Source organism: Helianthus annuus, chromosome 10 (assembly GCF_002127325.2).
Source record: "Helianthus annuus cultivar XRQ/B chromosome 10, HanXRQr2.0-SUNRISE, whole genome shotgun sequence".
Classification (NCBI taxonomy): Eukaryota; Viridiplantae; Streptophyta; class Magnoliopsida; order Asterales; family Asteraceae; genus Helianthus; species Helianthus annuus.
The window spans coordinates 90,101,972-90,162,919 of record NC_035442.2 but is presented as its reverse complement, the minus strand read 5'-3'; the positions used below and the strand labels follow the sequence as shown (position 1 = coordinate 90,162,919).

General features: G+C 37.8%; 3 protein-coding genes, 2 long non-coding RNA genes and 1 other non-coding gene across 11 annotated transcripts; 4 read left to right on the top strand and 2 right to left on the bottom strand.

The window, feature by feature from the left end:
• The first annotated feature begins 777 nt into the window (after positions 1 to 777).
• On the top strand, positions 778 to 3,208 carry LOC110885388 (transport and Golgi organization protein 2 homolog). The gene is made up of 5 exons (XM_022133079.2): positions 778 to 1,054; positions 1,128 to 1,311; positions 2,361 to 2,567; positions 2,675 to 2,866; positions 2,949 to 3,208. Exons 1-5 carry the CDS (start codon positions 972 to 974, stop codon positions 3,153 to 3,155), a joined length of 873 nt encoding a protein of 290 aa, XP_021988771.1. The 5' UTR covers positions 778 to 971; the 3' UTR covers positions 3,156 to 3,208.
• Positions 3,209 to 4,066: 858 nt separating this feature from the next.
• On the bottom strand, positions 4,067 to 31,520 carry LOC110885389 (glutamate receptor 3.2). Its single transcript, XM_022133080.2, has 7 exons — positions 31,184 to 31,520; positions 9,757 to 9,945; positions 6,075 to 7,402; positions 5,717 to 5,994; positions 5,514 to 5,545; positions 5,027 to 5,421; positions 4,067 to 4,708 (listed from the first exon to the last, which is right to left on the bottom strand). The coding sequence occupies exons 1-7, from the start codon at positions 31,518 to 31,520 to the stop codon at positions 4,265 to 4,267; spliced, it is 3,003 nt and encodes a 1,000-aa protein (XP_021988772.2). The 3' UTR covers positions 4,067 to 4,264.
• On the top strand, positions 7,933 to 8,768 carry LOC110885390. 5 transcript variants are annotated; one of them, XR_004869109.1, is made up of 3 exons: positions 7,933 to 8,133; positions 8,386 to 8,472; positions 8,569 to 8,768. It is a non-coding gene; the product is annotated as an uncharacterized LOC110885390 (long non-coding RNA). The 5 variants fall into 5 exon arrangements; XR_002562144.2 differs by having other exon boundaries at positions 8,357 to 8,472; XR_004869108.1 differs by having other exon boundaries at positions 7,933 to 8,275.
• A 1,144-nt stretch (positions 31,521 to 32,664) lies between the features above and the next one.
• On the bottom strand, positions 32,665 to 33,075 carry LOC110882150 (MAPK-interacting and spindle-stabilizing protein-like). The gene has a single exon (XM_022130236.1). The coding sequence runs from the start codon at positions 33,073 to 33,075 to the stop codon at positions 32,665 to 32,667; it is 411 nt and encodes a 136-aa protein (XP_021985928.1).
• Positions 33,076 to 54,093: 21,018 nt separating this feature from the next.
• LOC118482880 lies at positions 54,094 to 55,152 on the top strand. 2 transcript variants are annotated; one of them, XR_004869105.1, is made up of 3 exons: positions 54,094 to 54,159; positions 54,224 to 55,021; positions 55,103 to 55,152. It is a non-coding gene; the product is annotated as an uncharacterized LOC118482880 (long non-coding RNA). The 2 variants fall into 2 exon arrangements; XR_004869107.1 differs by having other exon boundaries at positions 54,102 to 54,159; positions 54,243 to 55,021.
• Positions 55,153 to 55,335: 183 nt separating this feature from the next.
• LOC110885391 lies at positions 55,336 to 56,092 on the top strand. The gene is made up of 4 exons (XR_004869104.1): positions 55,336 to 55,416; positions 55,479 to 55,563; positions 55,635 to 55,681; positions 55,764 to 56,092. It is a non-coding gene; the product is annotated as an uncharacterized LOC110885391 (transcript).
• The last annotated feature ends 4,856 nt before the right edge of the window (positions 56,093 to 60,948 follow it).

The window sequence follows — 60,948 nt, the reverse complement described above, 5'->3', positions numbered from 1 at the left end:
CGGGTCGGGTCATGTCGCGGAACATAATAAAAACCTAAATTTCATATCAAATTTTCATTAACATTAGCTCTAAAATTCTAGTTAAGAAGAACTAAGTTAATGTAGTCCTAGAGTAACTTTATACAAGTGATATTTAGGGTATATTGTCTCTCATTATCATCATAACCATAATACAACGACTACCATACGCACAACTAAGACAATTATGTTCAATTTCCCTAAAAGTCCTTAACCTTATACATTATCAACCCCTCATAACCAAAACAACATTGTTTGTTACTACAGATACACTCTAAACTTTTTATTAACTAAGTAGCATTCTACATTTCTACAATTTTGAATAGATCAACTCTCACAATCATAACTCGTTTCAAAATTAATTTTTAGATATTTTTTTTTTCGAAAATGGTAGACATATTATACAAAAAATACATAATAACATTTAAGAAAAAGAAAAAAAATAAGAGGAAATAAAAAATAAAGGCAATATGGCATCTTGCAAATTTATTGAAATGTAAAGTTGCTTGTGAATCAATCTAGAAGAAAAGTGTTAGAAATTAATTTTAAAAAATGAAAGAGGTGGGAATCGAACAAATAACATTCACCGCATAACAAAAGGCTTTTACCACTTGCACCATCCAGCAATTTTGTTTGTGGATTCATTCAACATTTTTTATTTATGGGTTCGCTCAAAAATTATATATACCGTTTCTATTAAAATTTTAAAATTCAGTGGGTTCAAGTGAACCCGGACAACTCCTTGTAAATCCGCCCCTGGTTTTATAACATTTTATCCATGGAATATAACCGCCATAAAAGTCCTGTATAAAGTAATCAAAGACGTGATAAAACTTAAAAAGACATTTCCTCACAACATTCATCGTCTTTCTCTTGAAAATCAAGCTACCGGTTGACCCAGCCGCCGTGAACTCTTAATCTCCCTCAGATGTGTTTTCACATCCAGCAACAAAATGTGTATATCAGTCTTACTATGGCAAGCTCATCCACTCTACCCGCTTCTTCTATTAGCCAATCGAGATGAATATCTTGACCGGTGAGACATATTTACCATACAATTTCATTCACTCGCATACTTATGTGTATAGTGTTCTTGATATGTAATTTAGAGAGACGGAGCCGTTAAAGTGGTGGCAAGGAGGGAAGATGTTGGGTGGCAGAGATGTGACCGCTGGAGGAACGTGGTTAGCGTCTAGCCGAGAAGGAAGAGTGGCTTTGGTCACCAATGTTCGGGAGGTTAAGTCGATATCAGCTGCCAAGAGTAGGGGCCATCTCCCGGTTCGGTTTTTGCAGGTTTCTTTTGTTTGTGCACTGCACGCCAACTGTTTGTTTTAATTCCCGTCAATATGATCATGTGTCTGCTTTTATATCCTGTTTGGCTGAAGCCTGCATTAGTTCTAATAGGAATCATAAGTAGTGCCTTTAGAAAAATTGGGGTGAACTATGTATTTTGATTATAAATTTTCTTTTTGTATCTAGTTTATAGTTTTATGATATATACTAAATGAATGTGTATGAACCAACACCTTGTTGATCATGAAAACGGAAGGTGTTGATGAGAACTGGTCTTGGTTTTAAAAAGCGCGCCTGAGCCCGAGACGCGCCTAGGTACACTTAGGCACAGGAAAACGGTTGAGGCATAGGCATGAGTTACACCTCTTGTATATGGGACGTTTTTGTGCATCAGGAATCGAGGACGGTGTACATATAGGTTATTAATGTACTAAATCATATATAGAGCTTATTTGTTTAAATACCTTGCACCTCGCATACTTGATGCGGTGCACATGGTGCTTTTTAAAACCAAGGAACTGGTTAATGATGTACTACATAGCTATTAAAGGCGCTAGGCGCACTCAAGGCGCATAGACCTCGCCTGGGGCCTAGGCGCAAAACGCAAAAAAAACAAGGGCTTGAGAAAAATAAAGCGCATGATGAAAAAGATAAAATAAAAAATATATTATGTATTAGAAAAAGAATACTATTCTTTAAATAAAATAAACAAAATCTATCATTTATTTAGTACCAAAAGCTCTAAAATATTAGTGTATTAGTGTAGAAAAGTAGTTTTCCTTAGATAAAAGTACGGATCTGGCTAGAATCTTGTCAGAATTTAGAAATTTTGGCCGGAAACTCTCCGGAATCTAGGAATCTGGCCGGAATGTGCACCTGAACCACAACCTGGAGAATTAAAGCGCAATTTCCTCGACTTAAGGTGCAACTGCCTCGCCTGAAAAATGGGCCTAGGCGCAAGAGGCGATAGCTTTTAACAACTATGATGTACTAGAACAATCATGCACATTTGTGAAGTATTTACTATAATTCATTATGACAATGGCTAGAGCAACAAAAGCCCGATGGAGTTTGCAGAAGAAGTTGGGAATGAAGCAGATGAATACAACGGGTTTAATTTACTAGTTGCTGATATTTTGTCCAAGAATATGGTTTATGTAACCAATAGACTGAAAGGAGACAGCAACTACATGGCTACAGTTTCACCTGGTGTCCATGTGCTATCAAATGCAAGTCTTGACACTCCTTGGCCTAAGGTAACAAATCAAGTCCTTTTTTAGTTTATCTCATGCAAAAAAGAACATTGTTCTAATGTTTCTTTAGTGGCCTTTGTCAATAAATTTGCCTTTGTATTATCACTCAGGCTCAAAGATTGGAGCGTGCTTTTAAAGATCTTTTGGATGAATACGGTGTAGGTGAAATTCCCATTATTGACATGGTTGATAAGCTGATGGGAAACACTGTAAAAGATGACATCAGCATGCTTCCTGGTATCCGCTCTCCAGAGGTTGAATACGAGTTGAGTTCTGTATTTGTTAACACAGTACACGCAGAGGTAAACAAAGTAGTCAGCCACCTTTAGTTATCCGTTAACGATCTCCATGATATTTGATCCTAAATATTGATATTATATGCAGAGACCTTATGGTACAAGAAGCATGTCTGCATTGGCTGTGAAAGTAAGTGGTGAAGTGTTCTTCTATGAAAAACATCTGGAAAATGATTTGTGGAAAGAGCAGACTCAAACTTATACGATTGAGAAAAATGACAAGTGTGAATTAGTACAATGTATACATTTTACTGTCAGTTGCTTCATCTTGAATTATATGAATAATGATGTATAGCTTCCTTGAATAATCTCTGCTATTCATAATGTAGAGTTAAGTTCCCGTGAAAATAGTGAAAATAAAATAAACGTACGAATTGAAAGAAAGTCAAAAAAAGTGGCGGTCGCATTTTGGTAATTATCAGCAACTTCAAAATTACTCTAGTAGAGTAATTTTAAGCTTCTGTAGAGTAATTTTGTAAAGTTCATGTAGAGTAATTTTGGTCGTGTAGGGTAATTATCAAAATTACACTAACCCCACCCACCCCCAAAAACCTAAACCCCCCCCCCCCCACCCCCCCAACTAAAAGCTAAAAACTAAACCATAAAACTAAACCCCATAACTAAATGCTAACAAAATTACTCTACAAGACATTTTCAAAAATTACTCTACAGAAGTCAAAATTACTTCTACTAGAGTAATTTGATAATTACCCTACATTTTCCAAAATTACTCTACAGATGCTCAAAATTACTCTACGAGACACTTTTTGCTTTTTCCCCAGTAATTTTAAAGTTGCTGATAATTACCAAAATGACACCGCCACTTTTTGTTTTTTCCCTCAATGCGTACGTTTCGTACGTGAATATTATTTTTATTTGATCCTTTACCTCATAATGTAATATCACACATTTTTTATTTTTATGTTCCCATATTGGACGACTTTAGACCAACCTGAGTTTTTTTTTTTTTTTTTTTTTTTTTTTTTTTTTTTTTTTTTTTTTCTAATCAAGGTAACCTGAGTCAACTCATTCTAAGGCTAAAGGGTGTGGAGGTCATGGTTGGGACATGATTCGCCACGTAGGAACAAAGATGTAAATTTGAGTTGAGGGCAAAATCGTAATTTGGCTGAGAGGAAGGAAAAAAAAACCAAAACAATGACAAAACTGTAAATTTAAATTGGGCAAAATCGTAATTTGGTTGGACCAATGAAAAAATGCCAGACAACTGTGTGTGTGACGCTATTCCCCTACATGAGATTTGTAGTGCATGCTGCCTGGCACTGCATTGTATAGAATAGAATATATTTAACGAAATTCTACCACTTGTTATCTGTTCATGTTATGAGTATACAAAATTACTGAATTTCTTTGCACTAGGCATTTGGGTTGGATCATTTATTCACATTACTCTTCATCAAACTCGGCTTGGATTCGGTTTGACCGATTCCTGGAGTCAACTTCTCTACCTTCGACGTAAGACATCTCTCTCTTTCTCTTCAGCTTGCTCTTTGATACCTCTTCTTCTTTCTCATCTACATAAGATAAAAACTTTCGCACAGAACAGGATCCACTTTTAGAGGACTGGCCTTGTGGTTGAGAATGGTGTTTTCCGAACACCCGAATCATCTTGCAAAAGTATATAAGGAGAGCCAGAGCACACGCACCCCCAAAGATGAGAAAGAGTTCCCAAAAGCTATCTAGTTGAAGTTGGTTTGAGTCCGAGATTTGTGGGGTGCAGGTTTTTCTCTTGAGCCAATAGTCGTGAATCTTGTGAAGCTCTCCGTTCTCGGATAATTTAAGTATGGCAGTTGACATGTCAACGGCTAATGGGGAGTCCTTTGGAAATGCCTGAGAAAACAATCACAGAGCTTTGACTTTTAAAGTCAAAATCAACATAGATATAGTTGTACTCAACGCAAACTATGATGACGCATATGAGTTATGATGTAGTGTAGCTTTCTGTTCACATTAATAATTAGAGAGCTTGACCTTAAAAGTCAAAGAAACAGCTACAATGATCAGTAAAAAGAGCCGAGAGGCGGGTTTTTTTTTCAATTATTATTATTATTATTTTTTTTTTTTTGACAATAATGAAAGTGTAGGCTGGTTAACCTGATCCAACCCATTTTTCAACATAGTAACTAATATGTGAACCGAAATACTTACAAATCCCCAACCGCTTTTAGTGAACTCTTCACCAACAACTTGAAACTTGCAGTTACTTGAAAGGAAGAGATCAATGTAAGGTCTTTCATCAACAATGGCAGCAACTATTCCTGCCCCAAGTTTCTCGGCATATTCTTGTGGGGAACCAAGAGCCATAAGTCTTGATTTTGGTATGTTGAGTTCTTCAATCATATAATTCTCAGCAAATGATCCTACTTGAAACCCGATACGTTCATTGGTCGAGATCAATGAATCGATTCCTCCAATGGGAGATGAAAGTTGTTGAACGGTTAAAATGGATGTAAGGCTGGCGGTGTAACTTGAGTTGATAATCAGAACTACAAAAAGCCAGATGATGAGAACCAGTCGACCAAGGGTGCTCACCGTGTTTTCTCCTGAAAATTTCAGTATGACCCGATCATAAGTTAACGGGTTGAAGTTGGAACTACAGAATAGATAGCCAATCAGAGGTTTGATTGATACTCACTCTGTGCGAAAACCATAGTTGACAAAGTAAACCTGCAAAACAACAAGAAATATACTTGGTTCAAATTGGACAACAAAAAGCTTGTGCATCAACCCATCACCGCCTGTTTAGTTCAAACCCAAACTGATTTACCTGACTCACCCATTCGGCCATCATGATAGAACATAAACAAATTAAGTAATATGACAATATAAACAGCTCACCACAAGACGGTGACTAACTGTTGCTTGGGTGGGCCCCTAAATTCATCGTTCAACCTGTGTTCATGTATCCACACACACACTCCAATTATGATGAAGAAAACCGCGGTGATGGCCCACATTAGTTGAGTAAAAGGCCGAAAGAAAGCCCAAGACCTCGAGTCTAGTTTCTTTATGGGGACCACAACAACTAACCCTGATTCTATGTATGGTTGTGTGAAGTCAACCGCCTTTGTACGGTTAGTGATGATTGTAATATCACCAACAGCAGCATCAAGGACCTGCATAAATTGCAAATATCATATTTGGAAAGAACAAAACAGGCTACAGAAGACATGACCGAGTATTATACTTTACTTACGTTGTATGCAACTTTATTCACAAACTCGGTGTAGCTCGGGTTCTTATGACCATCCCCAAACTTGACAAACTCATAAGGAACTGGATATGGAATCAACTTTAGTGCGGCAAGAAATACATCTATGCTAAATCCATGAATTTCATTTGAACCGTTGACCTGTGTAACAATTTCTTTAAAACTAGCTCTCAATGGAACTCCAATCCTTAACGGTCTCCCGTTGTTTAAAAATTCCCATCCACGAGGCTTTTCTGTTGTATTCCCGGGCCACACAACCCTTCTTAAATGTTGCTTAGAAGAAGAACGGTTCGATGGTTTTGCATAAAGAGTCTCTGGAGACTGAATGGAAAGCCCGGAGTGGTTCGACCAGTATCCAAGAAGCCAACTCTGGTCCCCAACCATATTAACTATATCAAAAGAAGGGTGGATCACAGACCGCTCAGGATTGAACCCAACCGGGCCAGTGAGACCACTCATATTTGTTTGCAATAAGTTGGTAAGCAACTGTTTTCCTCCATCAAATATACCAAGCGCTTCAAAATTCAAACCATCAGTTCCCTTTACACGAGAATAATTGGAGAAAGAAATTTTACCACCTTCATTAAAAAACTTGTCAAGGGCGTGTGCAACCATCCAAACTGTATCATAAGCATATAAACCATACGCACTTAACCCGATTGACCCGTTACTCAAGTTCTTCCACTTTCTTTCAAAATCTTGTCTTTTATCCGAATCTGGTATGTGAGGCCGAAGCGTGAGAACCCCTTGGATATCTGATGGACTTATAGAAGAAAAACCAGTAGCATCCAAAACATTTGTTAACCAAGTGGTTGCAATCCAAACATATCCTTTTTTCATCATGCCAAGCCTCTTAGCAGTTTCTAAAACCGAAAGACCTGTTTTAGCGTAAGTATGTACAATAACGACACGAGATTCCATTGACCGAACATTAGCTAACACACTACGAATATCTTGTGGAGATGAGAATTCTAGCAATGGTATTTTATAAGAAAGCTTACAACGTTTCTCCCATAGTTTATTACTTAATATGTACATGCTGTTCCTAAACTGGTCACTATCTGTATATATGGCGATTACTTCTCGATAACTGAAATAACTTATCATTTCAGCAATGGCGGTCATCAGATAAAGATCATTAGGGGCCGTTTGGATGAAATACGGGTACTGAAGAGGTGAAAGCGTGGGGTCTAATGCTAAGAATGATAAAAATGGGACATGGAGTTCATTTGCCACATTTGAAACTACATGAGCCACTCGAGAACTAAATGGACCAATGACAGCCACCATATCGGCCTCCATGTACTTCAACACTGAAAATAAAAAATTATCAAACAAATAAACAATTAGATGTATATCCATAAAGAGCATATTTAACCCGTCACCTTTGCTGTTAAGAGTATAAGAACTCATTATTTGACTGTTAGAAACTAGGGGTGTCAACTTTTAACCCGTTTGATGTTTTGGGTTGTTATGTCTAAACCTTATAATAAATAGGTTGTTAATTGAATGAGTCGCGGCAGGGTTCACATATTATACACGTTTAACTTTTAAAGTACAAGGGTAAATAAAAAAAAAAATATAGAGTAAACTGCAATTTTACCCCCTGGGGTTTAGGCCAATTGGCACTCTTACCCCTCCTAACGAAATAATTGCATTTTTAACCCCCCCAACGTTCGCTGTTATGTCGCAAGTTTACCGCTCCTGCTGTCTAATTCTCTTTAAAGTCAACATAAGTTATTAACGGTCAAAGGGTATAATAGTCTTTTCCACACTAGCTTTATATCTTACTCAACATAACACCCTAATAGATCATACTCGCTGCAATCTTACCCCCCTCCCCCCTCCCCCACCCATCCCACCTTCATCTTCTTCCCCATTCTTAACACATCTACAACTTTCAGATGATTTATGAGGTCCACCCCTAATCTTCTTCCTCCTTTCACCACTCACCACCATCATCTCCCCCTTCAACCCACCACCACCTCCATTATCACCTTCAACCAGTGGCGGATTCAAGAACTTTTCCAGTGGGTTCGTTTTGGTAGGTTCTCACTAACTTTTTTCAAATCATACAAGGTTCTTACTATTTTTTCTATTTTTCTCCAAACCGAGTGGGTTCATGTGAACCCACAAAAGAGGGCTGGATCCAGCACTGCCTTCAACCCACCGCCTCCATCTCTATCGTAAGCCCACCACCACTGTCACATTTAAGAAAAAACAAAACAAAAAATAATTACCTACCCTGCCTTTTAATTGCGCCCCAGATCATGTTGACCATTGTTGATGATCCCAGTTGACACTCTCATTGAGGAAAGGCTTACCGAGGAACCGATTAACGAGTATGTCTAGAGTTGTGATATTGTGGCCTTCAACAAGATCTGTAAGTTTTTTTAACAATGTTTATGGGTTTTTATATTTTTTTTGGATTGATCTAGTGCTTTGTCTGTTTTGCTAATAACCGGATTTGCGTTTGCAGAGTGCATCAATGGTGGACTGGATGCTACTGTGAAGCATGGCGGCTTATTTTTGTTTTATTGTGTTTCATCCTCTCAAGGAAAATTATCTATCAGACTTCTTGTTTCAGTTTTGAGTTTTGAATATTACTTTTTTTATTGTTTATTTAGTATTTTGTTGAGATACATTTTGGTGGTGTCAAGATGATGTTATTTGCAAGAACCTTACTTGAATCATTCATTATAGGTTGGGATCCTATGGTGGTGGTTGATTAGTTTGAGCAAGCAGTCCATTGTTTTGTTAACCGTGTAATGGTCACCCAAAGTTTTATTTATTGTTCTTTCACATATGGTTATGTTTTGCTAGGAATGAAGCTTGTGTGTTAATGGGATACTTGATTGCCACTTTGGACCCTACTCGACTGGTCTTTCTTTCTTATATTAACTAACTCCTCTATAGATGAAGAATTCAGAGAACATTTTGCATGTAGTGAAACAGAGTGGGAACATGTTGTAGGACACCATTTCTGAAAAAGCTTCGTTCTGTGATTAAAATGGTGGGTACAATTATATATGCATAAGGTACAAGTAGCGCTACATGTCTGATTATTTGGGGGAAATGATGGGAAGTCACGAGATGGGTTTTGATCATAGGCAAAATCTTGATTCTTTCTTTCACATGAGGGGTTTGTTGTGGAACTTGAAATTTCTTTTCTTTTGAAAGTTTGATACTGGTTTCCATGGTGATTTGAAAGTTGCATAGGGTAATATTGCTTCTAAACTCAAAGTATAGGGGGTAATAAGAAAGGACATTTTAGTAATTTACCTGTGGGGATAATTATGCAACACAACAGGAATGTTGGGGGGTAAAATAAAAGGGTAAAATAGTCATTTCACCGCCAAGTCAACAGATCAGTTAACAAATTAGACAGCAGGGGGTAAACTTGCGACATAACAGCAAACGTTGGGGGGTAAAATTGCAATTATTTCGTTAGGGGGGTAAGAGTGCCAATTAGCCTAAACCACAGGGGGTAAAATTGCAGTTTACTCAAAATATATAATTTTGTAAGTTCAACATGTCAACACGTTTGCGACCCGTTAAACCCATTTATTACAACCCGTTTACACTTCGCCAACCCATTTACTATCCATCAACCTGTATGACTCGTTTATATATAGCATTGAAGTTTAAAAAGAGTAGCATTACATACCATCAACAATACTGAGGAAGCCACTGAAGTTTGCATCATGAACCGAAAGATTCAATGTTTTTCCAGGCAAAATGTTGGGATCAGAATTGATGTCATCCACAGCTGCCCTCATGGCAATGACTGAGACCTCCCCACTGATGGTTTTCACACTCAAAGTGGCTCCAATATTCACTGTCTTGGAAAACACATCTAACAACAATGTTACACTTAGAATTAACATCACTAAACCCCTCATGGTATTAGATTGCTATCCGTCAGAACTAAAGAAAACAGGTACTAAATAGTGAGAAACAAAAGGCTTGTGTTTTCTTTTTTATTAATAATAATAGCTTAAAGGAACAAGAATAGTGAAAAGCACAAACCCATTAGAGATAATTAGCATCTTTTTTTTAATTAAAAATTATGGAATAAGACCAAGTAAACTAAAGATTATGCAGGGGTTATGGATGTCAATTACTTGAGCGCAAGGCAGGCCCTTATTCTTTATCTTTAATTCTTTATAATATAAAGAAAAGAAAGAAATCAAAGGCTTTGGCCCCCAATATCTTTTGCTAGGTGTATGGACCAAAAGTAATAAGTAATTAGATGAATGAAGTTCAAGGGAAGGGGAGTGGTTGAATTCACTGAACTGTACTCTCCGTTGGCGCCCAAATCCTCATCTTTGTTTCTCTTTGACGGCTCCGTTGTGTAGAGAATTTTTAGAATCCTTGGAACGTGTGTTTGGCTTTTGGTTGTAAGCGGGAAAAGAATACTGTGTAGTTTCAGGTCCAAAAATAGCCGTTAAAATTAGCATATTAACAAGTATCATGCTAATTACACACAGTCAAAATAATTTTCACACCCCTAAGCGCCGCGCTATGGCCAAAGCGGGGCGCTTAGGGCAACAAAAGTTGATACGAGGTTTCGAATGACTGACTGACAGACTGACAGACAGACATAAAGGTGATACGAGGTTTCAGTCGCCCCGTGAACCCTAAGCGCCGCGCTTTGGCCATAGCGCGGCGCTTCGACCCCAAATGCTGCCTTTAAATCCCTGGCCAGACTCGACATTCATAATTCGGATTGTTTTTTGTCGATCTTCTTTGCTCTATTAGTTACATTTTTTGAAAAAACGATGTCGTGGTTCAGTAACTATCTTTTCGGTCAATATTCTGACGAGTCAGTTGTTCCTGATTCTTACGAGGGGACCGCTATTTCTGACTCGTTTGAGAAACCGGTGTCGTCCAACTTGAGGGAGACAGAGGTTGTATCTGGCATTCGTTATCATGATAACACGGTGCAGCTGGATTTGAATACCCCTGTGGAGGACCCTTACGCACAACAAGGTTATTCGAATTTCGGTTACGGTGGCGACTATAGCTTTGTACAGCAGGAGTGTTATCCAAACGACAGTTACGGTTGTCAACAAGGTTATTCGAATTTCGGTTACGGTGGCGAGCAAAGCTTTGTACAGCAGGAGTGTTATCCAAACCAGAGTTACGGTTGTGAACAGAGCTTTGAACATCAAGTCTATTCGAACCTCGGTGACGATGGTGAGCCGGAGGATGTGTCTGTTGACGAGGAAGGTTGTTACCCGGTTACATTTTCGTTTGATACAACGCAGACCTTTTCGTCACGTAAAGAGTTGGTGCGTTGGGTACAAGACACGGCAAAAGACAATGGTTACATCATTGTGACTAAGAGGTCGAATAAAAGAGGAGAGAATTACAAGATTTGGTTTCAATGTACTTTTGGTGGGGAGCATAAGAGTGTAGCTACACAGAGGAAAACGGGTAGCAAGAAAATAGGCTGCTCGTTCGAGATGATAGGGTTTTCGGAATCATCCAGAAGTGTTTGGAGGATCGAGGTGACGAAGGCGAAGCATAACCACACTCCTATTGAAAACTTCGAGGGTCACGCGTATGCGAGAAGGCTTTCTTCGGAGGACAAAAAACTGGTTAAGGAGTTGGCAGAGCAAGATATTCCCAACCAAAGTATCTGGAGAACGCTGACAAAAAACAATCCGGCTAGAAAGCTTATTCCGAAAGATATACACAACGCTGTTCAGAAGATCAACGCCGAAAAAAATGTCGGTAAGTCTCCGATGCAAAAACTTGAAAACATTCTTATCGAAAAAAATTACACTTATTACATGCGCACGAATGAGATATCGAACGAAGTTGAAGACGTCTTCTTTGTTCACGAAAAATCATTCACTATGTGGTGTGCCTTCCCGCATGTGCTAATGATTGACGCCACATACAAAACGAACATGTACAACCTGCCATTTGTTCAGGTCGTAGGCATGACGTCGACAAACAAATCGTTTACGGCTGCTTGTGCGGTAATTTCCGCTGAGAAGTCAGAGAACTACCTATGGGTGTTGCAGAGGATCAAGTCTATGCTGGCAGGATGTATGGAACCGCGCGTGATTTTAACAGACAGGGATTTTGCGCTAATGAACGCGTGTGAACAAGTTTTTCCAAAAGCGCATAAGTATCTTTGTCGGTTTCATATTCAACAAAATATTAATAAGAACAGCAAGAAGAAATTCTCTGACAAGGAGTGGAAAGAATTCGTACGTACATTTTGGACATTGTGCGAGTCTACGACCGAGGAAATATACAGGTATAACTTGGAAAACCTTTGAAGCACAGCTGAAAGAAGCTGACCGTGAACGTGAGTATTTCTTACATAATTATGTTCAAATTTTATATAATAACAAAAACTGACTATTTACGTTTTTTAATTTTAGAGGTTTTTGATTATTTGAAGAAATCCTGGTTGGATCCGTACCGTGAAAAGTTTGTATCTTGCTGGATTAACCAAACTATCAACTTTCACCAGACTACGACCAACAGGGTTGAGAGCATGCATGCAACATTAAAAAGTCACTTTCCAAGTCATCGCAACACACTCGATAAATTTGTACTGTATGTTGATCATGTTGTTGATAAATAATACGCCGAGATTAGAAGTAGCTTTGAAACAAGCCTCCGAAAAGTGATGACGCACCACAAGAATCAACCCATGCTTGCATATATTCTCAGAAAGGTTTCAATATATGCGATTGAGCTTTTGAGTATGGAACTAAAACGTAAGGAAGACGGGTTGAGAGCCTACGGTGCAAGCTGTGGTTGCCAACTTTTTACCAGCTGTGGTTTGCCATGTGCCTGTCGTTTGGAAAAGTTGGAAAATAAAGGTAATTAATACTTTTGACCTTTCTCGTTATGATTTTGCCACCTAATTTGTTTTCATCCACAGGTCAGCAAATCCGGATCACACACAAAGACGTGTTTTGGAAGAAGCTTGACTTCAAGCCTGCAAGGAATAACATAGAGGATATCGATGTAGACGCGGAATTTGAAAAATTGAAAAAACAGATCGATCCAACACCCTCTCAAGTGAAAAGGAGCTTCTTTGAAAAGTTTCAGCAAATCCTCAATCCAGGGAACAGTAACAAAAAACCTCCTGCTGTTCTGAAGAAAACTCATGGTCGCCCAACATTGAAAACGCAGGAAGAAAGAAAGGTTGAAACCGCTAGACAAAGCTCTTACATTCCGTCAGAAGAAACTTGGGTCGATGCCTCAGACGATCTTCCCCGTCACAGCTCGTACATATCAGCCGAAGATTCTAGAAGAGAAAAGAATACCAAACCGCTCAACCTACACCCTGATTTCCCGAATATCAAGCTCGGTCCTAAGACGGATATAGCGATCCGCAACTACGCATCTTAGATTCCCAAAGTGATCCATCCATACATCGTTAGAATAAAGGACGCGAAACCAGATGGTCATTGTGGATTTCGATCGGTGGCTGTTGGGTTAGGAGTGAAACAAAATTCATATTTGAAGATCCGGGAACAACTTCTAAAGGAGTTACGTATGAACGAATCGCTTTGGAGGCAGGTTTTCGATCCGGAAAACATAGGACATTATGATGCGCTGGTTAAACGGATCGATTTCAAGGGGGTGGGACGAGCAGGTATCGAAAATTACATGTCGATGCCTGAGACGGGGTTTCTTATTGCCCAACGATACGGTGTGATTGTTCACACCTTCGACATTCGTGGGAGCGATACAATTTTCCCTCTGCTGGGCGGCCCAAACGAAGCTGAGGAACCTCACCTGGTAGTTGCAGTTGTGTTCGTCGACAATGGGCATTTCATACATGTAGAGCTTGGAGGTTGTTATCCAATGCCTCCCCCAAACCTACTCTGGACAGCGAACAGAACAGAGCGCGCAGCAGCCTGGCATACATTATACAGGGATCAGATCAACACGTACGAAATGCTTACGTATCGTGCCCCTGACCTTAATGTAACCCCATATGTTCACGATGTATCTTAAATGTGTTTAATAATAATCACGTTTGTGTTTGTTCAATATACGCGTTACATCACGTTAAAAACCGAATGTCACCGACACGACCCAATCAGATTCAATACGCACTTGTACGACCCGAAATGACAATATAGATCATAATACTACAATTAATGAAAAAATACGTCATGTTCATGTACGGTAGGCGGCTGATACACATAACACTTCTCACAGGAGTACTTGTGCTTTCAAACCTAAATGATACGAGATAACGGAATAAGACATCACACGTAATCGATTTGATCCGGATAGCATGTCATGTTCGTGTTTTTGTTCGTGTTAACAGGTATTAACATGTATTTTCATTCCTCATTCAATTTTCCTTTCTATTTTCATTCCTCATTCAATTCATCCCTCTGTAACTCTCAGATAGCATGTCATGTTCGTGTTTTTGTTCGTGTTAACAGGTATTAACATGTAATTTTCGTGTATAACAGTCGAACAGTCGTGTTAACTGGTATTAATAGGTAATTTTTGTGTATATCGTGTCATGTTCATGTTCGTGTATGGGATTCCGTGTATCGTGTCTTATCGTGTCGTGTCTTATTGTTATACCTCGGAAATTCATGTCCAATAAAATAAAGACACGTATCATGTGAGACAAATGTGTCAGGAACCCGGATCAAATAAGGATGTATGGTAGGATTTAAAAAGGGCGTCATGTTATTAAAATACATCTGAACGACCCAAATTATAAATCCCAAGACCCTTAAATCGTTTTAATAAACATCTGATATATTAGCCGGTTGTTTCTAAATAAATAAAATTCCATTTTTATGGGAATTGGATTCTTAAAATATTACTACAATGATTAGAAAATTTCAATACTTGATTAAAGGAATTGAACTTGAGCTAAACATGCATTCTTGAGAATTCCGTCATTCCAAAGCTTGCCATAAAGATCCAAAATGTAAAAGTTCATGCAAGGCATGCAAAGGTCTGCCCATATGGTCCCCTACTGCAGAGAAATCATGAGAATTCGGACACTACAACTTTGCATGGTCAAAATTTGGAAGTTTGTAAAATTTTTGGATTCTGGTCATCGGTTACGGACCGTATGGCTGTAAGCTTACGGTCCGCAAGGATTGGTTACGGACCGCAACTAGTTAAGCATACGGTCCGCAAGAATCATGTCTGGGCGCATCAGACCAAGGTCGGTTACGGACCGCAACCACCTAAGCTTACAGTCCGTAAGAGATGGATACGGACCGCAAGTAGTTTGGCTTACGGTCCGTAAGCCTGTTGCTGGCAGCAGAAAATGGACAGCTGCCTGTTCAGCCAGTTCCACCGCCTTATTTAGGTGGTATTCGAATTTAGGGGCTATATAGCATCATAGGGGCACCTGGGATCATCTCACAACAATTGTAGACTTCCTTGGCAAGATCTTGTGACATTTGGTGCACTATATAAGAAGAAGAAGTTGTGAACTTTGGGACTTGCTTATTCAAACTCAACTTCAAGCATCTCTGGAGCTTCTCTGGACAGCAATCAAGTTTCTCTTAAGTCCCTAATCATATTTAGGACCATTGTAAGTGTTCCTAATCATTCTTAGTTCAGTTTAGCTTAGTAATTAGCTAAAAGTCAAACCATCGTAATTAAGATTTGACTTCGAGATTAAGCTATAGTTACTCAGTAAAATCTCGAATTAAAAGTACCTATAACTAGGTAATTATGTGGGTAATAAACCCTTAAAAGGGTATTCTCAGATTTCCATTCTAACTATGTCAATTGTCGGGTCAAAGCTAATTACAAAAAGTCAACAGAAAGCTTTATTTCAAATTAATACATAATTAGCAATGTAGGATCCATGTAACCTGTTTTGTCATTAATATGACTTGGTAATTAATATAAGAACATGCCTAAACATGTTCAACTCGACAATTTTCAGTTTAGGCTCGGTTTAGAACCGATAGTCGCATAGTTTGACTTATGCTTTACTTTCAGGTCTGACCCGTTTAAGCCAAGTTTAGGATTGCCTTAGAGCTTCTTTTGGACCTATTTACATGTTAGTATAACCCTCTGTGATTATACAACCTGGTTCATTAGATATCCGATTATTATGCAAGATTCCGTTAAATGCCTAAATGTTGACTATTATGTCCTTTCCACTTTAAATTATGATTTTTGAAAATATAAAAAAGTAGACACCTTAGTTACTGATTTATAAACTTGTACCTAAAATTTTACATCATTTGGAGGTCTAGATTTAGAGTTATGCTCATTAGCGTAAATAGAAGCATACTTAGTAATTAATTTGCGTAATTAGCCTATAGCCTATCTAAACCCAAATTTTAATATCAAACTTTTTACCTACTGATATAAAATAATATTTTGGGATTTTTGGAGATTTTTATTTATTTTTAGGCTGAGCATAACTTAGAGTTTTAAGCTTATTTCGGTTATTGCCGGTTTTGCCCTTTCGGGCTATAAAATGAGTTTTATAAATTCTTTTGACCTCAAACCTTTTTCTACTAATTTATTATGTTAAATAAATTATTTTGAGCCTTCTGGAATATTAAAAATGTCAGCTTTTTATACAAAACCCAGAAATGGCTCCAAATCGCCTTTTTAGGCATTTTTACGACATAGTATGTATCAAAACTAGTTTATATATATATGGGTTGATACCTACTGATATATTCAGCAAATTTTTATATTATAACAGTAAACAAAAGTTTTAAACTCAGGTTTCCAGTTTTGACCTTTTAGGCTTATGTGAAGTTACCAAAATGCCCCTACGGTGCATAATATGGTTATAATTAATAAATTTCACATATATATGATACCCTACTGTTATAACTTACTAAATTACGTATATTTACTAAATGAATCAGACCTGTAACTCAGATTACAAATTAAACTCTTTTATACCCTTTAAAATGATCAAAATGCCCTTATGAGGCATAGTTTGTGTTTAAAAACATTTTGGGCATAATAGGAGATATCTTACTGATATCACAACATATTTAGTGCATATTAACTCAGGGAACTTGTATATGATTCATATGGTTACCCGTTACGCACTTTCGCGTTCGGATCGGCTTATGTAACTAGTTTACACATTTTAGCCGAAACGGGTCAAACCATATCCTTATTGTCTCAAAATCCATAATGTGATTATGTTACCCATATTAAACAAGCATGCAAGCTTGTCAGGTCAAAACCAATTTCTAATCCGGTCTTCGCCTTCCATGCGATTGAACCGTATTCTTTCGTTAAGACTAACCGGTCTAAGCTTAGGCTAAATTAAAGACCCGTTAGGATTCTAATAGGTTATTATAAACCTTCGTTCCAGAATAGGAGATCAGTAAAAGCTATTTGCACTTGCTTATTGTGACTGTACTTGCTCAGGTAAATACTTTTAACTTATTTTCCCTATACGGGCTTGGGGTACGGTATATAAAATACCGCTTGGTCGGGCATTGAATCTTTAATCAAATGTAGGTTAAATCATTGAAATGATCCGTTAAAATTGTTTTGTTTGCTTAAAGCCTTTGGGGGGTTAATGACCATGTCCCAGATATCCTTGGCATCATTTTACGAAATGACCACGACCTAAGCATACGGGTGTAGGCGTGCACCCGATAGTGCATAAATAAATATTAAGGTATAACCGCCGGCTTTGGGTTTAACCGCTGTGGAACTATACCATGTGGTGTGTCTATTGATCCTTAACCCGGTGTCAACCCGGGCTACTGGACGCATAAGAAACATGTAAATCTTTTACAAGATTATATTCAAATAATTATCCCAAGTTATAAAAATCTTTTTGTGCCATGTGCATCTAAATCAATTTTCAAACATTTTCAAAATGAGTCAGTTAAATTGTATTTACCAGTGTAAACTGACGTATTTTCCAAAAAGATAAAGTGCAGGTACTACGCGTAATAGGCTGGCCTCTCCTTAGCATCACTTAGAGTCTCGCAAGCTTGGATGCCAAATTCTGCTGAACTATGTTTCCTCTTTATTTTGATCCGCCTATGGATCTGTTTCAACTACATTGTGATACTTAAATATTACAATATTTATTCGTTTGGAATAAACCTATCTTTTTGCTTCCGTGTGCATTTTAAATTTGTGTTGTTTGACTATGATGATATCAACTATGTCACGATACTCCCCACCGGGCCCACCGGTGACACGTGGAAAAATAAGGGTGTGACACTTATCGTGTACGGGTATACACGATATGCCAACCTTAATGGCAGGGGCCGCGAATGTGTGGATGGTGGTCAGATGAAGGTGGAGGGGTGGCGGTCAATAGTGTGTGGGTGTTTTATGTGTTTGTGTGAACTAGGGGATTTATGGTAAAGAGTGGGTATAGCCTTATAATTTTATGTTGATAAAGACAAAAACTATTATTACACTGTAACGAAGCAATTTTTTTTTTTTTTTTTTTTGCATTATGAGTTGTACCCCAAGCTTGGGGGGTTTTTAAAAAAATGATTTTTCATTTATAACCCAAACATTTCATATTTTGTATTTTAACCCCTTTTAATTTTTTTTTTTACTTTTAACCCAAAGTTTTTCATCTTTTATAATTTAATACAACACTTTATTATTTACAACTTTGGTCCCCCATACTTTTTATCTTTCACAAGTTTTTCGTTTTACGTTTTGTTCTAAATTTTGCGAGTTAACATGTCGTAGCGTGTATGTAAGGTTCAACGTTTTTTGCTCTATTTTTTCATATTTGACAGACCCGTTGCAACGCATCCATTTTTTCCCTTTTGAAAAGTTCGCTGCAACGGGCGGGTACTAGATCGACTAAGTTTTTATTTTCTACGTTTGACATTTCTAGTTAATTTCTTCGCATTAACACGCTGTAACCGGTGTGCGTGGTTCAACAATTTTAGTCTGCTTTTCATTCAGTGTAATTTTTACAATTTTATCTATTTTATTTTTACGATGTTGAGAGTCGATGTCGTTGTGGCGTTGATGCTACTTGGCACGGGTTTACGAACGTTTTTAACCTATTAAATTATTTACTAATATTTTGTTTCTGTTTACCCGTATACTTCCTTTACTTAAAAACTATTTTTTACATGCATATTTTATGTACGGGTATGTATAAATATGATTTGTTCTACATTCCGAAGTAAACTTCTTTTATAGACGAGTCAGGTCAAATATAATACGTTTTCGTTTAAAAAAACCATTTTTACGTGTATATTTTTATGTACGTTTTCGTATAAATTCAAGTTGTTCTACGTTTCGACACTTTTTTGGGAAATGATTCAGGTCAAATATAATATGTTTTCGTGTTTATTTTATGTATGTTTTCTAAAGTTTGTTTCGAACCAAGTGTAGTCAAATTATGGTTTCTTTTTCTCCAATTTTTTCGAAAGCTCTAATTAATCCCTTTCAATTACAGGTGCATATTTTACTTCATACCCGTTACGTTTTCTATGTATGAGTTGGGTCACATATAATACGTTATGGATATGAATTTGTTTTACTTTACGTTTTATCCAATCACAATGCTTATACAGGTTACACTGAGTTCAACGGGATACGTCGAAATGTGTGTTTTCAAATGGTTAATGCATCATATAACGTTTAGACAAATCAATTCAATGTTTACGATATACCCGCGCCGCAACGCGGGCGGGACTTAACCCTAGTTTAAAGAAATAACAAGTTTTTAAGGCTTTTGGAAAACAACATTTCACCCCTTTTCAAAAAAACAAAAAAAAAACAAAACACTTTTATCAATGACAAATATTTTTTAACTTATTTTGAAAGAAAAGTCAACAAGTCATTTCCAAACTCAATCCAAAACACCCTCTTTGTTTTGGCACAACGAGAAGGTGACGTAAGTTAGGGATGAGCATTTGGTACCGGTACCAAAACATACCGGATATATTCGGTACCGGTACCGGTTCCGATTTTCCCCGTTTTCCGGTATCGGTAGTGGTACGGTATCGGTATTTACGAGTAAAACACCGGTAAATACCGATACCGAACCGATATATTTGGTACCAGTACCGGTACCAATTTTCGCCATATTTCGATATCGAACGGGTACCGTGCTCATCCCTAACATAAGACACCGTGATCTAGTTATTGACGACGACAACACTTAGTGCCTTCGTGACCAAATGTCGTCGGCCAGCTGCACAGCAACACTTGGCAAATGGCGACACTTGGACATTAGTATAAATAGTTTACACTTTTCTTGTATTTTAGGCTTTGGGATTAATTTCGTCTAAAAGTTTATGTCTTTAGAGTGTTTCTAGTTCTTAGATTGTAATAACAAACTATGAGATTATTGTAAACATTATTCAGGTTAATGATCAATAAGAGTTATGTTTGTTTCTTGGTTTGTTCGGGTTTATCTTCATTTCCTACCATTTTGAGGTTCAAACACCGAATTGATTGGTGTTTTCGGTTGATCTAAGTGTTCAACTATCACTAGCACTATTAGATAGGTGATTGTAAACCTACAAAAAACCTTTAAATTTTTAGGATCTATGTAATTTTTTATTTAATTTTTTTTTTTTGTTAAATTATAAGGATAAAGATAAGAAATCCAAAGTGATCCTCTTAGGGTTAATAATGGCAAAATGAGTTAAATAAATTAAAGTTAAATATTTGAACAAAATAAACATATGTATAAAAAAGACAAATATACCCCATATTTAATAGCAAAAAATAGATGGGTTAATGAAGTAGATGATAGTGGCAAGTTTTAGAAACCCTAGGGACGGTTAAGTAAAAAAAAAGAACTTTCTGAATGAAAGCACTGTACGTAGGCAGAGATCAGCGATCCCACCATGTAATGTACCGGTTTCATCATGCTCGATGTCAAATGGAACGTTTGCAAACTAGTTTCATCAGGATTGTTCAATTTCGAATAGTTTCAATATGTCGTATTGCATTTATTCACAGTATATCATTCAATTTACGACAATCTTTATTATGTTTACAATAACATTATCTATGGTGACGTATTTCCAATATTATCTGTATATACTTGGATTTCAATTGATATAAACAAGCAAGTTGGTTCAAAGGTCGCCTTTCGGTGTGGGTTCTAATCAATTTATAAAGCTCATGATTGATTGTTAAAATCCAACATATGTAAGGTTAATGTTTTTCTGTATACTATATATATGAAGAGAATCATGAGAAAACTACTTAAATGTGGTGGGTGTTTGGGATTCCTTATTTTCATCAACTTATAACTTATTAACTTTTTGAAAAGTTAAAAAGGACTTATAATCTGTTTGGGATTGTTTGTTTTATGAGGGAAGAAGTTAATAAGTCACAATTTCTGACTTGTTAACTTTTTATAGAAATCAAAAAGGACTTATAATAAAGAATCCCAAACAACACCCTGGCAATAAAACTAACAAAAAAGCTTAAAATACACATTATTTTTTTAACATTGTCTGGCTGTAAGTATAGCATTTTTAAGATAATAAAAAATTTAAAAAAAAAACTAGCATTGCACATGTGTAACATATATTATGTTTTTAGAGGGGTTTAGTTTTTAGGGTTAGGTTTTTGGGGGGTTTAGTTTTTAGGTGGGGAGTTAGGTTTTTTGGGGGGGTTTAAGTTTAGGATTTTTTTAGTGGGGGGGGGGTTGGGGGTGGGGAAGGGGGTTAGGTTTTTAGGAGGTGGGAGTGTGTAGGGGGAGAGATTAGGGTTTTTCGTAGTGAACAATCAAGCCTTTAGAAGCAAATTTACAATTATTCAATAACACCATCATTAACAAACCAATATAGAGAAATACCAAAAACCATGCAAACAAAGATACAAATAACATCAAATAACAGTTACATCTTTGTCTAAACCTCTTTGAAGCATTTCATCAAACATGTTCTATACATCTTTACAATCAATCCTAAATTTCTCACAAATTGAACTCAAAATTCAACAAATAACACATCAAACAGTATCAAAATAACTTATTAACTTTTTATAAGTCAATAAGTTAAAAGTAGCTCCAAAACAAGCTAACCCAAACACCCACTTAGATGGATATTTTTTTTACCAATCCTAACCCATCCCAACTTATTTCATGGCCTAATGTGACATACTTCTTAATTTAAAAGGACTTAAAATAACCCAAAATGTCCTACATGGATTTTTTTTGCCAGCCTGGCCTGGTTGCAGAGTACATACTCAAAAGATTTCATATTTTCTTGGTTGTAGATAGCTCTGGCGGTAACATAGTTCATCAAGTCGCTTTACAAGTGGTTAAATCCAAAATCCATATGTTGCGAAACATACTGTTGAATCCAATGTTTGGTGGGCAAACACAGACTGAATCTGAGACATGTTTGGATACTAAATATTTTGTGATGATTCAAGACAGAGACTGGTATTGGAAGGCTTTTCTTCCTGAGGGTGAAGACAGGGACTACCCTCCTTGTAACCCTTTTGGCGAAGGGGTATTATTGGCACGGTGAGGAGGGTGCCACTGGCGGTTCTTGGGTCTTCATTCAAAAGAAACAAGTTAAAGGGTAACATAGTTAATTTACACAAAGTTAACAAGTTTTTTTTAAAGCATGTGCACAAAAACTCTGTTCAATGACTTTGCAGATCAAGTTTTAAAATTCTACCCAAGATACCCAGCTAAGCATTACATTAATGAAACCCCAAAACCCACAGGAACCCTAATTCATTATATTAGCAGATAATATACCATTTTCCTTAAACTGCCGAGCCCTCAGAGGTAGCTTGCTGCTGTAAGTTGTTAATTGTGGTCGTTTTGGATGCAAGCACTGCATTTTGATCGGCGATATTTTGCTCCAAAAAACCAAGATCCATTTCTAAAAGTTGATTCTCATTGTTGGCCGCTTCAATCATCCCTTGCAATCGAATAACATCTGTCTGCAGAGCGGCATGCTGAGAAGACAATTCAGACAACCCATGCATAGCTCCTTCAACAGGATGTGATGTTCTTTCCTGATTCTCAACAACTACACTTTGAATAAAAGCGTCCTGCTTGTTATACGGGATCTAGGGTTTGAATATTAGTGGTCCGGGCAGGCTGGGCTTGAAGAATATGGGTTTTTCATTTACGGAACCCATTAACTGGTGAATGGATTTTATAGATTTTTCCTAAATAGATTTTCTAGCCCTTTTGTGGTCCTTTTCTGATAAAAAATTTGAAAAAAATAATAATTATTGTAATTCAATTGTCACACCCCTATTTTCCACGTGTCACCGGTGGGCCCGGTGGGGGGTTCTGTGACGTAGTCGATATCGTCATAGTCAAACATTACAAAATATAAATGCACAACGGAAACAAAACATAGATTTATTTCAACTAAATTAAATTGTAATATCCAGTATCACAAAAAGTTGAAATAGATCCACAGGCGGATCCGAAACAAAGAGGAAACTTTTATTCAACAGACTTCATGCATCCTAAGCTTGCGAGACTTTTACAGATGCTAAGGAGTGGCCAGCCTATTACGCGTAGTACCTGCACTTAGCCTTTTTGGGAAAATACGTCAGTTTACACTGGTAAATACAATTTAACTGACTCATTTTGAAAAGGTTTTAAAAATTGATTTGAATGCCCGCGGCACAAAATTTTTTATAACTTGGGATCATTATTTGCTTATAATCTTGTAAAAGAATTACATGTTTGTTATGCATTCAGTTTTCCGGGTCGTACCGGTTTAAAGATTAATAGACACACCACATAGTATAGTTCCGCCGCGAGATTTCTTCTCGTACCGACTGTTATACTTTATTGATTTTGATGCACTACGGGTGTACGCCTACACCCGTGTGCTAAGGTCGTGGCCATTCTTTGAATGATGCCAAGGATATCCGGGACATGGTCATTAAACCCCCAAAGGCGTTAAACAAACAAAACAACATTTTCAAACAGGTTACTTTGACAACACTTAACCACCGACCGGTTAAGGTCAATTACCCGACCAAGCGGTATTTTATATACCGTACCCCAAGCCCGTATAGGGAAAATAAGTTAAAAGTATTTACCTGAGCTAAATATAAAATTTAATCCTAGCCGTATCAAATCAGCAAGTACAGATAGCTTTTACTGGGCTCCTATATCTGGAATGAAGGTTTTTAATAACCTATTAGAATCCTAACGGGTGTTTTAATTTAGCCTAAGCTTAGACCGGTTAGTTTTAAATGACGATCACGGTTTAAACGCACGATAAGACAAGACCGTTCAAGAATGTGGTTTTGACCCAAGAAGCTTGCATACTTGTTTAATATGGGTAACTTAATCACATTCTGGATTTTGAGACAAAAAGATATGGTTTGACCCGTTTCGGCTAAAATGAGTAAACTAGTTACATAAGCCGATCCGAACGCGTAAAGTACGTAACGAGTAACCATAAGAGTCATATACAAGTTCCCTAAGTTAATATGCCTTAAACATGTTGTGATATCAGTAAGATACCTTCCATTATGCCCCAAATGATTTTAAACCCAAACTATGCCTCATAAGGGCATTTTGGTCATCTTAAAGGGTGTAAAAGAGTTTAAATAATAACCTGAGTTACAGGTCTGAATAAATCAGTAAATATACTTAATTTACTAGGTTATAACAGTAGGGTATCAAATATATGTGAAATTTATTACTTATAACCTTACTATGCTCCGTAGGGGCATTTTGGTAATTTCACATATGCCTAAAGGGTCAAAACTGACATTCTGAGTTTATAACATTAGCCTACTGTTAAAATATAAAAATTTACTGAATACATCAGTAGGTTTCAACCCCATATGCTTAAAAAGGTTCTAGCACAAACTTATGCGTTAAAAACGCTTAAAAAGGTGATTTGGAGCCATTTCCGGGTTTGGTATAGAAAGCTGATATTTTTAAAATTCCAGAAGGCTCAAAATACTTTATTTAGCATATTAGATCAGTAGAAAAAGGTTTGGGGTCAATAGGATTTATAAAACTCATTTTATAGTCAAAAAGGGTAAAACCGGCATTAACCGAATTAAGCTTAGAACACTAAGTTATGCTCAGCCTAAAATTGAATAAAAATCTTTAAAAATCTCAAAATATTATTTTATATCAGTAGGTACAAAGTTTTGTACAAAAATTTGGGTTTAGATAGGCTATATGCAATTTACGCCATTTAATTACTAAAGAAGCTTCTAATTACGCTAATGAGCATATCTCTTAATCTACACCTCAAACTGATCTCAAATTTTAGGTGCAAGTTTATAAATCAGTAACTAAGGTGTCTACCCTTTTACATTTTCAAAAATCATATTTTTAAGGTCATTTGGGCATAATGGTCAACATATAAGCATTTAACGGAAACATGCATGTGCATAGGATGTCTAATGAACCAAGTTGTATAATCACAGAGGGTTATACTAACATGAATATAGGTCCAAAAGAAGCTCTAAGGAAATCCTAAACTTGGCTTAAATGGGTCAGAACTGAAAGTCAAAGAAGAAGTCAAACTATGCGACCTTCGGTTCCAAACCGAGCCTAAACTGAAAATTGTCGAGTTGAACATGTTGGGACATGTTCTTACATCAATTACCAAGTTATTTTAATGATCAAACAGGTTGCATGTATCCTACATTACTAATTATGCATTAATTTGAAAATAAGCATTATGTTCACTTTTTAAAGTAAGCTTTGACTCGACAATTAACATAGTTAGAGTGGGAATCTGGAAATACCCTTTTAAGGGTTTATTACCCACATAATTACCTACTCAAAGGTATTTTTAATTCGTGATTTGACTGGACAAATTTTAATTAATCACCAAGTCAAACCTTAATTACGACGGTTTGACTTTTAGCTAATTAACTAAGCTAAAACGAATTTAGAAAGGTTAAGGACACTTACAAGAGTCCTAATTAGGATTAGGGACCACTAGGAAATTGGCTTGATGTCCAGAGAGCTCTAGAGATGATCTTTTTGCAAAGTTGTAAATGAATGAATAAAATGTTCACAACTTCATGCTCCTTATATATGGAATTTGATCATCTAGGATCATGCCAAGGGAGTCTACAGGTGATACAAGATCATTACAGGTGCCCCCTATGCATGAAATACCATTGGGGCAGCCCCTGGTATAAGAAACAAATGTTTTAAGTCGGTTAACAGCCTTAACAGGCACCTGTCCACGTTTTCTGATACTGGCACTCTCACGCGGGCCGCGTAAGCCCATAAGGGGATCTTACGTGGGCCGCCTGGCCTGTCAGAACCAGCCAAACAAGTTTAAACTTTGCACTTTTGGTCCCTGGTCCTTTGTAACGTGGTTTTAAGTCCCAATTTTGCTATTTCTGCCCTCTAACTTGATTTTTAAGTGCTTTAGGACTTTTACTAACTTAGTTAAGTCCTTGACTAACTTTGTGAACACTCATAAGGCCTTAAAATTCAACGTTGACGCTTTTAACCCCTCGTACACGAATTTGATCATAACTTTCTCATACGATGACGAAACTTTATGAAATTTTTACCACATATTCTAGTGAGTATAATTTACCGTTACAAAGCTTCGGGTCTGCTAAAAGGTCACTCAGAGGTATACTTTACACATGTTAACACATTTAGCCCCTGTAGTTTATAACTTCTCACTTTCTTTCATATTTAGCTTCGTATGATCCATGATTCATTCGTTTGAAGGTATAAACATCTTGTAGGGCTATTTTTAAATATAATTATCCATCGCTGACATTTTGGACCCTTATATTCATATAGTTTTCCCCGTTTGTCAACATTAGTCCTTCTAAAGTATTCTTTCACACGTTCAGAGCTTGTGACACGTGTTCATACATTATTGGACATAAATTTTCAAGGTGTTACATCCTCACCCCCTTAAAGGAAATCTCGTCCTCGAGATTTATGAAAACAATTGAGGGTATTTCTCTTTCATTGTGGACTCTAATTCCCACGTATATTCAGGACCTCTACGGGCGTCCCATTTTACCTTGACAATGGGCACAAGCTTCCTTCGAAGCCTCTTTACCTGTCGATCCTCAATCGACACAGGTTTTTCCACAAATTTCAAGCTCTCGTCTATGTGCACATCTGTGTGTGGTATGACTAGCGATTCATCAGCTAGACATTTCTTCAGATTACAGACGTGGAATACATTATGAATACCGCTGAGCTCTTCTGGTAACTTTAACTTATAAGCCACTGACCCTACACATTCGATGATCTCGAATGGTCCTATATACCTCGGGCTTAACTTACTTTTCTTACCAAATCGCATCACCCCTTTCCAGGGTGATACTTTAAGCAAAACTTTGTCACCAACCTCGAACTTGAGGGGTTTTCGCCTTTTATCAGCATAGCTCTTCTGCCTATCCCGGGCAGCTTTTAGGCGGTCACGAATCTGGAAAATCTTGTCCGTTGTCTCAAAAACTATATCAGGACCTGATAATTGAGTGTCTCCTACTTCTGCCCAACAGATGGGTGTTCTGCACTTCCTACCATATAATGCCTCAAAGGGTGCAGCCTGAATGCTAGTATGGTAGCTATTATTGTAGGAGAACTCGACCAAAGGTATATGCCTATCCCAACTACCACCTAGATCAATCACACATGCACGCAGCATGTCTTCCAAAGTTTGAATAGTACGCTCACTTTGCCCATCCGTCTGAGGATGGTAAGCTGTACTAAAATTCAATTGCGTGCCCAGAGACTGTTGGAAACTCTTCCAAAAATGAGATGTGTATCTAGTATCCCTATCAGAGATAATAGATACTGGTACGCCATGTAAGGATACAATCTTATCCACATACAGTTGGGCGAACATATCGGAGCTGTAAGTCTCTTTAATGGGTAGGAAATGTGCTGACTTAGTCAGTCTATCAACTATGACCCATATTGTATCATTTCCTTTCTTCGTTTTTGGCAATTTGGTGATGAAATCCATCGTCACCATTTCCCATTTCCAAGTGGGAATTTCAGGCTGTTGTAGCAAACCTGATGGTTTCTGATGTTCAGCCTTTATCTGAGCACATGTCAGACATTTAGCTACATAGGCAGCTATAGACTTCTTCAAGCCTATCCACCAATAGTTTGCCTTTAAATCCTGGTACATCTTATCAGCTCCAGGATGAACGGAATACTTGGAACTGTGGCCTTCCTTGAGGATAACATCCCGAAGTCCTCTATAAACAGGAACCCATATTCGTCCATTTAACCTCAACATCCCGTCCTTATCATAGGATAATTGTTCTTCAGTCACTCCCAACTTTTCTTCAGGATAGTTAGCTTCTAGCACAGCTTCCTTTTGCGCAACTAACAACCTTTCAGTCAGGTTATTCTTTATCTCAATGCGCTTGGCATTGATCCTTATAGGCTTCACTCTCTCCTTCCTGCTTAAGGCATCGGTGACTACGTTAGCCTTTCCTAGATGGTATCTTATCTCACAATCATAATCGTTCAGAGTTTCCATCCAGCGTCGCTGCCTCATGTTCAAATCCTTCTGATTGAACAAATGCTGAAGGCTCTTTTGATCAGAATAGATCACACACTTAGTCCCATATAAATAGTGCCTCCATAGCTTCAATGCAAATACGACGGCACCCAATTCCAAGTCATGGGTGGTGTAATTCTTCTCGTGCACCTTTAGTTGACGTGAAGCGTAGGCAATGACCTTACCTTTCTGCATTAACACACAACCCATCCCGGTGTGTGATGCATCACAATATACTACAAACTCTTCAATTCCTTCAGGTAAAGTTAGCACTGGAGCATTGCTTAACTTCTGCTTCAAAACATCAAAAGACTCTTGCTGCTTAGGCCCCCAATCAAACTTGCTATTTTTTGCGAGTGAGTAGAGTCAGGGGTGCTGCAATTCTTGAGAAATTCTCGATAAAGCGTCTGTAATATCCTGCCAATCCTAGGAAGCTGCGAATCTCTGTAGGCGTCTTCGGCTCTTGCCAGTTCATGACAGCTTCAACCTTAGCGGGATCCACTTGGATTCCACGTTCACTCACAACATGTCCAAGGAATTGGACTTCACGAAGACAAAATTCACACTTCGAAAACTTGGCATAGAGCTTTTCTTGATGAAGTAATTTAAGAATGCATCGAAGATGCTTCTCATGGTCAGCTTGGCTCTTTGAGTAGATGAGGATGTCATCGATGAAAACGATAACAAATTTATCCAGATAAGGCTTGCAGACGCGATTCATGAGATCCATAAATGCGGCAGGTGCATTAATGAGCCCAAAAGGCATCACTAGGAACTCGTAATGACCATAACGAGTCCTAAATGCAGTCTTATGTACATCCTCCTCCTTGACCTTCAATTGATGATAGCCTAACCTGAGATCTATCTTGGAAAAGTAGCTTGCTCCTTGTAACTGGTCAAACAGATCGTCGATCCTGGGCAAAGGATATCTGTTCTTGATAGTAACCTTATTAAGCTCACGGTAATCAATGCATAGACGCATTGATCCATCCTTCTTCTTGACGAACAAAATTGGCGCTCTCCATGGAGACGAACTCGGTCTAATAAAACCTTTGGCTAGCAAATCATCTAGTTGCGTCCTTAATTCCTTTATCTCTGTTGGTGCTAATCTATAAGGCGCTCTTGCAACAGGTGCAGCTCCTGGAATGATGTCGATTCTGAACTCTACTTGTCTATCTGGTGGCAAACCAGGTAGTTCTTCTGGGAAAACTTCGGGGTATTCAGAAATGACTGGAATATCTTCAATCTTGGGTTTCTGCTCATCAATAGTCACTTGTGCCATATAAATGACACAACCCTTCTTTAAGCATTTAGATGCTTTGAGCATAGCCACTTGCTCAGGCAATCCATGTTGAGTATCTCCCTGAATGGTGAGTGGCTCACCAGATGGTGTCTTGATTACTACTTGCTTCTTGTTGCACACTATCTGGGCTTGGTTATGCGATAACCAATCCATACCTATCACTATGTCAAAGCCTGCTAGCTTAAAAGGTAACAAGGATAAAGGAAAAGAGTAGTTCCTAATGGATAGGACACATCCATCTAACACAGTCGAAACTGTTTCTATGGTTCCATCAGCTAATTCCACTTCATATTTCACACTTAGGGTTTTAACAGGTAATTTTAATAACTCACAGAACTTATTATCTACAAAAGATTTATCTGCTCCAGAATCAAATAATACTCTTGCGTAGACATCATTTATTAGAAAAGTACCTGTTATCACGTTATCGTTCTGTATAGCTTCCTGAGCATTCATCTGGAAGACCCTGGCGTTGGTCTTCTTTCCCTCCTCAGCCTTTTTCGCAAGTTTCAGGCAGTTGGTCCTAAGATGCCCCTTTTCATTACAATTATAGCATGTGGCATCCTTGAGTTTCTTACAATCTAATGCCTTGTGATATGGGGACTTGCAGATCCCACACGCTTTCGGCTGGGATTGGGATCTTGACTCATACCTGCACCTCCCAAAATGGTGCTTCTTACACACCTTGCATCTGGGTTTATCACCCGCCTGTTGATCACCCTTCTTGGATCCCGACCCTTTCTTGTGGTCGTTGTTTCCCTTGCGCTTCTTGTCTGAGCGCCGCGAACCATCATCTTCGCATTTTCTTTTCTCAGCATCCACATTTCTAAATGATCTCTGTCTAACCGCGTCCAGCGTGAGGGACAGAGATATGTCAGCTGCTGACCTGAATGTAGCGGGCCGAGAGGCCTTGACACTTGCTTTGATTTCTGGGGCCAGACCCCCAATGAAACGGGCAATCCTTTTCGGTTCAGGTGTCACAAGGTAAGGAACTAACCTTGACAGAGTATTAAAACTCGTGAGATAAGCCTGGCAATCAAGGTTTTTCATGACCAAAGACAGAAAGTCAGATTCTATCTTTTCCACCTCGTGCCGAGGACAGTAGTTCTCCTTGATGAGAGCAACAAATTGATTCCATGACATGTTATACAGCGGAATCTTCCCAGAAGCCTGAATTAACGACCTCCACCAGGCCAGGGCTTCTCCTTTAAAAGACTGGGATACAAACTTCACAATATCCCTCTCCGCACAACCACTAATGTCCACTACAGTGTCCATTTCATCCAGCCAACTCATGCAATCTACTGCCCCTTTCTCCCCAGTAAAATCCTGGGGCTTACAAGATACAAAATATTTATACGTACAGGACTTGGTACGTGGGGCATCATCAAACACTATCTTCTTGGGTGGAACACTGTTATGGTTTGAGGAGTGTCTATCATCATCTTTCTTAGACTCACTATTCTTAGACCTTGGTGGGGTAGGTGGTGGCTTGCTGTGACCCTCCGAATGAGTCTTTGACTTGGTGTGCGGTGTGGACAGGGTCCTACTGTGAGTCTCACTATACTCACTGTTTTGTCGATCTAAAGCCCTTGTAACAGCATTATCAACTAGTGCTTGCAGCTCTGCACCAGTCAGCTGTATCTTAGCGTTCTCGTGGTTCTCCACCGGACGACTGTTCACCTCGTCCGACCCCGCCATGTAGCTTCAACTGCTACATATAGAAAATAATGGGCAAGGTTTTATTTAGAAGCTTTTACAGAGATTTATAATTTATTAACCATGGTTTTAGATAGCCATTTCTAGTTAATTTGTTAATTATTTATTTATTTCAGGACCTTTATTATAATCCTAGATTACAATCAAACATTAGCATAAAAAGCTTAGTCACAAGGATAGTTTCGATTTATAACCAGGATTTTCACAGAATCGAGGTGTTTGGGTCTGAATCACAGTTCGTTACCCTTTTCTAGACAGTGAGTTGCAGACTTCTACTGTCTCTTAGTCCTAGAGGACGTTAATTATTACCCGTGGGCACTTCATCCTCAAAGGATGGCTATACAGGGAATTTTTAAATTATCCCAATTTTAAAGATGGCCTGTGTGATTTATACTGCATCACAATTTGCCCAACATGCTAACATACCTACAGATGTTAACAAAATTTGGAATCTTTTGGACAGGTTCTACCATCTTGGCCATGTCTACAATGACACGTGGCTAGGTTTTACCTCTAAGATTCTCTTTTAATATTAAGCTCAGAACAATCCTAGATTGAGATGTTAATTATGGATCTGAATCTAATTATGGAGATACCATCTTGGCCTTGTCTTAAAATGACACATGGCTAGGTCTTGTCCCTTTTTAGATTTTGACATTTTATAATAATGGTAGATCTTTTTCAGGAATGTTATTTTCATTTTACTTTGTGTTTTAAGTTTATGCATATAATTAATAATAAACAAATATGAAAATTTAAATTCAACCATTCCATTATAAAATAAAACAGTACAACATTTGCCCTAAACGGGACTTCTACAAAATAACATGCCCGCGCAGGGGCGAAATACAAACAAACAAACCTACGCAGGGGTTAACTAAAAAGACATGCCCACGCAGGGGCAGAATACTGAAAGACAAGCCCACGCAGGAGCTGAGTACAGAAACAAAAAGTCCACGCAGGGACTGGATTACAACCAAATAAAATAAACAACCAAAGGTCTTCAATGACCCCTTCTTTTGGTCTTCCCCTTGAGTAGATCTGACAAACCCTTGAAGAAGCCCCGGTTGTTTTCGCATACCGTTCGGATTTCCTCTTCACATTGGCCCAATCTACCAAGGACCTCTTACTGACGTTCCGGCGGAATCAGTTGTGGTTGCGGCGGCTGCTGGTACGGCTGTTGAGGAGGTGGTTGTTGCTGGTACACATACGGAGGGTACCCGGTAGTCCATGGACCGCCATAGGGCCCTTCCGGATGATGAGCGTTGTAATCCCACGCCTCCTGGTACGGGTCTACATTAGCGTAGTTGAAGCTGTTGTGACCAGGCAGCTCAAATGGGTTATATGCCGCTAAACCGGCATAAGCAGGGATCGGGTTACCAAAACCCGGTGGTGGCGCTAAGGGCGCAGAGTCTAATTCCGAGACGGGTTTTGATGGTCCCCCCATCTGCGGTTCTTCTTCCTCCTGGAGTGGCGGATAGTGACTGCCACTCAAGGGCTGAGGAGTGTTCATGCGGACTCCTCCCTGCACGGACATCCGTGCGTTTGACCTTCTCCGCCTCGGTGGCTCCTGAGGCGGCTGCTCAACTGGTGGTGGTGGTGGCGGTGTGACTGCCACAAATCGAGAATCCTCGGAAGGATCCTGCTGCTGTTGCTGCTGCTGGTATGGAGACGAGTGGCGAGAGGGGGTAAAATACCAGTCAATCTGTCTGAATCTCGCCTCGTAACTGTCCGGACCACGATAAGGCGATCCGTGAAATGAGGACCCATCTGAGATCTCGATGGGGTGGTTCGGGGTCCCGGTCGCAGGCTCGACGGGATCCGTATCTTCATCCATGTCATTTTCACCCGAGAAGTGATCCTCGGGTCCTAGTGGGTTAAAACCCACGGGTTCTTGAAGGTAGTTAGCGGGGTTGAACCGGCTTTGGAATGCAGGAGTGGGGTCACCAAAAGAATGGTGTGAGTTGGATCTCTACAAGGGTATGAAAGAGGCTTGAGGGTTAGTGGGCTCATTTTCAGATTGAGGCCCGAAAGAATACAAGTAAGAAGGTGATGAGCTGAGGGAGACAGATCGCCTCCCAGGTTCAACGTATGTCCTCCACGGTTCTTGAGGACTTGTACTCATGGTAATTGAAGGGGTACGCCGATGCGAAGGCCCGGCTTCATGGTCGTGGCTCGTGAAAGGTGCCTTTCCCCGTCCGCGTCTCATTCGTGGTGGCATGGTTAGACCTGTCAATCATTAAGATACAACAACATATATATAAAATAGAATAAAATAAAGACAAAAAAGAAATAAAACAAAACAGAGTTTGTCCTATGTTCTTTGTCTAGACTCGGAACTCGAGGAATGTGCATTTATTTAACTGAGATTAAACACAAAAGGCTAGTGTTTAATTCACTCAGCGTTGGCTCTGATACCAACATGTCACACCCCTATTTTCCACGTGTCACCGGTGGGCCCGGTGGGGGGTTCTGTGACGTAGTCGATATCGTCATAGTCAAACATTACAAAATATAAATGCACAGCGGAAGCAAAAGATAGATTTATTTCAACTAAATTAAATTGTAATATCCAGTATCACAAAAAGTTGAAATAGATCCACAGGCAGATCCGAAACAAAGAGGAAATTTTTATTCAACAGACTTCGTGCATCCTAAGCTTGCGAGACTTTTACTGATGCTAAGGAGTGGCCAGCCTATTACGCGTAGTACCTGCACTTAGCCTTTTTGGGAAAATACGTCAGTTTACACTGGTAAATACAATTTAACTGACTCATTTTGAAAAGGTTTTAAAAATTGATTTGAATGCCCGCGGCACAAAACTTTTTATAACTTGGGATCATTATTTGCTTATAATCTTGTATAAGAATTACATTTTTGTTATGCGTTCAGTTCTCCGGGTCGTACCGGTTACACCACATAGTATAGTTCCGCCGCGAGATTTCTTCTCGTACTGACTGTTATACTTTATTGATTTTGATGCACTACGGGTGTACGCCTACACCCGTGTGCTAAGGTCGTGGCCATTCTTTGAATGATGCCAAGGATATCCGGGACATGGTTATTAAACCCCCAAAGGCGTTAAACAAACAAAACAACATTTTCAAACGGGTTACTTTGACAACACTTAACCACCGACCGGTTAAGGTCAATTACCCGACCAAGCGGTATTTTATATACCGTACCCCAAGCCCGTATAGGGAAAATAAGTTAAAAGTATTTACCTGAGCTAAATATAAAATTTAATCCCAGCCGTATCAAATCAACAAGTACAGATAGCTTTTACTAGGCTCCTATATCTGGAATGAAGGTTTTTAATAACCTATTAGAATCCTAATGGGTCTTTTAATTTAGCCTAAGCTTAGACCGGTTAGTTTTAAATGACGATCACGGTTTAAACGCACGATAAGGCAAGACCGTTCAAGAATGTGGTTTTGACCCAACAAGCTTGCATACTTGTTTAATATGGGTAACTTAATCACATTCGGGATTTTGAGACAAAAAGATATGGTTTGACCCGTTTCGGCTAAAATGAGTAAACTAGTTACATAAGCCGATCCGAACGCGTAAAGTGCGTAACGAGTAACCATAAGAGTCATATACAAGTTCCCTAAGTTAATATGCTTTAAACATGTTGTGATATCAGTAAGATACCTTCCATTATGCCCTAAATGGTTTTAAACCCAAACTATGCCTCATAAGGGCATTTTGGTCATTTTAAAGGGTGTAAAAGAGTTTAAATAATAACCTGAGTTACAGGTCTAAATAAATCAGTAAATATACTTAATTTACTAGGTTATAACAGTAGGGTATCAAATATATGTGAAATTTATTACTTATAACCTTACTATGCTCCGTAGGGGCATTTTGGTAATTTCACATATGCCTAAAGGGTCAAAACTGACATTCTGAGTTTATTACATTAGCCTAGAGTTAAAATATAAAAATTTACTGAATACATCAGTAGGTTTCAACCCCATATGCTTAAAAAGGTTCTAGCACAAACTTATGCGTTAAAAACGCTTAAAAAGGCGATTTGGAGCCATTTCCGGGTTTGGTATAGAAAGCTGATATTTTTAAAATTCCAGAAGGCTCAAAATACTTTATTTAGCATATTAGATCAGTAGAAAAAGGTTTGGGGTCAATAGGATTTATAAAACTCATTTTATAGTCAAAAAGGGCAAAACCGGCATTAACCGAATTAAGCTTAGAACACTAAGTTATGCTCAGCCTAAAATTGAATAAAAATCTTTAAAAATCCCAAAATATTATTTTATATCAGTAGGTACAAAGTTTTGTACAAAAATTTGGGTTTAGATAGGCTATATGCAATTTACGCCATTTAATTACTAAAGAAGCTTCTAGTTACGCTAATGAGCATATCTCTTAGTCTACACCTCAAACTGATCTCAAATTTTAGGTGCAAGTTTATAAATCAGTAGCTAAGGTTTCTACCCTTTTACATTTTCAAAAATCAAATTTTTAAGGTCATTTGGGCATAATGGTCAACATATAAGCATTTAACGGAAACATGCATGTGCATAGGATGTCTAATGAACCAAGTTGTATAATCACAGAGGGTTATACTAACATGAATATAGGTCCAAAAGAAGCTCTAAGGCAATCCTAGACTTGGCTTAAACGGGTCAGAACTGAAAGTCAAAGTAGAAGTCAAACTATGCGACCTTCGGTTCCAAACCAAGCCTAAACTGAAAATTGTCGAGTTGAACATGTTGGGACATGTTCTTACATCAATTACCAAGTTATTTTAATGATCAAACAGGTTGCATGTGACACCTGGGTCACTGTGACCATCAAACAAATACCAAGCCAATGAAATATTGTATTTCATACTTGGGATCTGTATAAATATGTGTATCTTTTGCACGTATCAATTTTTGTTCGATTTCAAGCTTTAAATCACTTTCTGGAAGGTTATACGCGCACTGATGTGCAAATATAACCAGTTTAATACAACGAACACTCCGGAATAGTGAAATAGGCTTAACATACCTTAAATAACCTTTACATAACTTAGAAATTAGTTTTGAAGGCTTTGGTATGGCAAAAACGAGTTAATTCGCTTACAGGGATTAAACTTTACAAACTGCGAAAGTATGCCAATTTGAACTGTAATAGACATTCCGGAAAATGACCATAAGTTAAACATACCATAAATATCCTTTACATAGCTTAGAAATAGGCTTTGAGGGGTTCGGTATGCTAAAATAAACTTTTGGGTCATTCAGGGACTAAAAGTGTCAAAAAGTGCACAAGTTTGCACTTTCACGCATAACTTACGTCCTGAACACATCCGGACATCCAAAAATTTATGTAAGCACTAAAATATTTTATTTTTGTATTTGGCATAAGAAAAATCCATTCGTCGCGTCATTTGGATCGTTTTTCGCACTTATTCGCATTCCGTCGTAATTAAGCGAACATCGCGATCGTACGACCAAACGAACCGACATCTGAGATATTTTTGAGCATGTTTCATGTCCACAATGTTTAGGCATCATTTTAGGGCCTTAAAGTTGACTTAACAAGCCTTAAACATGTCGGAAATGGCCTTAATACACAACGGGGGCTGAAATGGAAACTTTGGAAACTGTTGCTGATCAGAAGGACCTTAGTGTGACACCTAGCCCCCTTGGCCTCACGCGAGGCCCCCTTCAGATGCAGAAACTCGTTTTTATTGCTGTTAACATCCTTTCAACACTCCAAAGGCCAATGCCTCTTGCAAATCTCTGGGGTTAGGGACATATTATGATACCACAACATTTCGACACTTGTACGGATGAGATTCGAGCACGTAAATCGATAAACGATCCTAACGGTCTTGCATATCCTATAAATACGCCCCCCCTTCTTGCAAAAACCCACAAAATCTAATCTAAAAGCTCTAAGTTGAAGCCATTGCTTCATACCTGAGCTACTTGGATCAAGATTAGCTTGCGGTGACCCTTTGTAAGTGTTCTTTCGTTCTTTTCATTCGTTTTAGCGTAAAAGTCAAATTTTGTTTGACTTTCTGCATTGACCAGTTTATGGTCAATGCGAAGTTCATTTGAACTTCATAACGTGAGCGTGATCACGATGGTTATAGTCCCTAGTGACTATACCTACTGATTACCACGTTATCTAGGCTCAGTGACGAGTCGTAGTTTCGGCCAAAATGCGCATTCTTGCGTATTTTGTAACCAAACTACTCATAGGTATCAAAACCGTTTGTTTTGATACCAAAGCTATTTTCTAAACTTAGTTAAGCATGTTTTAACATGCTTAGCTCGTCACTTTTAGTTTAGTGCTTATATAGGGTCGTAAGGTAAGCGATCTAAACAATCGCTTATACTTTCGAACCCGACCCGTTTGGTCGATCATTAGGATCCGACCAAACACATTAGGTGACCATAGTTGTACGGGGAATAACCTTCCGAGGTTATACCTTATGGTCCCATCGTTTGAGTAGTTGTATGATAGGTAGTATATATGCCTTAGGTAAATGACCAAAATGCCCTTTTTACGCCAAAATTCATATTAAGCATATGTAACATAACTTTTGATATCTAAACTGATTTGACAACAACATTAGACATGTTAAGGCATATTTTACTTATCATAGGGCTAGTTAGGCGTTCCAAACACGTTTTACGCGAACGACGCGTTAAAGTAGCATAAGCTACCGAAACGGGTCGTAATGGGTCTTGAGCACTTAGGTTAGGTTTCATTTTAGTATGCAGGCTTTGTTAAACCATATTACACGAGTCTCCATACTCGTTTGGTTTACAAACCCTCATTCTATCCAATCCTCCGATTTAGGTCCGGTATATTAACATAGTTACCTATATTAGGTGCCGTTTGATATCCGTGATCTCTAGCATTGTTTGGTTGTTACACAAGGACTTCTAAGCAATCTCAAGTGAGTACATAGACCCCTCTTTTACTGTTTTTCAAACATTTTGGGGTGAAACACATGTGCCTACTTGTTACTTTCATGTTTCCATGTTTTCATATCACATACTTGCTATGTTCATTAGTACACTATTAGTACATTGTTTTACATTACATTTCATGCTATGTATGTCCATTGTGTGCATACTTAGTACATTGTTTTACATTACATTTCATGCTATGTATGTCCATTGTGTGCATACTTAGTACATTGTTTTACATTACATTTCATGCTATGTATGTCCGTTGTGTGCATACTTAGTACATTGTTTTACATTACATTTTGTTGCATATGCTCATCCAGCATATGAACACATTATATTACATTATGTGAACCATTTGTATCTATTGAACCATGTGAACCATTTGACAATAGACATTTGACTATACCTAAACATTTCTACAATTGTTAAACATTACATCTTGATGGTTTGGTTTGAGTAAGTTATTTAAGTAACGAGGCGTGTGTAATATGATACAAGCATGGTGGATGCGCCGCTGGTACTTCCTATATATAAGTGTTTGTATGGTATTACATATCGTAGCGTTATTTGAATTATTTCAATTTGAGACATATAACATTTTATACAAATAACATACTTTTCACAAGACATTGTTTTACAAACAACTTATCTTATATAAACTCATTTTACTTGGTTATTCATTTAACCTTACATTTATTTATACATATCATCTGATCTTATCGTTTTTCAAATGATTTACAAGACAAAGCAAATTACAAGGTTCATGACTAAACATTTTCTCAAACATAAGTCATGAATTCTATTTTCACAAAACCTATGTATCTCACAGGCATTTTTATGCTGATGTACCTATTTTCACATATGTTTCAGGATATGATGCATAGGATTTATCAAGATACACTTAGGCGGACTTGGGCCTTAGTGACAATAAAAGATGCAAGACTAGTTATTTATGTTATATTTCTTTGATTGTCAAGACATTGTAACTCTCTTAATCAATAAAACAATATTTCAATTTCCATGTGTTATGAAACAATGATTCTGTTACAACACTCCCCGATGTTTCCGCCACGTTTTGTTGTTTTACGTGGTTGGGGTGTGACAGAAAGTTGGTATTAGAGCTAATGGTTATAGGGAATTAGGTTATTAGTAATACTTTGACCTAGTCTATAACCTTCTTAGGACCCTAACGCGAGTTTACTTGCGTTTAGTCATAAAACAATACCTTCACCTATCCTTAGGTGATAACCACAACGAGAACATCAATTCCGAATCCACTTTGAAAATTAATCATCTGTTTTTGGATAATTGATTACTAGGTTTTGAACCCTCTATTATAAGGTTTTGAACCCCTTTGAGTTTTCAAAATCTCATCAAAGTTTTGGGTCCTAAATAATGTGAACACGTGCAAACTGGAAGAGTGAATGCCCGTACCCTGAGTTTTCTGTCTAAGGCTAGAGTGTTCGTACAAATCCACATAATCGGACCAGTCACTCTTACCTGGGGACTCTTGGGGTGAGTGTCCACTTATAGGCGAGCATATCTTCGTGATACATTATGAGGATCTATTTGCTTTGATTCAGCCTTTGTGTGTCGTTTGTTTGCTTCGTGGTTCAAACAAATGACCATCACCCATGATTTTGGTCGGTAATTGTAACATCCTATTCTTACCCAATGCCTTTTCATTTGTTTTCTCTCTTGTTTTCCCCTTTTAGAATGCCTCCACGATGCGAAAATCAGGTATCTATTGAAGAGCTGGCAGCTGTCATTACACAGCAAATGACTGCTGCATTCCCGAACATCATTGCTCAATGTAACCAAGCCCTCAACAACAATAATGCCCCTGCAACTTCAAGACGTTCAACTCGGCTAAGCCATCAAAGTTTTCTGGGTCTCAAGGAGCGACTGCACTTCTGCAATGGTTCGAGAGTTTAGAGAGCACCTTCAGACATGTTCAATGTCCAAACGAGCGAAAGGTAGAATTCGCATCTAGCGTCTTTGAGAAACGAGCTTTGACATGGTGGAATGGTGTGATGAGAGATAGGGGTGCCGATGTGGCACTGGCTCAAACATGGCAAGAGCTTCGAGCTCTGATGATGAAGGAATTCTGTCCTCGTCATGAGATCAGGGCCTTGGAAAGGGAGTTCGACGATCTTAAGCAAGATAGCGGTGAGCATCGAGCCTACACGGATCGTTATGAGGAGTTAAGTTTGTTATGCCCGAATATGGTTACGCCTTTGGATAAGGCAATCGAAAAGTACATTGATGGCCTCCCTGACTCAGTACAAGACATTGTGACCGGTAGTAATCCCACTACAGTTAGACAGGCCATTGAGCTATCTGCAACCTTGACTGAATCAAAGATCAGGAAAGGTAAACTTTTCCGAAAAGGTGACAAGAAACCGGTCGAGGAATCGAAACCAATCGAGGAATCAAAGACCATGGATGAACAGACTGGATCCCGTAAGAAGTCAAAGAAGCGAAAGGCTTCTCAGAACTTCGCCGTGGTCGCTCACAATGGTCAAGCCGTCCCCAACCAACCAGCTCAACCCCCTGCTAAGAAGCCATACAATGGAACTGCACCCTTGTGCAACCAATGTAGCCTCCATCATCATGCCAATGTAAAGTGCTGCAAATGCCAAACTTGTGGACTTATAGGCCATACAGCAAGAGTTTGCCCAGCCGCAGCTGCACCAAACCAAGCTGGCAACAATCCCGCTCAAGGTCGTTTTCTACCAGGTTCTTGTTTCAACTGTGGCGAGATGGGTCATTTCCGAAGAAATTGCCCAAAGCTTGCTAATGCAAATCCAGTACAGGGATGAGCATCTGACCGACCAGAAGACAACATCGTTTAGAAATAATCACGTCTTATGTATTATTTTCTTTTGTTGTCAAGGTCCATGAAACAGTTGTTATCATTGTTTATAAATAAATCTTTTATTTACATTGCAATGTATTTATGTGGTTGTATGTATAAATAACATATCCCCTACAATACCGACAATCAAGGAATCGTATTCCTTGAAAAGCAAACTACCCCCCAAGATTTTTCTATTTTATGATATCTTGCGTTATCCACGAAATTCCTAAAGTACCCGTTTCTTCCGAGGAAACGAAGTACAAGACGCAAGTTACAACACTGGACGAATACCCAAAGTACCACTAAAAATCCTTAATAGGGTACCTAAGGGTATTTCCGCAAATCCTAAAATTGTTGTGTTCCTTAATTCGAATGTTACGTTTCTTTGAAAACAAAATCGAATTTTTGGGAGATCATCCTATCTTTTCAGATAGATCCCAGAGGACATTGAAGTCCGGCGACTGGTTTCCTGGTGTACCTTGAATATCCATTTTCAATCGATAGCAAGTTAATAACAAATTAATAATCAAGTTAAACAACTATGTGATTATGTGCTTATGTGTTCCTTTTTATGTTTTTGGTGTAATCCATGTTTTTGTTATCCAAATCCTCGTAGAATCTTCCATATCATTTGTGTAAGGGATTCATAGTAGGATACCCAAAGGTACTACATAAAATCCTTAATGGACTTTTACGTTGTAGTTAAGTCCCTTGCATTATTAAGTACTACTCCATAAATAGACCCCCTGAGTGGTCTAGTTAAATAGATTGATCCAAAAAAATCTGGTTAGGAACATCATGTGATGATATAGCTGAAAAGACTCCTTGGTGACCTAATTAAAAAGATCATCTGTCGATCTAATTAAAAGGACCCTATGGTAGTCTAGTCACCCTCATCACAGGTTTGATTTTCTTTCCCTAAACATTACAAGATAAACTGTGCGGACTGTGCAAGGAATTACGTAATTATGGATGCATACATAATTATGGGATTCAGTGCACAGAAACCACAGCGAGTTTTGTCATGTGTCTAGAATTAGCTCTATTCATTTCCATTTCTGAGGAAGCAACCGTTGAAAATGACTCCGTCAGCTCATTTTTCGTTTCTGAAGATTTTCCGTTCAGGAAATGAATATCCGTTTGTTTATCCTTTTCATTTCCATTTCTGATGAAGCACCCGTTGAAAATGACTCCGTTTGTTCATTTTCTTTTCTGAAGATTGTCCGTTGAGGAAATGAATATTCGTTTGATTTTCCTTTTCATTTCCATTTATGAGGAAGCACCCGTTGAAAATGACTCCGTTTGTTCATTTTCGTTTCTGAAGATTGTCCGTTGAGGAAATGAATATCCGTTTGATCATCCTTTTCATTTCCGTTTCTGGGGAAGCAACCGTTGAAAATGACTCCGTCTGTTCATCTTCTTTTCTGCAGATTGACCGTTGAGGAAATGAATCCCCGTTTGTTTATTCCTTCATTTCCGCTTCTGAAGAATACTTGTTGAGGAAAATGACTCCGTTTGTTCATTTTCATTTCTGAAGAATGTTCGTTAAGGAGATGACAGGATTATGCCTTGCTTATCATTGATGGTTATAAACACAAAGTCACAGACAGAGCCCTACGAATAAATTTCGGGACGAAATTTCCTAAAGTAGGGGAGACTGTGACACCTGGGTCACTGTGACTATCAAACAAATACCAAGCCAATGAAATATTGTATTTCATACTTGGGATCTGTATAAATATGTGTATCTTTTGCACGTATCAATTTTTGTTCGATTTCAAGCTTTAAATCACTTTCTGGAAGGTTATACGCGCACTGATGTGTAAATATAACCAGTTTAATACAACGAACACTCCGGAATAGTGAAATAGGCTTAACATACCTTAAATAACCTTTACATAACTTAGAAATTAGTTTTGAAGGCTTTGGTATGGCAAAAACGAGTTAATTCGCTTACAGGGACTAAACTTGACAAACTGCGAAAGTATGCCAATTTGAACTGTAATAGACATTCCGGAACATGACCATAAGTTAAACATACCATAAATATCCTTTACATAGCTTAGAAATAGGCTTTGAGGGGTTCGGTATGCTAAAATAAACTTTTGGGTCATTCAGGGACTAAAAGTGTCAAAAAGTGCACAAGTTTGCACTTTCGCGCATAACTTACGTCCTGAATACATCCGGACATCCAAAAATTTATGTAAGCACTAAAATATTTTATTTTTGTGTTTGGCATAAGAAAAATCCATTCGTCGCGTCATTTGGATCGTTTTTCGCGCTTATGCGCATTCCGTCGTAATTAAGCGAACATCGTGATCGTACGATCAAACGAACCGACATCCGGGATATTTTTGAGCATGTTTCATTTCCACAATGTTTAGGCATCATTTTAGGGCCTTAAAGTTGACTTAACGAGCCTTAAACATGTCGGAAATGGCCTTAATACACAACGGGGGCTGAAATGGAAACTTTGGAAACTGTTGCTGATCAGAAGGACCTTAGCGTGACACCTAGCCCCCGTGGCGTCACGCGAGGCCCTTCAGATGCAGAAACTCGTTTTTATTGCTGTTAACAGCCTTTCAACACTCCAAAGGCCAATGCCTCTTGCAAATCTCTGGGGTTAGGGGCATATTATGATACCACAACATTTCAACACTTGTACGGATGAGATTCGAGCACGTAAATCAATATACGATCCTAACGGTCTTGCATATCCTATAAATACCCCCCCTTTCTTGCAAAAACCCACAAAATCTGATCTAAAAGCTCTAAGTTGAAGCCATTGCTTCATACCTGAGCTACTTGGATCAAGATTAGCTTGCGGGGACCCTTTGTAAGTGTTCTTTCGTTCTTTTCATTCGTTTTAGCGTAAAAGTCAAACTTTGTTTGACTTTCTATATTGACCAGTTTATGGTCAATGCGAAGTTCGTTTGAACTTCATAACGTGAGCGTGATCACGATGGTTATAGTCCCTAGTGACTATACCTACTGATTACCACGTTATCTAGGCTCAGTGACGAGTCGTAGTTTCGGCCAAAATGCGCATTCTTGCGTATTTTGTAACCAAACTACTCATAGGTATCAAAACCGTTTGTTTTGATACCAAAGCTATTTTCTAAACTTAGTTAAGCATGTTTTAACATGCTTAGCTCGTCACTTTTAGTTTAGTGCTTATATAGGGTCGTAAGGTAAGCGATCTAAACAATCGCTTATACTTTCGAACCCGACCCGTTTGGTCGATCATTAGGATCCGACCAAACACATTAGGTGACCATAGTTGTACGGGGAATAACCTTCCGAGGTTATACCTTATGGTCACATCGTTTGAGTAGTTGTATAATAGGTAGTATATATGCCTTAGGTAAATGACCAAAATGCCCTTTTTACGCCAAAATTCATATTAAGCATATGTAACATAACTTTTGATATCTAAACTGATTTGACAACAACATTAGACATGCTAAGGCATATTTTACTTATCATAGGGCTAGTTAGGCGTTCCAAACGCGTTTTACGCGAACGACGCGTTAAAGTAGCATAAGCTACCGAAACGGGTCGTAATGGGTCGTGAGCACTTAGGTTAGGTTTCATTTTAGTATGCAGACTTTGTTAAACCATATTACACGAGTCTCCATACTCGTTTGGTTTACAAACCCTCATTCTATCCAATCCTCCGATTTAGGTCCGGTATATTAACATAGTTACCTATATTAGGTGCCGTTTGATATCCGTGATCTGTAGCATTGTTTGGTTGTTACACAAGGACTTCTAAGCAATCTCAAGTGAGTACATAGACCCCTCTTTTACTGTTTTTCAAACATTTTGGGGTGAAACACATGTGCCTACTTGTTACTTTCATGTTTCCATGTTTTCATATCACATACTTGCTATGTTCATTAGTACACTATTAGTACATTGTTTTACATTACATTTCATGCTATGTATGTCCATTGTGTGCATACTTAGTACATTGTTTTACATTATATTTCATGCTATGTATGTCCACTGTGTGCATACTTAGTACATTGTTTTACATTACATTTCATGCTATGTATGTCCATTGTGTGCATACTTAGTACATTGTTTTACATTACATTTCATGCTATGTACGTCCGTTGTGTGCATACTTAGTACATTGTTTTACATTACATTTTGTTGCATATGCTCATCCAGCATATGAACACATTATATTACATTATGTGAACCATTTGTATCTATTGAACCATGTGAACCATTTGACAATAGACATTTGACTATACCTAAACATTTCTACAATTGCTAAACATTACATCTTGATGGTTTGGTTTGAGTAAGTTATTTAAGTAACGAAGCGTGTGTAATATGATACAAGCATGGTGGATACGCCGCTGGTACTTCCTATATATAAGTGTTTGTATGGTATTACATATCGTAGCGTTATTTGAATCATTTGAATTTGAGACATATAACATTTTATACAAATAACATACTTTTCACAAGACATTGTTTTACAAACAACTTATCTTATACAAACTCATTTTACTTGGTTATTCATTTAACCTTACATTTATTTATACATATCATCTGATCTTATCATTTTTCAAATGATTTACAAGACAAAGCAAATTACAAGGTTCATGACTAAACATTTTCTCAAACATAAGTCATGAATTCTATTTTCACAAAACCTATGTATCTCACAGGCATTTTTATGCTGACGTACCTATTTTCTCATGTGTTTCAGAATATGATGCATAGGATTTATCAAGATACACTTAGGCGGACTTGGGCCTTAGTGACAATAAATGATGCAAGACTAGTTATTTATGTTATATTTCTTTGATTGTCAAGACATTGTAACTCTCTTAATCAATAAACCAATATTTCAATTTCCATGTGTTATGAAACAATGATTCTGTTACAACACTCTCCGATGTTTCGCCACGTTTTGTTGTTTTACGTGGTCGGGGTGTGACATTGCATGTATCCTGCATTGCTAATTATGCATTAATTTGAAAATAAGCATTCTGTTGACTTTTTAAAGTAAGCTTTGACTCGACAATTAACATAGTTAGAGTGGGAATCTGGAAATACCCTTTTAAGGGTTTATTACCCACATAATTACCTACTCAAAGGTATTTTTAATTCGTGATTTGACTGGACAAATTTTAATTAATCACGAAGTCAAACCTTAATTACGACGGTTTGACTTTTAGCTAATTAACTAAGCTAAAACGAATTTAGAAAGGTTAAGGACACTTAATTAGGATTAGGGACCACTAGGAAATTGGCTTGATGTCCAGAGAGCTCCAGAGATGATCTTTTTGCAAAGTTGTAAATGAATGAATGAAATGTTCACAACTTCATGCTCCTTATATATGGAATTTGATCATCTAGGATCATGCCAAGGGAGTCTACAGGTGATACAAGATCATTACAGGTGCCCCCTATGCATGAAATACCATTGGGGCAGCCCCTGGTATAAGAAACAAACGTTTTAAGTCGGTTAACAGCCTTAACAGGCACCTGTCCACGTTTTCTGATACTGGCACTCTCACGCGGGCCGCGTAAGCCCATAAGGGGATCTTACGCGGGCCGCCTGGCCTGTCAGAACCAGCCAAACAAGTTTAAACTTTGCACTTTTGGTCCCTGGTCCTTTGTAACGTGGTTTTAAGTCCCAATTTTGCTATTTCAGCCCTCTAACTTGATTTTTAAGGGCTTTAGGACTTTTACTAACTTAGTTAAGTCCTTGACTAACTTTGTGAACACTCATAAGGCCTTAAAATTCAATGTTGACGCCTTTAACCCCTCGTACATGAATTTGATCATAACTTTCTCATACGCTAACGAAACTTTATGAAATTTTTACCACATATTCTAGTGAGTATAATTTACCATTACAAAGCTTCAGGTCTGCTAAAATGTCGCCCAGAGGTATACTTTACACATGTTGACACATTTAGCCCTTGTAGTTTATAATTTCTCACTTTCTTTCATATTTAGCTTCGTATGATCCATGATTCATTCGTTTGAAAGTATAAACATCTTGTAGGGCTATTTTTAAATATAATTATCCATCGTTGACACTTTGGACCCTTATATTCATATAGTTTTCCCCGTTTGTCAACATTAGTCATTCTAAAGTATTCTTTCACACGTTCAGAGCTTGTGACACGTGTTCATACATTATTGGACACAAATTTTCAAGGTGTTACAAAAATAAAACAAATAAAGGACCGAATTTAACATTTTTTTCTAAAGAAAAACGTCAACAAGTGTTCTCGAGTGCATCTACTTCAAAAGTCATCACGCCAATCTGTTTCTAAAAGGGAACTAACTAAGTCTCCAAAGATGTTTCTTCTTGTTTGAAAGCTTCCGCTTCCATTATAAGTTTCTTTCTTTATTAGGTTGTTCTAAAAGTGTTAGACAACAATTCCAAACAAAGCGTGCTAGGGATATCGTTCCAAAGTATTGGAGGTTAGGGGAGTGTGAACGAACGTGGTATTTACAACTAGTCGCAAGCTAAAAAAGATACATGATTCTTATCATATCGCTAGTCCACCAAAACTCTTTGATGTGATAGCAAACTCCACTCGTAAGAGTACCGTAGGAAATGTGGATTGACATATCAAAAAGCTACTATGTAGTAGGAATATAATCATTGTATTGTGATGATACTAAACGGAGAGCTGCAACATACTTGTCAGCTCGATGACTAACACAAACATGTGTACTGAGCTTTCCAGCAAATTGCGAAACTAAATTTCGATGACGAAATTCTTTTAACCGAGGAAAACTGTGACAACTATGAAAATCTCAGTATATCCTAAATTGATGCAGTGTGTTACATATGTAACAGTATGCGGTCGTGAATGTTTGGACAACTCTGGAAACACGAATTGGCTTATACATGAACTATAGTGTATAACAGAGATGCGTTAGAAGACAAGTTTTAATTATAATGCTTGTAGTGATGCCTGAGTAAATACGATGAATTAAATCCCGATTGTCGAAGCATGAATTAGCGAATATAACAAAACAATCCTAAGCATGCCTCAGATGAATCCGAGGGTACGTTATAGTTAACATGTGAACAACATTGACCAACAGTGCGATATTGATGCCTCGGTGTGCTGAAACATGTTAAACGGAGAATTTCTATTTAACAATACGTAGACCATATAATAACGATTTGGTTACGAACGAACGTACCGTGATCGATTCTAAGAGTACATAATTGCTTAAACATACTACATAGACCATAACCTAGGGTTTGAGGCCTTAACAAATATGGGCACATTAAACGAGGCAGTTTCCGATTAACGAAATGCCTTTGATTTAACGCACACAGAAACAACCAAGCATGCATTGTAGAGTCAGGCAAGCCTAAAAACACTTATATAATACCAATATAATATGTTTAAAGCGAAAAGGTAAAAGCGTACAGGTTTTCGTTGTATTGTGTTGTCTTGTCTTGTCTTGTCTTGTCTTGCCTTGTCCTTGTCCTTGTCCTTGTCTTGTCTTGTCTTGTCTTGTCTTGTCATTACAAACGTTTGAGTTTTTAATGGCACTTTTTGTTTGCCATAAAAGATACGAAAAAGCTTTTGTGACACTCACGTTTATCATCTATATTTTAATTAACTAAAATCATTTTTTATTTACAATACAAAATAAAAATAAACCTATAAATATAGAAATCATCGTTTCAAATAAAATTTCAATCGTCTTCCAAACATATTCCAAATGTTTACAAAAAAATGTCTATTGCTTGTGAAGTTTACATGTTAGAGAAAAGACGAAGGTTAGGGAGTCATATGCATATCCCTTGTGCCAGATTGAAACTTTTTCAACATTTCTGCCATCAAAACAAAACAAACTGAAGTCATGCTTTCTCACTAAACTGCACTTTTCATAATGAAGAAAACAAAACTAAAACCAAATTTAGTGCATAAAATCATAATAAAACAGAGAAAATTCTATAAAAAATAATCAAACAAACCTTTCTTTCTTCTTTACTGAACTTGGCAGCTGGTGTGGTGGTAGTTTTTCCAATGACAACACCTGGTCTTCAATTTGATATTAAAATCTGTAATTTATATGAAAATAATCAGTATTAAAACTTATAATAGATGGGTAGGATGAGAATGATAGAACAAGAATTGATGTTGACTTGTTTTGTTTTTCTTACTTTAATTTTCTACTTCTTTATAGGTTGATTTTCTTGAGCCAGACTAGGTCTACCACCACTCTTATTTGTACGCCTACAGATATGTAAAAAAGAGTGTGAACAGTGTAACCAAATGTGTTATAAGATCACGAATGATCACAACAATCAATGATCAACTGAACCAGTCAAAGCCAACTTTTTCACAATAACTAGTATTTTCGTGTATTTGGCTTGTGATTTAAGTGAAGATGGACTCTGCACTAGAAACTCTTCTGGATGTTTGTTGCCTACTTCAGAAAAAGAACCAGCAGGTTGATGGATCATTACCCTCATAATATAAGATAATAAAAGGATTTTTCTATTTTTCATGATACGAGGGGAAGATACAAAGAAAGATAAAAGAATAATAAGAAAAAAAGATAGAACCGAACAACCGTACAGGCGTTATGCATTGCATATGGCTCTACAATAAAATTGACCCTTACCTTCCATAAAATAAAGAAAAAAATAGGATCGATCAGACCTCAATCTGTAAATGATCAACTTACCATCCTTTCTTTCAGAGGAATTCAAAAATACTATGATGGCTCCGTAGCTTTATATTTTGATTATATTGTTTTATCTGTTATTTATTTGTCATTTAGCAATCCCATAGTGGCTTTTTATTTTATCAAATAAACTAAGGAAAAAAATTATTTTTTGCTCTATAAATATTGTTAAGAGACCTCAGGTGTGAAAAAAGTTTGCGACGCTGAACTGGACTTCCAAGAATAAAATAGGAAATACTTTTTTATCATATTACTCTCTCGATACATAATCTAATGTTTTGAAAACAAATTTTCTTATATCAAATTCAAAGTGCCATGCTATTATTACTTAATATTCATATTTCAGAAGGCCTCATAGTCTTCTTTTTTCTCTCAAATAGAAGCCTCATTGGTGCCAAGCGTGAGGGAATGCTAGACGTTTGGTAATTTGTCTTCCGACCAGCATAAAAGATCCCATTGAAGTGGCTGATCCCTTGCATATTGTATGTACATCTGGTTGCACAAATTGCATAGTATCATAAAGAGCCACTCCCAGTATTACCCATCCGCCAAGAGAGTTTATAAACAAATACAGATCTTGGGTATCATAAGACCAATCAGTTGACTTGAGATCTCACTATCTGTGACACTCTAGGTTTTTCCGAACGTACACGTTGTAATTTTTGCGTATATATATATGATATTAAATGAAAACGTGATCCTTTATGCATTTTATGTGTCGTATGTATTATATATATATATATATATATGAGAGTCGAGACCACGACCCGAGACCATGACTCGCAACCACCCGGTTGCGAGTGGGCCACTCGGTCTCGAGTGGGCCTTTGAGCCGTAACCGGTTTGGGCCGAAACCCTTAGCTTATGTTGGAACCTTGTATATAATCCCAACTTCCCCCTCATTCTTCATTCTTTAGTCACCAAACACAAACACACTTCTCCTATTTCTCTCTCACTAGAAAACCCTCTACAAACACCACTTCCTTCTCCAAAAATCTCGGTTCAAGCAAGGATCTCGGACAAGGACTCGGTCAAGATCATCACTCGGACACTCCATCTTCTCTCATTCTCTTCTCTTTGTTTTCGGCTCCCCCTTTTCATAACCGGTTAGTGTTATCTTTTTGTATATAAGATTTATGTATGTTGTATGAACTAGAAATGCTTGGTTAGTAAGTGTTATACATGATTTTTGGGTAATTTGTGAAGTTGAACTATGTGTGTTAAACCTTATGTATGAATACTTGCTAACATGCTTGAATGATTATAGAATAATGGTTTAAGGATGATTAGGGCCAACCGAGTTATGTTAATATCACTAAATGTATGTTTTCTTGTTCTTGCATGACGATTCTTGCTAGAAATATGTGATTTTTGGTTCAAAAATGTATGATTATGTTAAGGAGAAAACCCTAGAAAATTATGAATGTAAGATGAACTTGTTTGAATGTGGTTTGAAGATTCAAAAAAAATGGCAAAGTTTGATCTAAGTTTACTAATATTCAGATTAGGCAAAGTTGTTTGTGAAACCTCATTGGCTGTTGCCCGATTTGGGCCTGATTACTTGGTACAAATTGGACTGTCTTATCTGCATCATCACGTGTACATGAAAGGGACAGCTTCCGACTCGCAACCACACGATTACGACTCGAGACCACGCAGTTGCGACTCGCAACCATAGCATGACAAGTCGAAACCACACGATTACGACTCGAGACTACGACGGTTGCGACTCGCAACCACAACGTGACAACTCGAGACCACGGTTGCGACTCGCAACCACAGCGTGACAAGCCGAGACCACCTGGTTGCGACTCGAGACCAGCCGGTTGCGACTGGGCTGTCCATTTTGGTTATTGGGCCAATATGTGTTTAACTTGGACTATCTGTTGACTGGATTATGTATTACTGTTGACTGCTTAAATGTTTAGGCCGGCCCAATAACCCCATGACTGTTTACTTGTATGCATGTTACGTACCTGTATGTGTTTTACGTGAATGCTTGTACACCAAACCTGACCTATACCGGTAACCATGTTAGGACGTGGTGACCAACGTGATTGACAAGTAACCTAAACCTACCGAGCAACCCAAGGTGAGTTCACAACTTAAAAGCATGCGTCCCGGTGGTTTGGGACACGAGACTAAAACAATCCTATCCCCTTGTAAAAGGGGATACCATTTACATTCCTTCCCTAGTTACTGGGAACAAACCTACTTTTCCTTCCCTTGTATTGGGAAACCTTTGGTTAATTACTGTTTATACGGATTGCAACTAACGGCACTAAACGAAACTCTATCACTCAAGTCCCTACTACAAATACCGATTAGTCGCCGGGGTCAGGCGAACGGGTTATTAGTTGATAGCGCTATTTAGGTTTTACCAGCCTCACACCGTGCCCTGGTTTGGGATCGGTCGTGAACTAATGTACTCTGGCATCCGTCAATGATGATAGAACATTGACATCAGGGCATCCTGCGGAAACGCAAACGGTTACCTAGTGTTCGGTATTGGAAAAACAGTTTAGTCGCTAACTTTTGGGGTAGCTCCCCATGGCATGTATAAACGGATAAATTAACTGGTGAAACAAGTTTTTGGTAATTAAAACTGGACAACTAGTGAACTCACTCAGCATTATTATTGACCCCTTACTGCATGCTTTGCAGGTAACCAGTGACGAAGGAGCTTGCTGCTTGGGAACGAGTAGTGTCTGTCCACCCTTGTGTTGGGTGTTACCTTATTTTGAACTATGGACTTTGTTTTAACTGTCTTACTTATGCTTCCGCTACTTATTAACTGTTTGAACTTAAAACCTTAAACTCTGGACTTGATATTTGCTAATCTTATGGTTAGTAAGTATTACTTTTGTTATCAACTTAACTATTCAGTATAATTGGTGGCTGGATCCTGGTCAGTCACGCCCTCGAAGCGGGTGTTATCCGCAGGTGGATTTTGGGGGTGTGACACTATCAACCTCTTGACCTAAAAAAAGTAATCTTTCTCGATAAAGTCGATTGATTATGGTCAAATTATATCCCTTCGGGACCGTACAGGCGCCTTTTGACGCATACGGTTCAAAAAAAAATCAATATGTAGATTCTAATACTTTTTCTTTTTTTCATAGCAAGTTCCTTCTAACTTATAATAATAGGATTTTCTTTGATTTTTCACTAAATACGAGTTTGTATTCCTTTCCTTTTGTCTTCCTTTCCTTATCTATAATATATTAAAAAGGAGAAGTGATGTACAAGATGGTAATTTTGCCACGCGTATCAATTTTAAAGCAATATGTACAACAAAGATAAAGCAGGCAAATTAAGATAATCTCCGTATTTTTAAGACGCCTGAGGGGCAACACAGAGATTTCAACCCTACATTTATGTCTCTGATCTTCACATTTAATTAAGTTATTGATGAATTTCACCACGTCATCCTTCTATCTACCTCTTAAACCCCTAAACAAGCAGTTGATCGGTCCATCATGTAGTTGATCGGTCCATCATTTTTTATATGAACCTGCAATCGCTCTTTAGGTGAAGATTTATCATCCAAACGCACAAAAGATCTTCATCATCATCTTCTACTCAAAAAGGAGAAGTGATGTACAAGATGGTAATTTTGCCACGCGTAGCAATTTTAAAGCAATATGTACAACAAAGATAAAGCAGGCAAACTGAGACAATCTCCGTATTTTTAAGACGCCTGAGGGGCAACACAGAGATTTCAACCCTACATTTATGTCTCTGATCTTCACATTTAATTAAGTTATTGATGAATTTCACCACGTTCATCCTTCTATCTACCTCTTAAACCCCTAAACAAGCAGTTGATCGGTCCATCATGCAGTTGATCGGTCCATCATTTTTTATATGAAACTGCAATCGCTCTTTAGGTGAAGATTTATCATCCAAACGCACAAAATATCTTCATTATCATCTTCTACTCCCAAATTCCCAAATCTTCCATCTAGGGTTCCGATTGAGACTTCCAGAGGTATGTTTTTAGGTTTGATTATGTTTGGTAATGATGATAATCGAATGAGACTAATCTATACCTGTGTTTTGAAGTTGTAATCGGTGTTTAAAGGGACGGATTGAAGCTGAAGGTGTTATCATCAAGAAGCCGACCACGGTGCGTGTCAAATAATGATTCTAATTATACTTTTGCATCGATTGTTTACTTTTGTTTTATTCAGTTGAATCATTGAAAATCAGATGAGTGGGGCTAGATTGTGTTCGATATTGGGCGAATTAGGGTACGGAGGTCTCCAATCTTGAATGCATTTGCTCCAGCTTTCGAACTCTCGGTATTTCCTGTCTCTAGAAACCATCCAATTACATGTTTCTTTTTATATGCATTATTGTTCTCAGATTGCTTTCTAGATTGTAGGAAGTTCAATTTTGTAGTTAGGCTGCTATTTCACAATGTTCTTGGCCCCAATTTGTTAGTCAGGGTCAACGAGTTTTCTATCTTCAATAGAAACATGTTAGATAGAGCATGTTTAATACTGATACTGCTAGAGGATCTAATATTGTGTTTGTGTATGTGTTTGAATTTTCAGGTATGAACAGTTTACATATAATGTAAACGACATGTCTACGACTGTAAATATGTGATAATGATTCTCGACTGAAGCAAGCATGGTTTGTATTTCGCATCCATGATTCAATTCATTGTAGTTTGATCGTATTTGGGATGTGTGTTTGGCCAATTTGATGTTTGTAAGCGTTCTCGTCTTTCTTCTTCGCACCATTTTATTTTTATTTTTATGTGAATTGGTGACGTTCATATGTAAATGATTACAATTTAGTGTTGATTGAGTAACTGATCTATTGATTTACGTGTTTAGCTTTTCAATTTGACTGTGATTATATTTTGACAGTTACAAGATCTTATATTTTTACTGTCGAAAGTAACAATGCAGGGGTCATGGCTCCTCCGTTCACGCTTTCAAAAGATAAGATTGAATTACAGTTTGCAACAAATCATTTAGGTATGTGCCTATCAGTGTTTGAAAGAATAAACAGATCATGATTTTGATTATCTAATTATTTAAAGTGTGGTCTTCTTTCAGGTCATTTTCTTTTGACGAATCTGTTACTTGAGACCATGAAGACTACTTCACGGGAGCACAAAAAAGAAAGAAGAATAGTAAACGTGTCATCGATAGGTCATTATATGGCAAATAAAGGAATTTACTTTGATAAAATAAACGATGAATCAAGGTATACGACCCAAATTCATTGCACGTATTTGTAGCGACATTTGGTGTGTGTATGTGAACGTTTACGGTTTTTTCTATGGTTCAGTTACAACCCCTTATACACCTACGGGCAGTCAAAGTTGGCCAACATATTGCATGCCAATGAGCTAACAAGACAATTTAAGGTAAAAAAAAAATTAATTGTGCTATTTATCAACACATTATAATTGACTCTCTTGTTAACCAGGAAGAAAGAGTGGAGTTAACAGCAAACTCGCTGCATCCTGGTGCCATTGCAACCAGTCTTTTACGTCATCACAGCTTTCTCGAGGGTAAGAATTGGAACCTTTTAACTTAAGCTCTACTGTTTAAACCTCTTTGTTACATATTGTTATTGAATCAGGTGTAATGAACTGGGTTGGTAAATACTTCCTGAAAACTATCCCACAGGTTTGTGTTGGGCCCCACTGAATTTGCGTTTCTGAACCTAACTTTCCATGAAACTGACACTTTGGACCCTTTCGATTTTCAGGGAGCTGCAACTACATGTTATGTGGCGTTACACCCACAAGTCAAAGGGGTCAGCGGCGAGTATTTTTCAGACAGTAACATAGCAAAGCCAAGTTCCCTTGCTAAAGATTCTGATTTGGCTAAGAAACTTTGGGATTTTAGCCTGAGCATGGTGGCTCTATAATTAGACTGAATATAGTGAAATATTGTAAGATTTGCTTATATGGTTTCATGCATGAGGATTTTTTTTACTTGCAATAGCAAGGTGCAATCTTATTATCTTTAAAAGATTTGTAATGTGACATGTAATATTGTAAATAAGACTTGAACACTTATTTAAGTTATTATCATTGTTAGTGCATACGTCTATCGACTTCGTCTTGTATCGAGTCTTGCATTGTTCAGGGTACGAAGTTCAAAAAAAGTGTCAAAAGTTAATTTCGCATGAAAGGATCTTTGGGTAATTTTGTGACACCTGTGTCACTTCAGCCATCAAACAAACACCAAACCAATGAAATATTGTATTTCATACTTGGGATTTGTATAAACATGTGTATCATTTGCACATATCAACTCTTGTTCGATTTCGGGCTTTAGATCGCTTTCTGGAGGGTTATACGCGCACTGATGCGTAAATATAACCAGTTTAATGCAACAAACACTCCGGAATAGTGACATAGGCTTAACATACCTTAAATAACCTTTACATAACTTAGAAATAAGTTTTGGAAGGTTTGGTATGCCGAAATCAAGTTTATTCGCTTACAGGGACTAAATTCGACAAACTGCGAAAGAATGTCGATTCGTACTGTAACGAACATTCTGGAACTTGATCATAAGTTAAACATACCCTAAATATCCTTTACATAGCTTAGAAATAGGCTTTGAGGGGTTCGATATGCTAAAATAAACTTATTTGATCAATAGAGACTAAAAGCGTCAAAAGTGCATAAGTTTGCATTTTCACGCATATCTTTCATCCTGAATATATCCGGACATCCAAAAATTTATGTAATCATTAAAATATTTTATTTTAGTTATTGGAATAATAAAATTCCATTCGTCGCGTAATTTGGATCGTTTTTGCGTTCATTACGATTTCCGTCGTAATTAACCGAACAACGCAACCGTACGACCAAACAAACCGACATCCGAGATGTTTTTGAGCATATTTTAAGTTCCCTATACTTTAACTTTATTTTAGATCCTTTAAATGGGGTTAACGGGGCTTAAAAGTGCAAAAAAATCAAGTTTTACAAGTGTAGGGACCATTTTTGAAATTTCTGGCAGATAGATTGAACCTGGTCCATTTTTGAGATATGATGGTTTGAACCCATGGTTTTAAAATACCATGGGCTGGTATTTAATGGTTTATAAAATACAATGGGCCATTCTAGGGGTGCCCATGGTATTAGAAAACCATGGGCACATGTGTACGGTTGAGATTAAATCACGTTTTTCGACGAACGATCTCAACGGTTCAAGGAAATCTATAAATACCCAACCCAACTTCATTCATTTCCCACATTTAATCTGATTCAAAGCTTTCTAAGTGGAAGTATATACTTCCTACCTGAAAGCGAATCAGGTTAAATCTTGCGGGGACCTTCTGTAAGTATTCTTTCGCGTTTTTCATTCATTTTAGCGTTAAAGTCAAACTGCGTTTGACTTTCTGCATTGACCAGTTTATGGTCAACGCGAAGTTTGTTTGAACTTTATAACGTGAGTGTAATCACGATGGTTATAGTCCCTAGTGACTATACCTACTGATTTCCACGTTATCTAGGCTCAGTGACGAGTCGTAGTTTCGACCAAAATGCGTTTCCTCGCGTATTTTGTAACCAAACTACTCTAGGGTATCAAAACCGTTTGTTTTGATACCAATCCTATTTTCTAACCTTACTAAACATGTTCTAGCATGTTTAGCTCGTCGCTTTTAGATTTGTGCTTGTTTAGGGTCGTAAAGGTAAGCGATCTAATCAATCGCTTATACTTTCGAACCCGACCCATTTGGTCGATCATTAGGATCTGACCAAACACTTTAGGTGACAATAGTTGTATATAAAATAACCTTTTAAGGTTATACCTTATGGTCACGTCGTTTAAGTAGTTGTATGATAAGTAATTCTTATGCCTTAGGAAAATTACCAAAATGCCCTTTTTACGCATAAATTCATTTTAAGCATATGTAACCTAAGTTTTGAAATCTAAACTGATTAGACAATAATATTAGACATGTTAAGGCATACATTACTTGTCATAGGACTAGTTAGGCGTTCCGAACGCGTTTTACGCGAACGACGCGTTAAAGTAGCGTAAGCTACCTAAACGGGTCGTAATGGGTCGTAAGCACTTAGGTTAGGTTTCATTTTAGTATGTGGGCTTTGATTAACCATATCATATGAGTTCCAATACTCATTTGGTTTACAAAACCTCATACTATCCAATCCCCCGATTTAGGTCCGGTTATTTATGTAGTTATCTATATAGGGTGCCGTTTGATTCCGTGATCCCTCTAGCTTTGCTTGGTTGTTGTTCAAGACTTCTAAGCACCCTCAAGTGAGTACATAGTCCCCTCTTTTACTGTTTTTCAAACATTTTGGGGTGAAACACATGTGCCTACTTGTTACTTTCATGCTTTCCATGTTTTCATATCATATACTTGCTATGTTCATTAGTACACTATTAGTACATGATTTCATTATGTTTTTGCTATGTATGTCCATCGTGTGCATACCTAGTACATCATTTTACATGACATTTTATGCTACGTATGTTCATTTAGCGCATACTTAGTACATTGTTTTACATTACCTTTTTATGCTATGTATGTTCATCATACTTAGTACATTTGTTTTTCATCACATGTTTATATTTTGGGTATGACATTTGGTTTGTTTAAGTGGGACAATATACATTCATTAACTTTGATCACGCCGCTCGTTAGTAGGTAATGGTACCATAGGAATTGACAACTCCCGTTCCTGACATCCTGGGTATGTTTGGATGGAAGGAATGACCGAATTCGATTAAAACATTTAGACAGATAGACCTTTAAATTCGTTTAGGGGTTTATCACCACAGTCACAAGGCTTGAATGTATGCATTTTAACAATACCGCATAAATGTTTGTATTCAGTATAGCATGCATTTCCACAAAACATAACATTGATTTAAACTACGTTTTACTTCAATACATTGTTTTGTGCATTTTTACACATGGTTTAGTGGATACATATTTCACTTGCCAAACATGACATTTTGTTTACACATTACATGATTGACATTTGACATAGACATTTTGACATGGTTTTCACAATGACATTTGACAATTGGTTTAGACATGGGCAATTTACATTGGTAGTTTGTTTGGGTAAGTGACTTAAGTAACGAGACGTGTGTAATGTGATACAAGCATGGTGGATACGCCGCTGGTACTTCCTATATATAAGTGCTTGTACTATATTACATGTCGTAGTGTTATTTAAATCATTTAATTTGGATTTACACATTTTTACACAAATAACATATTTTTCACAAGACATTGTTTTACAAACAACTTATTTTATACAAACTCATTTTTACTTGGTTATTCATTTAACCTTACACTACTCTTTTACATATCATCTATCTTATTATCGCTTTTCAAACGTTTTATAAAAGCAAACACTTAAACTGGATTCATGACAAGTTTTCATTAAACATTTTCTTAAACCTAAGTCATGAATCCTATTTTCACAAAACCTATGTACTCGCCGGCATTTTTATGCTGATGTATTTTCACATGTGTTTCAGGTACGATAGTTGATGATATTTGATGATGATATTGATGCATGCTCACATAGGATTGGACAAGGCCTTAGTGACCATAAAAGATGCAAGACTAGTTAAATTTTGTTTTACTTCTTGTTTGTTAAGACATTGTAACTCTTTATATCAATAAAACAACATTTCAATTTTCCATGTGTTATGAAACAATGATTCTGTTACAACACTCCCCGACGATTCCGCCACATTTTGTTGTTTTACGTGGTCGGGGTGTGACAGAAAAGTTGGTATCAGAGCTCATGGTTATAGGGAATTAGGTTATTAGTAATGCTTTGACCTAGTCTATAACCTTCCTAGGACCCTAACGCGAGTTTACTTGCGTTTAGTCATAAAAACAATACCGTCACTTATCCTTAAGTGACAACCACAATAAGAACATAAATTTTGATCTGCCTTGAAAACTAATCATCTGTTCTAGGATGATTTATTATAAGGTTTTGAACCCTTCCAGTTTGACTCATATTTGGCTTAGTGCCTTTTGAGTTTTCAAACTCGTCAAAGTTTGGGTCTAAATAATGTGAACACGTGCAAACTGGAAGAGTGAATGCCTGTACTCTGAGTTTTCTGTCTAAGGCTAGAGTGTTCGTACAAATCCGCAGTATCGGACCAGTCACTCTTACCTGGGAACTCTTGGGGTGAGTGTTCACTTATAGGCGAGCATGTCTTCAGCGATGCATTATTATGACTCGTTTGCTTTGATTTGTCACCGTCTCATTTGTTTGCCTTAGGTAACAAACAAATGATCGCAATTCGTATGCATTGCCTTTCTGTTTTGTTTATCCGATAACATTTCATTTGTTGCTTCCTATGTCTTTCATTTTCTCCTAGAATGTCTCTTCATCTCAACAACGGTCAAATGTCCGAGCAAACAGCCAAATTTGCCCAGCAAAAAGGCGAAGTGATTTTGAAATCTGTGGATCTAGGCATTGCCATGTCTCGTCTCAAAAATGCAGCCACTCAAGAGTCACCAAAGGAAGCAGAAGTCAAGCCTGCACCAAAATCAAGGAAGCGTAAGGCTTCAAGGAAACCCGCAGCAGTTACACCTAATCAAGCGGGACCTAGCCAAGTGGCAGCGCCACCAGCTAGGAAGCCGTACATAGGAACTGCCCCATGGTGCAAACGATGCAACCGTCAGCATTCAAACCTCATACCCTGCTCCAAATGTAACTACTGTGGATGGTTGGGACATTTGATTAACATATGCCGCTTTGCTATCCAAAACAAAGCTGTTGGAAATCTTGCTGCTACCCAACTCCAAGTCAACCCTACTCAAGCTCGTCTTCCGTCTGGTACTTGCTACAACTGTGGCGAAACGAGCCATTTCAGGAACAAATGCCCAAAGATTGTCAATGCAAATCCAACCCTTGGATAAACATTTG

What these genes read in the sequence shown, in the direction of transcription:
- LOC110885388 (XM_022133079.2), top strand. Translation starts at nt 972, where the DNA reads ATGTGTATATCAGTCTTACTATGGCAAGCTCATCCACTCTACCCGCTT. An exon ending in TCCCGGTTCGGTTTTTGCAG is followed by an intron (nt 1,312 to 2,360) that starts GTTTCTTTTGTT and finishes GACAATGGCTAG; the next exon opens with AGCAACAAAAGCCCGATGGA. An exon ending in TTGACACTCCTTGGCCTAAG is followed by an intron (nt 2,568 to 2,674) that starts GTAACAAATCAA and finishes ATTATCACTCAG; the next exon opens with GCTCAAAGATTGGAGCGTGC.
- LOC110885389 (XM_022133080.2), bottom strand. Translation starts at nt 31,520, where the DNA reads ATGGCGGGGTCGGACGAGGTGAACAGTCGTCCGGTGGAGAACCACGAG. An exon ending in TGAATAAAGTTGCATACAAC is followed by an intron (nt 5,995 to 6,074) that starts GTAAGTAAAGTA and finishes CAATTTATGCAG; the next exon opens with GTCCTTGATGCTGCTGTTGG. An exon ending in CTAAAAGCGGTTGGGGATTT is followed by an intron (nt 4,709 to 5,026) that starts GTAAGTATTTCG and finishes TTGTTTTCTCAG; the next exon opens with GCATTTCCAAAGGACTCCCC.
- LOC110882150 (XM_022130236.1), bottom strand. Translation starts at nt 33,075, where the DNA reads ATGTCCGTGCAGGGAGGAGTCCGCATGAACACTCCTCAGCCCTTGAGT.